At 42.9% G+C, this 72,089-nt stretch overlaps 2 protein-coding genes across 2 annotated transcripts; one reads left to right on the top strand and one right to left on the bottom strand.

The window, feature by feature from the left end:
* The first annotated feature begins 24,545 nt into the window (after positions 1-24,545).
* On the top strand, positions 24,546-48,607 carry FSHB (follicle stimulating hormone subunit beta). The gene is made up of 3 exons (XM_089673489.1): positions 24,546-24,656; positions 40,225-40,384; positions 44,799-48,607. The coding sequence occupies exons 1-3, from the start codon at positions 24,637-24,639 to the stop codon at positions 45,021-45,023; spliced, it is 405 nt and encodes a 134-aa protein (XP_089529615.1). The 5' UTR covers positions 24,546-24,636; the 3' UTR covers positions 45,024-48,607.
* Positions 48,608-68,873: 20,266 nt separating this feature from the next.
* LOC149465267 (uncharacterized) lies at positions 68,874-69,975 on the bottom strand. The gene has a single exon (XM_089673495.1). The coding sequence runs from the start codon at positions 69,959-69,961 to the stop codon at positions 69,344-69,346; it is 618 nt and encodes a 205-aa protein (XP_089529621.1). The 5' UTR covers positions 69,962-69,975; the 3' UTR covers positions 68,874-69,343.
* Positions 69,976-72,089: the final 2,114 nt, after the last annotated feature.

Raw genomic sequence — 72,089 nt, 5'->3', positions numbered from 1 at the left:
AGCCAGTGCCTTGTAGACGGGTGTTCTAGGTCGCGGAGCCGGCTAAATGATCGTGTTTTGTTCATGTCGGAGCGACGGCCTTCTGGGGTATGACATCTAGAGGAGGGCTAGAAAAGACACGGGAGTGACGCCATCGAGTGTGGACAAAGTGACGGTCGGTGAAGCCCCCCCCTGCTGGATTCCCGAGGCCACGGCGTCCAGATCTGACACCGCACTTTACAGGTCAGTGTATGCACAGCGTCTCCCCCGCCTTGTCATTGGGCTATTCCTGGCTGAGCACTGTGCGTGCTCCCTGCAGTCTAGTCTATGGGAGCTGATTGGACTGTGTATTGTAAAGCCTCCATGAGAAGAAAACTGGAGCAGCCTGCCTTCCCTGTTTCCTGGCCCCATGTGTGAACCCCTATTGGGAGGATATATAATACCCACAAAGCGTATTTGACTCTTAATCACTGAGAGTCCACTATATTTGGTGAGTGCAGTATATGTTGGTTGACATGGATGGTGCCAATACACTGAAGTTTCTGCATATGGCACTTATTCATTTATTTTTTAGAGCACATTGGATTTAAGATTTTTTCATTCTTTGGATTGGGACTTTTATTTTGCACTTTTATTTGGACATTATTTCATATATTATTTACTATTTTTTTTATTTGTCTGTTCAATACGTTTTTTTTTTGTTTGTTTTTTTTGTTTTTTTTGAGCTGTGTTTTTTTATTTTCTTTAAAAATTGACTTTTGTTTATAATCATATAGAAATATTCACATTGTCATTTATTTTGCACATAATTTATATAGGTATCAGGCATTTGTGATACAGATTCAATTATTTGTGAATATATAATATATTGCACTTAGTTTGTGTATATAACTGATTTTTGGCACTGTTACTGTAATTATAAGGGATTTAGGGAGTGAGGTATTTTTTGTTTGTAGGATTTATATAGTGCCAACAGTTTACTCAGCGCTTACAAGCTAACAGATCTTATCTATCTATCAATCTATCTATCTATCTATCTATCTATCTATCTATCTATCTATCTATGTGATGGGTGTGACCACCAAAAATTCTGGAAAACCATCTGCACATTGCTATATAACCCCTTCTAGCAAACTTTCCATATAAACAGGGATTTTTCGTTCACATACATTTCAATGCATGTTTAAGCCGGCCAACTACGTCAAAGTAATCCCTCTCTGGCCAGTTCCTACCTTAATCTCTATCTATCTATCTATCTATCTATCTATATCTTTTTTGTATATCTTTATCTCTGTATCTATCTATCTATCTATCTATCTATCTATCTATCTATCTATATCTTTTTTATATATCTTTATCTCTGTATCTATCAATCTATCTATCTATCCTACTCAGCTCTTACAATCTAACAGATCTTATCTATCTAAATCTATCTATCTATCTACAGTATCTAATTTATCTTATTCTTCTATTTATCTACCTATCATATTCCTCTATTTATATATTCTATCTATCTATCTATCCTATGTTATCTAACTGTTTACCTTAAGTGTCTTTATCTTTTTTATCTATCTATTCATATATATATATCCATTCAGTCGTATCCGACCCTTGGCGATTGCATGGACTGTCACTCTTAAATGACTTTTTCCATGAAATTCTCTTAGCAATTATTTTACAGGATAGGTTGCCAGGTCTTTCCCCAACCCCTACCATGCAGGAGATCCCACATGGCCAGAGATGAAACTAGGACAATTTAGACTGGAGCCTACCAGCATGTCTTTGGAGGGTGGGAGGAAACCGGAGTACCCGGAGGAAACCCACGCGAACACAGGGAGAACATGCAAACTCCATATATATCTATATATCTGTCATTATTATACGAATCAGTGGTTCCTTCTGAACCATACCAAAGCATGTGCTCTCAACATGAGTAGGATACCTTACCCAGGGGAGGACACAGCGTGAGGATAGTTCTGCCGATAACTGGCAATTGTCACAGAGCAGATCGACACTGAAGATCAGTGTCCTGATGATAAGCACCCTGCAGTGCCATCCAGCAGTGCCACTCATCAGTGGCGCCCAGCAGCGCCGACAGTCTGTGTTGCCCATCTGTGCCTATCATTGCTGCATATCAGTGCAGCATCATCAGTGCCTCCTCATCAATGCCCAGCAGTGCCGCCTCATCAGTGCCACCTCATCGGTGCAGCCTGTCAGTGACCATCAGTGCTGCCTATCCGTGCCACTTCATCAGTGCTCCCCAAGCATTGTATTTTAGGAAACGGTACATTTGTAAAGTTACCCAACAAGAGAGCAGTGTTATTGATGGTTTGACATCCTTCCTTAAACTGTGCAGCTTGGCTGCAGCCACTGTCTTCCTCTCAGAAATCTCTATAGGAACCTTCTGTCTGAGGAAATCTTGACGTCAGTAAATCTTCTTCTGTGTTCAGCTACAAGAGGAGTTTTGCCGCTGACTCTTGGTAGAGGTGGTCTAGGCACCAGCATTTTGTCGGCACACTTTTGCCACCTTGGATTCGTTTTGTCTTCAGAAACTGTGCCTTTTGTTGTGAGGCTTGGAAGTTTGGGTACAGTTGATGTTGTCCTGCAGCATCTTTGGGGAGCTTTCTGTACCCCGGATGGCTTCTGTAACATTTCCTGTTTTGCCTCTTTGTAGTTTGCGAAGGCTTTTTGCACAGTATCCACTGGTCTCAGCTTTGTGTCCTCCGCGGCTTTTAACTCTCTAGCGCGTAGCTGTGGAGTAGATTGCTCTCTTTTCCCTAACAGTCTTGGCATACATTTAGCACTTTGTCCTGGCTGAGCTGCTCCAGATTGTGAACCATCAGGAGTTGTATGCGTTGTAGAAATATTCTTCTGCTCAGGAGCTGGTCTGGAGAGCTCTGGAGGACGCTGTGGTGTGGGTGTTGTTTGTTTATCGCCCATTCGTTTTTTAAGGTATTCAGGAGTACCTGAATGTGTCACAATTTGCGGCTGCCGAGTCTTCTTCTTCTTTGTCACTATGATCTCTGGTTCTGGTATTGTCTCTTCTCCATATTTCTCTTTTATGAATTTCTTTAAGGACTGTAGATCTTCATCATTTAGCATGCAGGCGTAAATGTCTAATTCGTCGAGGACCGGCCCTCCAAAAGGATTGCATGGTTCACCGAGTGGGGTTAAAAGTCCCATATTTAGACGACGTTGCCGTGTCTCCCACCTGCTGCGGTAGTGGTCCTCTTTTTTGAATTCCTCTGTGTCCGGAACTCCAACATATTGACACGAATTGCGGTGTAACACATACGTGGGCTGATGGGGGGGTTCGTGGACAGATGGGAAACGGTCCTTGAGAAACTGGAGAATGTCGTTTGCTCTGTCTGTTTTCCTCTTCTCTTTCTTTTGCAGGTACGTTTCCACCAATTTGAGGTCCTTTCTGATTAAAGCTTCCTGCCTGGCTTTCTCTAATCTGAGCCTCTCATTTCTTTTTTCTATGCTTTCCATCTTAATTAGTGGCATTTGAGTGAAAGTTGGATGATTTGATCTCTCTAATTTCATCTTTTCTTTCCTTTCCAATGATCTTCTTGCGGTTCTCAGTGGCATTTTGATGAAAACTTGCAATAAAATATACGAGTAAACGTATCAAAAACCGATGTGAACAGACCCACAAGGAACAGAGATGTTCACTGCAGTCAAGCAGCTCACACTCTGAGCTCTGCTCCACCTGCCAGTTCTATTTTTAGAATGCTGCTCCACTGTGATCACATGACACATTGACCTTATATGGTCATGACCCTATATGGAGTTGTATAGCTCTAAGCTGGTCACATGATCAGGTTAGAGACAACTGTATAATAAATGAAAATCCATAGGACCCGTTTTAGGATTTAATAAATAAAAAAAAGGAAATAAGTATGCTGCCATTTCTGACTGCCCATTGTGGAAATGCAATTCTCCTTATTTGTTTATTACCTTTTTTTGTGTTCTTCTCTTTTTTATTATTCTCTTTTTATTTATTTTTTTGAGGAAAAAAAAAATATCCCATCTTTAATCATCATCATGTTGCAAACAATAATAGTAGATATAAAATCCATAGGACCAGTTTTAGGATTAAAAAGAAAAAGAAAAAAACTTGACATAAAATGAATAAGAAGGCTGCCATTGCTGACTGCTCCTTGTGAAATGCAATTCTCCTCGTTGTCATTGTGTTCCATTGGCTTCAGTATTTTGTACTACTGACCTGGAACCAGTATACAGATCTGTGACCCAACTGACTTCAGGCTTGTTCCGGGTCAGTGACTCAGAAAATATTATAATCAGAAATAGACAAGTATTCTTTATAGAAAGAGGTGTGTTTATTTCTCTCATTACAAGTCTCATTTAGAAGCAGCTAAAAGCCAGCGGTCAAATACGCAGACCAATCACACATCCGGGAGCTGTTTAGTTGGGTGGGGCCAAGGCAGGAGAGGTACCCCCCTCCCCCATGGGTGTAGTGTGGGGGTGGGGTCACTGCTGGGATGGGAGCCTCTCCTAGCTCTGTTTCTTCCCCTGACATCTACAGTATGCTACAGGATTGGTTTGTCCCCCAAGTGCTTCCACTTTGATTGGCTTCCCCTGCGTCAGTTGGTAGATGGGCGGGGTCTGTGAGCAGCGGGGATGTACAGACTTCTGTCACCACGGAGCTAATATCTGAGCTCTCCTGCAGTTCTTCTGCCTGTCTATTGAAGGCGCTCGTTACCAGGTACCCGTCTTGCCAGTCAGGGTGCAGACAGCTGAGAAATGACATGTAAGGATGAGATGGAGACTGGTCATGGCGTGTCTGTTGATCTGCTTAGAATAATACAGGCTCAATGTGGGAGCACACAGAAGACATCTAGGATCGATGTCCACTGAGGTGCATTCAGTAAATATTCAGCTTTTTGAATGACGTGTCACTTTAATATAGCTGAAAAAAATCAAAATACAGCACATGGTACTGCCCTAACGAAACGCACACCAGCAGGCATGCCTTTTAGCGTGCAGACTGGTGTAAACGATTCCCAATTCTGTTCCTGTGGCTGATGGAATATAGGAAGAAGGTGTATTCTCATATTTTTTTAGTACAATGCAATCTGATTGTACAATCTCCTTTAGATGTACTAACAAGGATGCAATATAAAGGCCTGTGCAATTAGATAGACATTGATTGGATTGTATAGTATTGTATATTCTCCTCATATGACATAGTTTTGGTAAATGGGCTTGTACGATCAGATTGTAGTGTGTATGGCCACCCTTTAGTAAAACACAGGTCTAGATGGACTTATCACAGTGGGTTGTAATGGTAATTACAGGCTTGTTTACCATACGGGGAGCAAATGTAGAATGGTTACCATAGCAACTAGAGGTCTGGTTACCAAGGGCAGTTCCAGTACTGACCGGTGTCTATAAGTCAGCCTGGCTGCATTTCTTAGTTATTTATTGGCCATATTTACCAATACATTTATTTTGTTACAGAATCCAGTGTCCTGGTATCTATACGGCTTGGCGATCCACCCTCAAATCGCTTTTCAGAGGTGTTTAATAGGTAGTGAGGAGGCGATGTGATGCCAGCAAGAGAGTGGAGGTGAGTTTTGTTCCCCTTTAAATATAAGTTTTTGGGTGGACTTGCCGTTTATTAACCCCTTGCCCTCCACCCTATAGCAGAACTACTGCAGCAGGGCTGCGCAGAATCACGTATATATACATTTCTGGTAGGGGCGCACGCACGTCGCCCTGCCCATGCCGCTATTGGCGGCTAAGGATGTTAGTCATCGGGTCCCGGCCAGCACTCAGCGACTGATCGTCGGGGAAAGCTGACAGGGGAGAAACCTGAGTATAAACAACACAGGTCTCTCTCCTGTCAGCATGGACTGCTGTTTTGTATCTCTCTGCACAGCATGTCTCCATAGTAACCACAGCATAACACACACAGCACACAGTTAACCCTTTGATCGCCCCAGATGTTAACCCTTCCTGCCCAGTGTCATTAGTACAGTGTCAGTTGTTCTGTCCTCACATGAAGGCGAATGAAGGTATAACTGATAATAGCTGTGTAACTTCCTACCTTCGTATCCAAGCAGTGGAGCAGACCGGACCGGCAGATGTTCAGGTTAGATGGATCCAAACGTATACACGGGAATGAAATCAGCGTGGGTTTATTTGGTCCAAAATACAGCGACAAACAGTGATACAATACTGTAAGGTAGTAGAGGTATTGATGCTGTCCTGTGATATCTTTCCTGAGGCTAACTGCTGGTCAAAAACTGATGCCTTCACAAGCCCAGGGTATTGAATGTCCTGTCACACAGCTATATAGCAGATAAAATGGCTGCAGGAAGTGACCAGAACCAAGGCTTGCCTAAAACCACGCCCAGCAGAGAAAACACTTACTAGCTATAACAGAGGCATGCAGCATGCAAATTCTGGCCAGCAGATGGCAGCAACAGATCAAGACATAGAAACAAACATGGTGAAATAAGAATTGGTGATACAATGCACAATTAAATAACAAATATGAGGGGAACAGCACACTCCCGGTCTGAAATTCCATAAGGGATTTCACTATGACGAATGTCCATAAAATATAAAACAACCTGTAACAAAGAACATGTTAGAATGCAATAAACATAACAATATAGTAGATTCCGAGTTGGAATAGAGAAGAACGACAAAGTTCAAGTTCAGGAGAGTTCACCCAGCAGGAATGTTCTCGATGGGTAGTATCAAAATGAGTTTGTTAATTGATTTTGCGAACATTTTAAGCTCACCCTTTCTGAAGATCTTCAACTCCACTTTACGGACCTTGCCATCCTTGCTAGGAAGAACCTTTGTAATTAGTCCCATAGGCCAGTCAAACCGTACGGTATGTTGCTCCTTCATTAACACGAGGTCGCCTTCTTTTAGGTTTGGTTTGTGGTGTTGCCACTTTCTTCTTCCTTGAAGAATATTGAGATACTCCTTTCGCCACCTGTTCCAGAAGTAATCAGCTAGGTATTGTACACGTTTCCAGTGTTTTTGGTAGATATTCGCATGAGTAAATTCTCCACTAGGTAATAGCGTAATCTCAGCTTTTTGGGTAAGTAGGATAGCTGGAGTCAGTACAGCTGGTGTTTTAGGATCCATAGATACTGGCACGAGGGGTCTAGAATTGATGATGGCTGAAACTTCAGCGAGAAGGGTGACTAGAGTCTCATGTGTGAGTCTTGAAGAGTTTACATCCATCAACATAGAATTCAAGATGTTGCGTGAGATCCCAATCATTCTCTCCCAGGAGCCCCCCATGTGGGAACTATGAGGAGGATTGAAAATCCAGGTGCAACCCTTTTCCGCCAAGTGATCTTGAATGGATTTGGTGTCTATGTTCAGTTCTCTACAGGCTCCAATGAAGTTGCTTCCACGGTCAGACCTCAACTGTTTCACTGGTCCTCTGATTGCGAAGAACCGTCTTAAGGCATTAATAAGGCTGGATGTGTCCATGGATTCTATGACCTCTAAGTGAACGGCTCGCACACTCATGCAAGTAAATAGTACAGCCCAACGCTTACTGTTTGCGTGACCGCCACGGGTCCTGCGTGCGGACACCATCCATGGCCCGAAGACGTCTAGGCCAACGTAGGTGAAAGGCGGCTCTCTACATAGTCTGTCCGCAGGCAAATCAGCCATTTGTTGGTGTAGTTGTTTTCCTCTAGCTTTGCGACAGTGAACACAGTCATGCAATACTTGGGCCACACGTCTTTTCATACCTAGAATCCAAAGGCCAGCAGACCGTAACTTGCCCTCAGTGATTTGCCTGCCCTGGTGTTCAGTCTTTTTGTGGTAGTGTCGGATCAGCAAGACGGTGATATGGTGTTTGCTGGGAATGATGAGAGGATTTTGTTCTGCAACTCTTAGGTGGGCTTGATGCAAACGACCACCAACTCTGAGCAAGCCAAAACTGTCAATAACTGGATTTAAGTTGGCAAGAGGGCTTTTTATTGGAATCTGCTGTTTGTTGTACAAGCACTTCCATTCTACATTGAATTCCTCTTGTTGGACGTGACGTATTATGAGGGACTCACTATGAGAGATGTTCTCCGCAGAGAAGGGTTTATGGCAGACGTGCCAACCGTGACAATCCTTATCTTCGTGAGTATTGTGATAACATTTCGCAATGTGCACTAACCTTGCGATAGTCCTGATGAGTCTCATCCAACTGGAGAAACGTTCAAAGCGCTGGCAACCGAGGCTGGAGGTTTGCTTTGTTCCAGTGACCAATACACTAACTTCAGCCCGGATTTCTGGATCATTATCCGGATCCTGGATGCTGAAAACTTCCTGTACACATTTGTCCGCCTGTCTTAACAGAAACTCCGGACCTGTAAGCCAAGTAGAGTTAGTAAAGGAACCTACAGACATAGGTCTAGTGGCATGATCTGCTGGATTAAGTTCGGATGGTACATAGTACCATTGTTCAGGTTTGGAGGACCTCCTGATTCTCTCTATGCGGTTACTGACGTAAACATAAAATCGTCTCGTCTGATTGTAGATGTAACCTAATACGACCTTACTGTCCGTGTAATACTGAACTTCATCTATGTTGACACCTAGTTCTTCTTGTATGAAGTCTGCAATCTCCACTGCTAACACAGTCCCACAGAGTTCAAGTCTGGGAATAGTATGATCAGGCTTGGGGGCTAACTTAGCCTTACCAAAGACGAATCCAACGTGATTTTGCTTGTTGGGTTCTGTGACCTTCAGATAGGCGACCGCTGCTATGGCCTCTGTGGAGGCGTCCGAGAACACGTGGAGTTCCTTCTTTACGCTAGAAGTAAGTGAGGTTTTAATATAGCATCTTGGGATGTGGATCTCATCCAAAGCACACAAAGATTGCTTCCAGGCTTCCCATTTTTGCTCTTTATCGGAGGGAAGTGGGGTATCCCAGTCCTTGATGGTTTCAGAAAGCTGTCTCAGTAGGGATTTACCTTGTATGGCGATGGGTGCTACAAATCCCAGCGGATCAAATAGGCTGTTTACCACTGATAGGACACCACGTTTTGTGAATGGCTTGTCTGCACAACTTATTTGAAAACCGAAGGAGTCAGCCGAGAGATCCCATCTGAGGCCCAAGCTCCTCTGCACAGGTGGACTGTCCAGTCCCAGGTTAATGTCTTTGAATCCAGGTGCATGATCACCTCGCTCGAAGGCTCTCATTACGATTAGACTGTTTGAAGCAATTTTGTGTAGCCTAAGTTTAGCTTGGTACAACATATTTTGAGTCCTTTTGAGCAGATCGATAGCCGCTTCTTCAGTTGGTAGCGATTTGAGCCCGTCGTCCACGTAGAAGTCTTTTTCCACAAAGTCTTTGGCATCTGTACCATACTCAGATTCCCCCTCTATTGCAGTTCTCCGAAGCCCGTAAGTCGCTACGGCTGGTGAAGGGCTGTTTCCAAACACATGTACCCTCATACGATACTCCATCATCTCTGCGTTGGTGTCATTGTCCTTGTACCACAGAAACCTGAGGAAATTCCGGTGGTCCTCTCGGACTACAAAACAATGGAACATCTGTTCAATGTCAGCAGTGATGGCGACAAGCTCTTTCCTGAATCTCATCAGCACTCCGACTAAGTTATTCGTCAAATTAGGACCTGTGAGAAGAATATCGTTAAGAGATACACCTTGATGTTTGGCGCTTGAATCAAAGACAACCCTAATTTGATTAGGCTTTCGTGGATGATATACTCCGAATGAAGGCAAGTACCAGCACTCGTCGTCCTTCCTTAAGGATGGAGCTGGTTCTGCATGGTTATTACGGAATATTTTATCCATAAAGGCGACGATGTGTTCTCTCATTTCAGGCTTGCTGTTCATGGTACGCTGAAGAGAGTTAAATCTAGACAGAGCTTGTTACCGGTTGTTCGGGAGTCTTACCCTGTTAGCTCGGAAGGGTAATGGAGAAACCCAGTGATTGGTTTTGTCTTTAAAGAACTCACTGTCCATTATCTTGACAAATTCTCTGTCCTCTACTGACAAGGCTACTTTATCGTCGTCCTTGGTTGTATGAAAGACTGATCTCCCCAAGTTGTCGGCAAAGAGGGGAGTAATGACGTCAGGTAGTTGTACGAGGCCTGGAGACTTCTCTTTCACCTCATAGTGATGAGGACATGGCTTAATGCAAGTTGTGCGTCCATCTGCACGCACGTACGTTTTGAAGGAGTCAATTCCTGGTTGATCTAAGCATACATTTCCTATGATTACCCATCCCAAGTCCAGTCTCTGGGCGTATGGTGCATAGTCAGGACCATTACACTGTTGACGCACCTTGTGTACCCTTAGATTGTCTCTGCCGAGCAGGAGTAGAATCTCGGCGTTGATGTCCATAGGTGGGATAACGTTGGCTAGGTGCCTTAGGTGAGGTTGGTGAAATGCAGCTTCTGGGATAGGAATCTCATCCCTATGGTTGGGTATTTGATCACATTCGATCAGCGTCGGTAAGGGTATTTCCGTATCCCCACTGACAGGAGAAGCGATGAATCCTTGTGCCCTTCTGCCGCTAGTCTCTATGCGGCCCGAGCAGGTGTTTAAGGTATAGGGTTCGGATGGTCCCTTTATTCCAAAAGCTTCAAAGAATTTAGGACCTGCTAGGGACCGGTTGCTTTGGTCGTCGATGATGGCATACATTTTTACTGCCTTTTCTGGTAGTCCCTCTGGGTAGACCTTGATTAGGCATATTCGGGCACAACATTTCTCGCACTGGCCCTCCCCACATACATCCAAGCATGAGCAGGAAACAGCAGTCGCTGCATTAGCGTAATTTTGGGGCTCCCCGCCATGACTTGGAGCAGGACTGGTGGTGATGGCAGTGGGTGAATCTCTGGAGAGTGGGATTGGGTGCATAGCTGAGGCATGTCTTTCACTATGACACTCCTCACACTTGATGACAGATTTACAGTTCTTAGCCATGTGCTCCAATGAAGCGCAGCATCTGAAACATACCCCGAGCTCGGTGAGGATTTTCTTGCGCTCCTGTATGGTTTTGGCTCTAAACCCTCTACATTTGTTCAGAGAGTGTGGTTTTTTATGAATGGGACATTCACGATTGAAGGTCTTATCTCCTGATGAGGTAGTGTACTGTTTACCCGTGGGTACTACAGGAGATGGTAGGTTAGTCTTTCTAACACTCACGCTGCTCTTGAAGTCTCTGTGTTTATGCATGACGCTTTCATACCTTGGTGATGATGTCGCTGAAGCTGTAGTGTTGAACTCCAGGAAGTCGAGGCTGGGGTCATTCCTCATCTGGGACTGTTCATCGATAAACCTACAGAAGTGAATAAATGGGGGAAAGGTGACGTCATGCTCTCTTTTGTACCTTGAGACTGATGCCGCCCACTTTTCTTGCAGACTGTATGGTAGCTTCACGACAATTGAGTTCACTCCATGAGCTGTATCCAGGTAGCACAGCCCGGACAGACGAGGGTCACCCTTGGCAAGCTCCAGTTCCATGAGCAGATCACTTAAATCTTGAAGCTTCTGGACATCCTTGAGATTGATCCTTGGAACGTTCTGCAGTCTCTTGAATAGGGCCTTCTCTATTGCTTCTGCACTGCCGAAGGTACGTTCGAGTCTCTGCCAGGCGGCAGCGAGAACTGCTTCTGCTTGTCCCATGTAGACAGTTCTGAGGCTCTTGACGCGATTTGTGGAGCCTGGGCCCAGCCATTTGATCAAGAGGTCAAACTCCTGCTCTGCGGTTAGGTTGAGGTTAGCGATGGCGGCCTTGAAGGTTGCCTTCCAAGCTCTGTAGCTCTCTGCCCGGTCATCAAATTTTGAGAGACTGGTGTTGATTAGCTCTCTGCTCACCATAAACCTGGCAAACTCAGACATATCTGATTTCTCACTGCTTGTGGCCATGACGACTTGTGATGCCCCTGGGGCGTATGGGCTGCCTGGCGTAAAGGGGTGAGATGCTTCCGGGTAGAATGATGTAGCTGCAGGGTTGAGCTGTCGTTTAGCCTCTGTATATTGTGATGACTGCTGCTTGAGCTGTGGAGGTAGGCCAGAAAATGCCTGATAGCGATCTTGCTGTAACAACCGTCCTTGAGAGGGCACATCTGGGTAACGATTATTAGGTTGCTCAGGTGCTGTGGGTGGCACTGGTACCGCAGGTAGAGCTGACTTGGAGGTTTCAGTGTTGTCGGCTTGGACGGTACTGCAAACTGGGGGTGGCGCAGATACCTGATTCAGTACATAGTCACTGGTGCGGTCAACTGGATCATCTATCTCCTGTGGTAGCGAGCAGACTGGATCAAGACCTTGGCTCAATGCTTGCTCAAGTAGTCTTACTTTAGCTAATGCAATTTCCTCCTGCATCTCTGATTCAAAAATCTTTATTCGAGCCTCTGCTTCTGCCCTCTTGGCCTCTGCTTCTGCCTCTGCCCTCTGCTTCTGCCTCTGCCCTCTTGGCCTCTGCCTCTGCCCTCTTGGCGTCTGCCTCTGCTTCTGCCCTCTTGGCCTCTGCCCTCTTAGCCTCTGCTTCCGCTTCTGCCCTCTTGGCCTCTACCTCTGCTCTTGCAAGAGCTTCTTTTTCTGTGAAGGAGCGTCTCGCTTTGGATTGCTCTGCGTTTATGCGGGCCTCTAGTAATCTGTCGCTCAAGGCTGAGCTTCTTGAGCACGATGATTTGTATGACCGAGAGGAATGTTTAGATGAATTTGATCTGTGCGATCTAGTTTCTTGCAAATGCGAGATACGGAGTTCCGCTTTACTTTTAACATCCAGCACCATGACGTCTCTTTGTCTGTCTATTGATTCTGCCTTGCTTAGTTCTGATTATTATTATTATTATACAGTATTTATAAAGCGCCAATAGTTCGCTCAGCGCTGTACATTACAAAAGGGAGACAGAACATGTGACAGAACAATACCAATACAATGCAAAACATGAGGGGATCAAGGGCCCTGCTCTTTCGAGCTTACAATCTAGGAGGGAGGGGGTGGTGGCACAGGAGGAGATAGCTGTGGGGGATGGAGTGGTAGGAAGAGTGGAGGAGGTCGGCAAGTTAGCAGGGGGTGGGGTAGGCTTCCCTGAAGAGATGGGTTTTCAGGGTGCGCCTAAAGGAGAGGAGAGTAGGTGATAATCTGATGGGTTGGGGCAGGGAGTTCCAGAGGATGGGTGACACCCTGGAGAAGTCCTGGAGGCGGGCATGGGAGGAGGAGACCAGGGAACTAGAGAGGAGGTGGTCTTGTGAGGAGCGGAGTGTGCGTGCTGGGCGGTACTTGGATATTAGGTCAGTGATGTAGTTCGGGGCAGTATGGTGGACAGCTTTGTACGTCAGCGTTAGGATTTTGAATTTGATCCGTTGCGCAATCGGAAGCCAGTGGAGGGATTGGCAGAGGGGGGTGGCGGAGACAGTGCGGTTGGAAAGGTGAATGAGTCTGGCAGCCGTGTTCAGGATGGACTGAAGAGGGGATAGCCAGCGGCGAGGCAGGCCAGTGAGGAGGGAGTTGCAGTAGTCGAGTCGTGATATGATGAGGGAGTGGATGAGCTGTTTAGTGGTTTCTGGGGTTAGGAACGTGCGGATTTTGGCGATGTTGCGGAGGTGGAGTCTGCACGAGTTTGTTAAAGATTGGACTTGGGGCTGGAAGGATAGGTTGGAGTCCAGAATGACACCCAGTACTCTGGCCTGCAGGGCGGGTTTGATGGTAGCGTTGTTGGATGTGATGGAGAAATCAATGGGGGGTGGTGTCCGGGCTGGGGGGAAGACAAGAAACTCGGTTTTGGAGAGGTTCAATTTAAGGAAGTGGAGCGACATCCAGTCTGATATGTCGCTCAGTAGGTGTGTGATTCGGGCTGAGACCAAGGGGGTGAGGTGGGGGGTTGAGAGATAGATTTGTGTGTCGTCGGCATAGAGGTGGTAGTTGAAGCCGTGAGAGTGTATGAGTTGGCCAAGGGAGGAGGTATAGATGGAGAAGAGAAGGGGCCCAAGGACAGAGCCTTGAGGGACCCCAACAGAGAGGGGGAGTGAGGGGGAGGTGGTAGCATTATAGGTAACGCTGAAGGAGCATTGTGACAGGTAGGATGAGAGCCAGGAGAGAACAGAATCTCTGAGGCCGAGGGAGTGTAGTTTTTTGAGGAGAAGGGGGTGGTCGACTGTGTCGAAGGCCGCAGAGAGGTCAAGGAGTAGGAGCACTGAATAGTGGCCATTAGCTTTGGCGGTTAGCAGGTCGTTGGAGAGTTTGAGTAAGGCAGTTTCGGTGGAGTGTAGGGGACGGAAGCCGGACTGTAGGGGATCGAGGAGGTTGTTGTCGTTGAGGTGAGAGCATAGGCGGGTGTAGACTAGGCGCTCGAGGAGTTTAGATGTAAATGGGAGCAGGGAGATGGGTCTGAGGTTGTTCGGGTCATTGGGGTCCAGGGAGGGCTTTTTAAGTATGGGGGTGATGTGTGCATGTTTCAGAGGGGAGGGGAAAGTGCCTGAGGAGAGGGAGAGATTGAAGATGTGGGTGAGGGAGCGTAGGATGGAGGAGGAGGAAGGTCGTAGGAGTTGTGAGGGGATAGGGTCGAGGGGGCAGGTGGTGAGGCGGGCATCAGAGAGGATCTTGGAGACTTCCTCGATGGTAGTAAGGTCAAAGGTGTGGAGTGTTGGGGGAGCTTCAGTATGAGGAATGTAGGGTGGGGTGGAAGAGGAGGTCAGAGCAGTGGTGGGGCCGTGGGAGAGGGGTGATGAGGGGGTAGCTGAGTGAGGGTGAAGGGGGTTGGAGAGAGTTTGAGCAGCGACGAAGTCCCTGCGGGTTATGTCGAGGGGGAGGGGGGATAAGGGGGTAGCTGTGTGAGAGGGGACGGGTTGAGAGGGCGTGTGAGTTGCGGCAATGTCCTTGCGAATTGTGTCAATTTTGTTTTTGAAGTGATTGGCAATCTCAAGGGCAGTGAGTGAGGTACTGGGTGGAGGTGGGGGTGGAGAGAGTAGAGAGTTGAAGGCAGAGAAGAGTCGGCGAGGATTGGAGGAGAGGGCCTTGATGAGGGTCAAGAAGTAGGCCTGTTTGGCAGCATGGAGGGAGGAGGTGTAGGTGCGGAAGGCAGATTTGTAGCGGGTGAAGGCTTGTTGGGATTTGGTTTTGCGCCACAGTCGCTCCAGGGCACGACTGTGTCGTTTGAGGGTTTTGGTGTGATCAGTCTGCCAGGGCTGGAGCGGTCGGGGTCTGATGTTGCGTGTGGTTAAAGGCGCTAGTGAGTCAAGGGCTGTTGAGAGCGCATTGTTGTAGGCGGTCAAAGCCAAGTCGGGGCAGGACAGGGGGAGGATGCGGTCGTGGAGTTGATCAGCTGCAGAGTGGAGGGAGGCAGGGTTAAGGTTGCGGAGGTTACGGCTGGTAGTAGTGTGACATTTGGGGGGGTAGGCGTTGATGTTCTGATAGGGTTCATCGATATTAGAGTCTTTTAGAAAGGTTATATACCTTGTGGACAGTCTCTTGTATCTTTCTTGAGCTGTGTCCAGCCGCCCGATGGCAACTTGTAAACTTGTGGCATCACCTGAGGAGGATTTAAGTCCGGACATGAGGGAGGAAACTCGTTCCCATTGCTCCTCCAGGTTATCACATAGCTCATCTTTCGTGGTGTGATAATTTTCAATGACCTTTACTGTCGGTTTGAGAGAGCGTCTTGGTCGCACGACTTGTTCTGCTGGAAGTGTGGATTCTGTTCTCTGCCCTTCATAATGATCAGTATCAGGTTGCATTTGCTTTAGTTCATCACTGGGGAACTGTGCAAAGTCCTTTTTGGCCATTTTGACTTAAGGTGCGCTGTCTCTTTAAGAAAATGAACTTTTGAATTGGACGCTGAAAATCGCAGTACGGCTCCGATAGGGCACTTTGATAAAATTTCTAAGATGTTTAGAGTGAATTGCGGGGTTTTGGCGCGGCCACAACAATGTAAGGAGCGTGCATAAACAGTACTTCTATTATGCGAGCAAAGGTTAATATAGGATGTAAAGAGTGGCTTGGCGAGTTGTGGAGGACTTCCAGGCAAGAGTATAGATACTGCGTATGTGCAGTGCTTCCGCATAGGCTTGTGGAACATGCACTGTAGCCGGGCAGATTTGCTGCAAGTGGGCCTGTTGCTAGGGAGATTCCTGAGTGTGGTACTGGACTCTGAGGGAATCTGTAGCGGGGTATGGACTTTAAGGCAGTTTTTGACTGTTCTGTCCTCACATGAAGGCGAATGAAGGTATAACTGATAATAGCTGTGTAACTTCCTACCTTCGTATCCAAGCAGTGGAGCAGACCGGACCGGCAGATGTTCAGGTTAGATGGATCCAAACGTATACACGGGAATGAAATCAGCGTTGGTTTATTTGGTCCAAAATACAGCGACAAACAGTGATACAATACTGTAAGGTAGTAGAGGTATTGATGCTGTCCTGTGATATCTTTCCTGAGGCTAACTGCTGGTCAAAAACTGATGCCTTCACAAGCCCAGGGTATTGAATGTCCTGTCACACAGCTATATAGCAGATAAAATGGCTGCAGGAAGTGACCAGAACCAAGGCTTGCCTAAAACCACGCCCAGCAGAGAAAACACTTACTAGCTATAACAGAGGCATGCAGCATGCAAATTCTGGCCAGCAGATGGCAGCAACAGATCAAGACATAGAAACAAACATGGTGAAATAAGAATTGGTGATACAATGCACAGTTAAATAACAAATATGAGGGGAACAGCACATCAGTGCTTTTCCTTAGCACTGATCCCTGTATTAGGCCTCTTTCACAAGGGAGGTTGTTCTGCCGCTTGTAAAAGCATGTTTTTTTATTTTGCAATTCCAACATTCCTGGCACAGAGGTCACTTGTGTTTGTACATTGTGTTTCTCTGCGATTACATGCGTTTACGTGCGCTTATATGCGGCTGCTCTTAGCTGCAGTAGTAAATTCTTGCCTTTTTTATAGCAACTGTTTACTTGTTTTTTCTTTGTACTGCAATGAACTGTGTTTATGTACAGATAGCTGCGGTACATCGCTCCTGGACACTGTCAACTTTATTTTTCCTAAACACATCAAACCGTATGTTATGAAAACGTTGCTAAACCCAGTGTGTGAACAGACCCATAGGGATGCATTGTCTGCATTTAACTGAGGTAAATAAGTTTCTCCAACTGCAGCTAAAAGCTGAAGTCTAACCGCCCGTGTGAGAGGGGCCTTAGTGTCAATAGGGAAGTCAGTGGCAGTTAGTCAGTTCCCCACCAGTGTCAGAATGCCCGCCGCAGTCCCGCTATAAGTCGCTGATCAATGCCATTACTAGTATGAAAAAAATCAAAATTCCAGTATATATACCAATTAATTTACACGTATCGGGATTTGTTTTAGCAAAGACATGTAGCAGAATACATTTTGGCCTACATTTATGAAGAAATTTGATTTTTCACATTTTTTATTGCCTATGTTTTATAGGAAAAAGTCAAAATAATTTTTTTTTTTTCAAAATTTTCAGCCTTTTTTTGTTTATGGTGCAAAAAATAAAAAATGCAGAGGTGATCAAATACCACCCAAAGAAAACTCTATTTGTGGGGAACAAATGACATTAATTTATGTACAGTGTTCCGTGACCGCGCATTTGTCAGTTAAAATAACGCAGTGCCGTATCGTATCATGTACCTTTTTTTGGTAGCGAGCCGAGCGCGTTTTGCTGTATACGTTTTTGTGCGTCTTTCCCACACTTTGTCGTGCAACAAACAAGCAACTGCTACCCGTGTTTGGAGTGTCGCTAAAAATGAATGGCACCACAAGGCCGATGAACGCTTTGGCGTGTATTTTGCACATTTCTGGGAACGTAGGTGTGTTTCTGCATGTATTCCTAGGACGCCACCCTACATGAGCCGCTATTGGCTCCTCGTCATGTCAATCACTGGACTCGGTGATCGTTGGCGGAGCTGACAGGGGAGAGGTTTGTATGTAAACAATAGAGATCTCTCCCCTTTCAGCACAGGAACAGACTGCTTTGTATTGCTCTGCACACCCTAGGCCACAAACAAGCCACCATAGGCCGCACTGCCACTTCACAAGAAGATCCACCCTAGGCCGCACTTCCACTCAGTTTCTCAGCCATAAGTTCCCCAGCAGTGCGAAAATTCGATAAACGGGTAGGCCGATAAGCGAGGGATGCCTGTATCGTAAAGTCCCTAACCTACGAAATAGGTTGGCCCATAACATACCAAAAGATCCCTCCAAAAAACGTTTTCATTCATTTCATACTACAAAAATGCACTTCGTATGCATTCCGGATATGTTTTTGTTTACAGCTCACACCATACTCCGTTCTGGTGCAGTTTTGATGCAGTTTGCTATGCTCCAGTAAGAATTTGTGCAGAAAAACGCAGCATGTTCTACATTTTTCTGCTCCGGAAACTAACTGGAACTGACTGCACTGGTGTGAACTAGGGCCATTGGAATACATGGAAAACACTGTGCATGTATTTTGGATGCAGAAAACAAAATGCACTGGACTGCATCTAGTGTGAACTAGCCCTTAGAGTCTCTTCCATATATGCAAGCTGGCCAATCGGGAGGATAAGATCTATTTCTGATATTTCAAGCGTACATGACCTTCTTTGAGGGAAGATGTCATATATTTCTGGTGAGTGCGGTGTGTTGTCCTTCTTGGGAAGAGAGGAAGAGCACTTATTTCTTGGCTGTCTTTATTTCTGCACACTGGGAATACGGAAGTCGGATATGAAGCACTATAAAAATGGACTTTTGTTTCTAATTCTACAGAAATATTCACATTGTCATTTATAGTAGATGCTAGTGCCCCGCCCAGTACCAATGGCAGAGCCTGGGGACTCCTCCCAGCACTCCCCCCGGGTTACTCGGCGGTGAGTCTCGGTGCTGTTTGTGTGTAGCTCCGATGTGTAGTGTCGCAGCGCCTTGGTTGGACTATGCTGACTTCTCCTTCCCATTCAAGGCAGCCGGAGCGCCTCATGAGCTGCGAGGTCAATACACAGCCAGTGCCTTGTAGACGGGTGTTCTAGGTCGCGGAGCCGGCTAAATGATCGTGTTTTGTTCATGTCGGAGCGACGGCCTTCCGGGGTATGACATCTAGAAGAGGGCTAGAAAAGACACGAGAGTGACGCCATCGAGTGTGGACAAAGTGACGGTCGGTGACGCCCCCCCCTGCTGGATTCCCGAGGCCACGGCGTCCAGATCTGACACCGCACTTTACAGGTCAGTGTATGCACAGCGTCTCCCCCGCCTTGTCATTGGGCTATTCCTGGCTGAGCACTGTGCGTGCTCCCTGCAGTCTAGTCTATGGGAGCTGATTGGACTGTGTATTGTAAAGCCTCCATGAGAAGAGAACTAGAGCAGCCTGCCTTCCCTGTTTCCTGGCCCCATGTGTGAACCCCTATTGGGAGGATATATAATACCCACAAAGCGTATTTGACTCTTAATCACTGAGAGTCCACTATATTTGGTGAGTGCAGTATATGTTGGTTGACATGGATGGTGCCAATACACTGAAGTTTCTGCATATGGCACTTATTCATTTATTTTTTAGAGCACATTGGATTTAAGATTTTTTCATTCTTTGGATTGGGACTTTTATTTTGCACTTTTATTTGGACATTATTTCATATATTATTTACTATTTTTTTTAATTGTCTGTTCAATACGTTTTTGTTTTTTTTTATTTATTTATATATTTTTTTGAGCTGTGTTTTTTTATTTTCTTTAAAAATTGACTTTTGTTTATAATCATATAGAAATATTCACATTGTCATTTATTTTGCACATAATTTATATAGGTATCAGGCATTTGTGATACAGATTCAATTATTTGTGAATATATAATATATTGCACTTAGTTTGTGTATATAACTGATTTTTGGCACTGTTACTGTAATTATAAGGGATTTAGGGAGTGAGGTATTTTTTGTTTGTAGGATTTATATAGTGCCAACAGTTTACTCAGCGCTTACAAGCTAACAGATCTTCTATCTATCTATCTATCTATGTGATGGGTGTGACCACCAAAAATTCTGGAAAACCATCTGCACATTGCTATATAACCCCTTCTAGCAAACTTTCCATATAAACAGGGATTTTTCGTTCACATACATTTCAATGCATGTTTAAGCCAGCCAACTACGTCAAAGTAATCCCTCTCTGGCCAGTTCCTACCTTAATCTCTATCTATCTATCTATCTATCTATCTATCTATCTATCTATATCTTTTTTTATATATCTTTATCTCTGTATCTATCAATCTATCTATCTATCTATCTATCTATCTATCTATCTATCTATCTATCTATCTCTTTTTTTTATATCTTTATCTCTGTATCTATCTATCTATCTATCTATCTATCTATCTATCTATCTATCTATGTATCTATATATTTTTTATATATCTTTATCTCTGTATCTATCAATCTATCTATCTATCTATCTATCTATCTATCTATCTATCCTACTCAGCGCTTACAATCTAACAGATCTTATCTATCTAAATCTATCTATCTATCTACAGTATCTAATTTATCTTATTCTTCTATTTACCTACCTATCATCTTCCTCTATTTATATATTCTATCTATCTATCTATCTATCTATCTATCTATCTATCTATCTATCCTATGTTATCTAACTATTTACCTTAAGTGTCTTTATCTTTTTTATCTATCTATTCATATATATATATCCATTCAGTCGTATCCGACCCTTGGCGATTGCATGGACTGTCACTCTTAAATGACTTTTTCCATTAAATTCTCTTAGCAATTATTTTACAGGATAGGTTGCCAGGTCTTTCCCCAACCCCTACCATGCAGGAGATCCCACATGGCCAGAGATGAAACTGGGACAATTTAGACTGGAGCCTACCAGCATGTCTTTGGAGGGTGGGAGGAAACCGGAGTACCCGGAGGAAACCCACGCGAACACAGGGAGAACATGCAAACTCCATATATATCTATATATCTGTCATTATTATACGAATCAGTGGTTCCTTCTGAACCATACCAAAGCATGTGCTCTCAACATGAGTAGGATACCTTACCCAGGGGAGGACACAGCGTGAGGATTGTTCTGCCGATAACTGGCAATTGTCACAGAGCAGATCGACACTGAAGATCAGTGTCCTGATGATAAGCACCCTGCAGTGCCATCCAGCAGTGCCACTCATCAGTGGCGCCCAGCAGCGCCGACAGTCTGTGTTGCCCATCTGTGCCTATCATTGCTGCATATCAGTGCAGCATCATCAGTGCCTCCTCATCAATGCCCAGCAGTGCCGCCTCATCAGTGCCACCTCATCAGTGCCACCTCATGGGTGCAACCTGTCAGTGACCATCAGTGCTGCCTATCCGTGCCACTTCATCAGTGCTCCCCAAGCATTGTATTTTAGGAAACGGTACATTTGTAAAGTTACCCAACAAGAGAGCAGTGTTATTGATGGTTTGACATCCTTCCTTAAACTGTGCAGCTTGGCTGCAGCCACTGTCTTCCTCTCAGAAATCTCTATAGGAACCTTCTGTCTGAGGAAATCTTGACGTCAGTAAATCTTCTTCTGTGTTCAGCTACAAGAGGAGTTTTGCCGCTGACTCTTGGTAGAGGTGGTCTAGGCACCAGCATTTTGTCGGCACACTTTTGCCACCTTGGATTCGTTTTGTCTTCAGAAACTGTGCCTTTTGTTGTGAGGCTTGGAAGTTTGGGTACAGTTGATGTTGTCCTGCAGCATCTTTGGGGAGCTTTCTGTACCCCGGATGGCTTCTGTAACATTTCCTGTTTTGCCTCTTTGTAGTTTGCGAAGGCTTTTTGCACAGTATCCACTGGTCTCAGCTTTGTGTCCTCCGCGGCTTTTAACTCTCTAGCGCGTAGCTGTGGAGTAGATTGCTCTCTTTTCCCTAACAGTCTTGGCATACATTTAGCACTTTGTCCTGGCTGAGCTGCTCCAGATTGTGAACCATCAGGAGTTGTATGCGTTGTAGAAATATTCTTCTGCTCAGGGGCTGGTCTGGAGAGCTCTGGAGGACGCTGTGGTGTGGGTGTTGTTTGTTTATCGCCCATTCGTTTTTTAAGGTATTCAGGAGTACCTGAATGTGTCACAATTTGCGGCTGCCGAGTCTTCTTCTTCTTTGTCACTATGATCTCTGGTTCTGGTATTGTCTCTTCTCCATATTTCTCTTTTATGAATTTCTTTAAGGACTGTAGATCTTCATCATTTAGCATGCAGGCGTAAATGTCTAATTCGTCGAGGACCGGCCCTCCAAAAGGATTGCATGGTTCACCGAGTGGGGTTAAAAGTCCCATATTTAGACGACGTTGCCGTGTCTCCCACCTGCTGCGGTAGTGGTCCTCTTTTTTGAATTCCTCTGTGTCCGGAACTCCAACATATTGACGCGAATTGCGGTGTAACACATACGTGGGCTGATAGGGGGGTTCGCGGACAGATGGGAAACGGTCCTTGAGAAACTGGAGAATGTCGTTTGCTCTGTCTGTTTTCCTCTTCTCTTTCTTTTGCAGGTACGTTTCCACCAATTTGAGGTCCTTTCTGATTAAAGCTTCCTGCCTGGCTTTCTCTAATCTGAGCCTCTCATTTCTTTTTTCTATGCTTTCCATCTTAATTAGTGGCATTTGAGTGAAAGTTGGATGATTTGATCTCTCTAATTTCATCTTTTCTTTCCTTTCCAATGATCTTCTTGCGGTTCTCAGTGGCATTTTGATGAAAACTTGCAATAAAATATACGAGTAAACGTATAAAAAACCGATGTGAACAGACCCACAAAGAACAGAGATGTTCACTGCAGTCAAGCAGCTCACACTCTGAGCTCTGCTCCACCTGCCAATTCTATTTTTAGAATGCTGCTCCACTGTGATCACATGACACATTGACCTTATATGGTCATGACCTTATATGGAGTTGTATAGCTCTAAGCTGGTCACATGATCAGGTTAGAGACAACTGTATAATAAATGAAAATCCATAGGACCCGTTTTAGGATTTAATAAATAAAAAAAAGGAAATAAGTATGCTGCCATTTCTGACTGCCCATTGTGGAAATGCAATTCTCCTTATTTGTTTATTACCTTTTTTTGTGTTCTTCTCTTTTTTATTATTCTCTTTTTATTTATTTTTTTGAGGAAAAAAAAATATCCCATCTTTAATCATCATCATGTTGCAAACAATAATAGCAGATATAAAATCCATAGGACCAGTTTTAGGATTAAAAAGAAAAAGAAAAAAACTTGACATAAAATGAATAAGAAGGCTGCCATTGCTGACTGCTCCTTGTGAAATGCAATTCTCCTCGTTGTCATTGTGTTCCATTGGCTTCAGTATTTTGTACTACTGACCTGGAACCAGTATACAGATCTGTGACCCAACTGACTTCAGGCTTGTTCCGGGTCAGTGACTCAGAAAATATTATAATCAGAAATAGACAAGTATTCTTTATAGAAAGAGGTGTGTTTATTTCTCTCATTACAAGTCTCATTTAGAAGCAGCTAAAAGCCAGCGGTCAAATACGCAGACCAATCACATCCGGGAGCTGTTTAGCTGGGTGGGGCCAAGGCAGGAGAGGTACCCCCCTCCCCCATGGGTGTAGTGTGGGGGTGGGGTCACTGCTGGGATGGGAGCCTCTCCTAGCTCTGTTTCTTCCCCTGACATCTACAGTATGCTACAGGATTGGTTTGTCCCCCAAGTGCTTCCACTTTGATTGGCTTCCCCTGCGTCAGTTGGTAGATGGGCGGGGTCTGTGAGCAGCGGGGATGTACAGACTTCTGTCACCACGGAGCTAATATCTGAGCTCTCCTGCAGTTCTTCTGCCTGTCTATTGAAGGCGCTCGTTACCAGGTACCCGTCTTGCCAGTCAGGGTGCAGACAGCTGAGAAATGACATGTAAGGATGAGATGGAGACTGGTCATGGCGTGTCTGTTGATCTGCTTAGAATAATACAGGCTCAATGTGGGAGCACACAGAAGACATCTAGGATCGATGTCCACTGAGGTGCATTCAGTAAATATTCAGCTTTTTGAATGACGTGTCACTTTAATATAGCTGAAAAAATCAAAATACTGCACATGGTACTGCCCTAACGAAACGCACACTAGCACGCATGCCTTTTAGCGTGCAGACTGGTGTAAACGATTCCCAATTCTGTTCCTGTGGCTGATGGAATATAGGAAGAAGGTGTATTCTCATATTTTTTTAGTACAATGCAATCTGATTGTACAATCTCCTTTAGATGTACTAACAACGATGCAATATAAAGGCCTGTGCAATTAGATAGACATTGATTGGATTGTATAGTATTGTATATTCTACTCATATGACATAGTTTTGGTAAATGGGATTGTACGATCAGATTGTAGTGTGTATGGCCACCCTTTAGTAAAACACAGGTCTAGATGGACTTATCACAGTGGGTTGTAATGGTAATTACAGGCTTGTTTACCATACGGGGAGCAAATGTAGAATGGTTACCATAGCAACCAGAGGTCTGGTTACTAAGGGCAGTTCCAGTACTGACCGGTGTCTATAAGTCAGCCTGGCTGCATTTCTTAGTTATTTATTGGCCGTATTTACCAATACATTTATTTTGTTACAGAATCCAGTGTCCTGGTATCTATATGGCTTGGCGATCCACCCTCAAATCGCTTTTCAGAGGTGTTTAATAGGTAGTGAGGAGGCGATGTGATGCCAGCAAGAGAGTGGAGGTGAGTTTTGTTCCCCTTTAAATATAAGTTTTTGGGTGGACTTGCCGTTTATTAACCCCTTGCCCTCCACCCTATAGCAGAACTACTGCAGCAGGGCTGCGCAGAATCACGTATATATACATTTCTGGTAGGGGCGCACGCACGTCGCCCTGCCCATGCCGCTATTGGCGGCTAAGGATGTCAGTCATTGGGTCCCGGCCAGCACTCAGTGACTGATCGTCGGGGAAAGCTGACAGGGGAGAGACCTGAGTATAAACAACACAGGTCTCTCTCCTGTCAGCATGGACTGCTGTTTTGTATCTCTCTGCACAGCGTGTCTCCATAGTAACACACAACACAGTGCACACAGCATAACACACACAGTACACAGTTAACCCTTTGATCGCCCCAGATGTTAACCCCTTCCTGCCCAGTGTCATTAGTACAGTGTCAGTGCTTTTTCTTAGCACTGATCCCTGTATTAGGCCTCTTTCCCACGGGAGGTTGTTCTGCCGCTTGTAAAAGCATGTTTTTTTATTTTGCAATTCCAACATTCCTGGCACAGAGGTCACTTGTGTTTGTACATTGTGTTTCTCTGCGATGCCATGCGTTTACGTGCGCTTATATGCGGCTGCTCTTAGCTGCAGTAGTAAATTCTTGCCTTTTTTATAGCAACTGTTTACTTGTTTTTTCTTTGTACTGCAATGAACTGTGTTTATGTACAGATAGCTGCGGTACATCGCTCCTGGACACTGTCAACTTTATTTTTCCTAAACACATCAAACCGTATGTTATGAAAACGTTGCTAAACCCAGTGTGTGAACAGACCCATAGGGATGCATTGTCTGCATTTAGCTGAGGTAAATAAGTTTCTCCAACTGCAGCTAAAAGCTGAAGTCTAACCGCCCGTGTGAGAGGGGCCTTAGTGTCAATAGGGAAGTCAGTGGCAGTTAGTCAGTTCCCCACCAGTGTCAGAATGCCCGCCGCAGTCCCGCTATAAGTCGCTGATCAATGCCATTACTAGTATAAAAAAAATCAAATTTCCAGTATATATACCAATTAATTTACACGTATCGGGATTTGTTTTAGCAAAGACATGTAGCAGAATACATTTTGGCCTACATTTATGAAGAAATTTGATTTTTCACATTTTTTATTGCCTATGTTTTATAGGAAAAAGTCAAAATAATTTTTTTTTTTTCAAAATTGTCAGCCTTTTTTTGTTTATGGTGCAAAAAATAAAAAATGCAGAGGTGATCAAATACCACCGAAAGAAAACTCTATTTGTGGGGAACAAATGACATTAATTTATGTACAGTGTTCCGTGACCGCGCATTTGTCAGTTAAAATAACGCAGTGCCGTATCGCAAAAAATGGCCTGGTCAGGAAGGGGGGTAAATCCTCTGGAGGGCAAGTGGTTAAACTAGATTGTTTCTCTGTATTTCTCAGATGTTTAGAGTAAAAGGCATCACCAAGGCTGCATTCATACCTTTGCAATGCGTCGCTTTCTTTTCCCAAATTCTTTTGGCAGATTTGTCATGCAACAGCATTCACTTGGATGATTCCCCATACATGTGACAAGCCTCCCAAAGCAGCTCATGTACCTTTTTTTGGTAGTGAGCCGAGCGCGTTTTGCTGTATACGTTTTTGTGCGTCTTTCCCACACTTTGTCGTGCAACAAACAAGCAACTGCTACCCGTGTTTGGAGTGTCGCTAAAAATGAATGGCACCACAAGGCCGATGAACGCTTTGGCGTGTATTTTGCACATTTCTGGGAACGTAGGTGTGTTTCTGCACATGTTCCTAGGACGCCAAAGTGTGAATGGGGCCTAAAAAGGAGCTATAAAATGAAGGCAAATGATACAGAGACCGTCTGTAATACATAAAGCAGCAAACTGTTTCCAGTAATATATTTAGAGATCTAGCATTCTTAAAGTCAGCAAAGTTCAATACATTTTTTTCTCCTTCATTCATTATGCATAAGATCGCTCCTAGTAATTTTTGGCCTTGACCACTGCCCCACCCTCTCTCCACAAATGGGGTATTAGAACCTCATGTTTAAAGCAATGATGCCTTAAAGTAAACACCATTTAAATGGTTTTATTGATATTTATATGTGTAATGTATTGTATTTGCGGTAATTGCTTTTGAAGGAAATAAGGAGCTTACGACCGCCTACTAGTAGGTAAATATGTGTATTACTTTATTTAGGGTACACAAACGCAAAGTAAACTTTATTAGCAGAAAACTACTAGAAACATTGGACACAACAGGATAAATGTATATAAACCCCTAACTACGAACTTCCCATATTTCGTCTCTGAGGTCTGTTAAAGCGGACCTTCATCCTAAGCTCTGGTTCTCACTGATGTGGTGCGGAATTCACACCGGTTTCTGTGCAATTTCGGAACCGCATCATAATCGCATCCTCTTCATGCGAACCGCTGGAGGTGTGTATTTTCAGTTAACAACACCCTGAAATTCACAAAAAGTTGTGCAATGTGCAGAATCGTATCGCATGGGTGTGTACACCCATGCGATCCTATTCTGGGGAGGACAAGAAAAGGGTCCTACATTAATTTTGTGTGGATGCTGTGTGATTTAAGTCATACAAAATGTATGGCTCAAATTGCACTGCAGAAAAATCACAGGTGATTTACGCAGGAATGCCGTGCGGTTTCTGTGAGAATGACATGCGATGTGCCACACCGCATCAGTGTAAACCAGGGCTTTAGCTCATGTCATGCTGCCCTGCCTTTATTATATGTAAAATATAATTTTAAAAAATAACATTACAAAGAAAAAAAAAAACATAAAATACTCTCTCTCTCTCTATCTCCCTCTCTCCCTCTCCCTCTCTCCCTCTCTCCCCCTCTCTCTCTCTCTCTCTCTCTCTCTCCCTCTCCCTCTCCCTCCCTCATTCATAGTTAATTCCAAACTGATGAGCTTTTAAAAGGCAATTAAAATGTCCACCTATTAATAGTACTGCCATTTACAAGCACATTCAGTTTTGAGGTTTGGCATATTTGGTGTCTATTTACTTGACACTACCACAACCTTTCTTTCCTACAAAAAATGGGGAATACAGTTGCAAGAAAAAGTATGTGAACCCCTTGGGATTACATGGAGTTTTACATGAATTGGGCATAAAATTTGCTCTGAACGTCATCTAAGTCACAACAATAGAAGAACACAGTCTGCTGAACATAATACTACACAAACATTAGATGTTGCCATGGTTTAATTGCACATAACATGTAAACATTCACAGTGCAGGGAGGAAAAAGTATGTGAACCTTTGGACTTAATAACTGGTTGACCCTCCTTTGGCAGCAATAACCTCAACCAAACATTTCCTGTAGTTGCAGATCAGACCTGCACAACGATCTGGAGTAATATTGGACCACTCCTCTTTACAAAACTGTTTCAGTGTAGCAATATTCTTGGGATGTCTGGTGTGAATCGCTCTCTTAAGGTCATGCCACAGCATTTCAATCGGGTTGAGGTCAGGACTCTGACTGGGCCACTCCAGAAGGCGTATTCTGTGCTGTTGCAGCCATTGTTTTGTTGAATTACTTGTATGCTTTGGGTCATTGTCCTGTTGCATCACCCATCCTCTGCGGAGCTTCAGTTGGCGGACAGATGGTCGTACGTTTTCCTTCAAAATGTCTTGCTAAACTCTAGAATTCATTTTCCCATCAATGACAACAATATGTCCAGGCCCTGAGGCAGCAAAGCAGCCCCAAACCATGATGCTCCCTCCGCCATGTTTTACAGTGGGGATGAGGTTTTGATGTTGGTGTGCTGTGCCTTTTTTTCTCCACACACAGTGTTGTGTGTTCTTCCCAAACAACTCAATCTTGGTTTCATCTGTCCACAGTATATTTTGCCAGTAGTGCTGTGGAACATCCAGGTGCTCTTTTGCAAACTTCAAACGTGCTGCAATATTCTTTTTGGATAGCAATGGCTTCCTCCGTGGTGTCCTCCCATGTACTCCATTCTTGTTTAATGTTTTCCTTATTGTAGATGTGTCAACAAAAATATTAGCATGTGCCAGAGATTTCTGTAGGTCTTTAGCTGACACTCTGGGATTCTTCTTTACCTCATGCAGCATTCTGCGCTGTGCTCTTGCAGTCATTTTTACAGGACGACTAGGGAGAGTAGCAACAGTGCTAAACTTTCTCCATTTGTAGACAGTCTGTCTTACCGTGGACACATGAACATCAAGGCTTTTGGAGATACTTTTGTAACCCTTTCCAGCTTCATGCAAGTCAACAATTCTTGATCGTAGGTCTTCTGAGAGCTCTTTTCTGCGAGGCATGGTTCACATCAGACAGTGCTTCTTGAAACCAGTAAACCCAAAACAGGTGTGTGTTTTTTAAGGGCAGGACAGCTGTCAGCAACACATCCAATATCATCACACTGATTGGAGTCAAGGTTGGCTCACTCCTGGCTCCAATTAGCTCTGGGAGAAGTCATTAAGCTAGGGCCTCACATACTTTTTCCTCCCTGCACTGTGAATGTTTACATGTTATGTGCAATTAAACCATGGCAACATCTAATGTTTGTGTAGTATTATGTTCAGCAGACTGTGTTCTTCTATTGTTGTGACTTAGATGACGTTCAGAGCACATTTTATGCCCAATTCATGCAAAACTCCACGTAATCCCTATGGGTTCACATACTTTTTCTTGCAACTGTAAGCCCTGGTTCACACTGGATCTGACTTTGAAATTTTCAAAGATTTCAAAGCCGCATGTCAGTTCGACTTAGCTGCGATTTGGAAGACATCTGTGCAACTTCATGTACAGATGTCTATACAGGCTGCTCCTGAAACCACAAAAAATAGCGCAGGAACCTTTTTTTCCAATCAGTTCAGCACCGCAAATTCAGAGTCGCACAATAAGAGTGGCCACAATATTTAGCCAATGAAACCGGATAAAAACGACAGTGTAATTTGTTAATACAGTTTGGTGACAAACTAGCAACGCTGGGTTCAATGGTGAATCTTAACCCCTTCCTGCCTAAGGGCAAAACAAATGTTAATGCCTAAGCACACCTTTGCAACTTTGACTTGTGTTAGTAAAACCATACATATTATCGCAACTACTTTGTGCATCCAGGTGGATTAAACCTTGTTTTTTTTTTCAGGACAAATTGGGCTTTCATTTGGTGGTAAATGGTAATTGATATTTACTGATTTTTCTCTTATTATCAAAAGAAAACTGCCCAAAATAGTAAAAAAAATTAATTTTTAAAAATGTAGTTGTATATTTTCTGCTAATACCATAACCTACCACCAAAGAACAACACAAAATAAATTCTTCTGCTCTCGACAATCACAGTGATACCACATATGTGTATTGTAGTTGTTGTATGTACCCCTAGTACAGCCCTGAAGCAATAGTGTGGTCCCAGGGCGAAGAGCGATACACATACAGTATATGCGGCCCCAAGAAAAAAAGCCTAGTCTATTGGGGCCTCATATATGTGTAATGTCTGCAGGAAGGGGTTAAGAAGTACTTGGATGGATGGCGGTCAGTCTAACAATTAAGAAGTAAAGGAAAGGGGGGGGGGGAGGCCTCAGTCAGTAGATTGTAAAACAGATTTTAAATTTAAGAAGTTACATTTGTGCAGCAAAAAGGATGTTGTGAGGGCATATACACACTTGTAACCCAGGAAAAATATGTATAAAAAGTCCACTTTTCTTATACGAACATTAAAAAGAACACACAAGTGACCCTATCCATATATATAACAGTAAAATGAGGTTTACATATTCTGTCACTATGACTGTTGTATTTACATGACTGGTCCACATGAAAACTCAACGCGTTTTGAAAACACTCAATCTTCAGAAGAGCATGTGAACATAATATGTATCCGCAATATGAATTCTGTAAAACCACAGATGTTGTATCAGTATCTCCTACATCAGTGGTCTCTAAACTGCCGCCCAGGGACTGGATGTGGCCCTTTACTTGCCTTTATCTGGCCCTTGGGCACTATTCATCCCGCTGAAACAAGACACTATTCTCCCCACTGACACCAACAATGGGGCATAATTCCCACCACTAACATCAGTAATGGGGCGCTATTCCTCCCCCTAATACCAAAGATGGGGCACTGTTTACTGCCAAAGATACCAGAAAAATTTCTATTTCTGCTGGCCACAGTCCAGCCCCCATAAAGCCTGAAGGACAGTAAACTGGCCCTTCGTTAAGTTTGCAGACCCTTGCCCTACACCAACCACTTAATGAACCATTTTCTTCATAGGGAAAGAGGAGCATGAACAGGATCACAGATCACTTGATAATGGCACCATGGGCGCCAGAATTACCACCCTTCCAGGCAATATGTATAATCAAATTATTTATTTATTGCAGGTACTTATATAGCACCGCCAATTTACGCAGCGCTTTACATATATATATTGTACATTCACATCAGTCCCTAACCCTCAAGAGGCGTACAATCTAAGGTCCCTAACTCACATTCATATACAAGGGCCAATTTAGACAGGATCCAATTAACCTACCAGCATGTCTTTGGAGTGTGGGAGGAAACCGGAGTACCTGGAGGAAACCCACGCAGGCACAGAGAGAACATGCAAACTCCAGGCAGGAGGTGCCGTGGCTGGGATTCGAACCAACGACCCTAGTACTGCCAGGCGGAAGTGCTAACCATATAGCCACTGTGCTAAAAATAACAACCAAAAATATCCAAATATCCAAAAATAACAACAGGTGAGAGGAGGTCCCTATAAGTGTAAGTATTCAAAAATTTTTAGAGGCGTCCATCCCAGTGGTACATATGGCCTGCAGCTTATGTTAGTCCATTGCCTCCATGGAGAGCTGCACAGAAACTGGAGGGTAAAACGTCAGTTGGAGGGTCATTAGGTTATAATCTAGTTTGGTACCACTGGGTATATTGGAAACATTGTACTATAAATTGTTGAGTACCTATGGGCACCGTTTGAATAAAAGATTCCCAAACCTCAAAAATTTTGGATCTGTGAATCCTTGCATAAGAAGGCTTCTACCCATGCAATGGAGAAAACATAAGATAATTTAGCTATGAACAAACAAGTGGTGAGGGGTTCTGGGTAAATCCATAAATGCTGATTTTAACATGTATGCAAAATTGAAAAAAAATCTCTGTCCTGGGGACATAGTTGAAATCAATGGAGAGACACAAGCCACGCCACTCTTTGCATTTGGACTTATTATTGCTTGCTAACAGAACTGAGGAACAATGGTTGGAAGTGGGGTTACATAGTAGGTTGGCTTTAAAAGGAATTCCAGGTATAGATATTTTATACATAGTTACATTGGTCCAGCTTTGAGCAATATAACTATGTATATACCATTCCTGGCTGATATTCCTGGAAGATGGAAAACACTGAAGTAGAGACCACTACTCCAATGATCTCCACTTGCTTCTTGGTCCTGTGCTAAGTGGCTGCCCTGATGCATTCTGAGCCCAGAAGGTCATCTGCTGGGCATGGGAGCCATTCAGAGATCGCTTTGCATTTTCTAAATGAATGCAATTCATTCCCTTATTGAATGAGATGGAGAATATGACGTCACCGCCCCACCTCTCCATCTTGTCCAATCAGAGAACCGTTTCCATTCATTCAGAAAAGGCCAAGTGATCTCTGAATGGTGTTGTTGCTGAGCAGCCAACCTCCTGTGTTCAGAATGTAGGAGATCACCCGCTCGGCACTGGATTCGGAAGCAAATGGAGATCACTGGCATAGCGGTGCCTACGTCAGTGATTTCCGCTTTCAGGGGGAACAGCCAGGTATGGTATTTACATAGTTACACTGATCCAAGCTGGACCAAGGTAGCTATGTATAGAATACCAATACCTGAAATTCTTCTTTGACTGGTCGTCTGCCCTAAAGCAGAAATACTGCTACAGGGCGGCACGGGTACACAAAATCATGTATATATACGTGATTTTGCAGTTCCATGTAGGGGCCACACGCATACGCCCTACCCACGCCAACATTCTCCGCCTCGGCTGTCAATCACCTGGACCCGGCTGGTGATTACTCGCCAGCGCCCGGTGATTGCCAAGTATTACTGATGGGGCAGAGACCTGTATGTAAACAATACAGTTCTCTCTCCTGTCAGCTCCTGCACACTGCTTTGTATGGCTCTGCATTGCAGAGCCATAAAAAGCAGTGTGCTTACAGTTGAAAGCACACACAGCACATAATGTGAAACAGCACACATTTAATCCGTTGATTGCCCCAGATGTTAACCCCTTCCTGCCCAGTGTCATTACTACAGTGTCAGTGCTTTTTATTAGCACTGATCACTATATTGGTGTCACTTGGAATGTCAGTGACACCAAGTCAGTTCCCCCCAGTGTCAGAATGCCCGCCTCAGTTCCACAGACCCGCTATAAGTTGCTGATCGCCGCCATTACTAGTAATAAAAAAAATTCCAGTATTTATACCACCATTTGTAAACGCTATAACTTTCACATAAACCAATTAATTTACACATATTGGGATTTTTTTTAGCAAAGACATGTAGCAGAATACATTTTGGCCTACATTTATGACGAAATTGTATTTTTTTTTTTTTTCTTTTGTTTATAGCGCAAAAAATAAAAACGCACAGGCGATCAAATGCTACTGAAAGAAAGCTCTATTTATGGGAAAAAGGACGTACATTTTGTTTGGGTGCAGCATTGCATGGCCACGCAATTGTCAGTTAAAGTAACACAGCGCTGTAACGAAAAAATGGCCTGGTCAGGAAGGGGGGTAAATCCTCTGGAGGGCAAATGGTTAACATCTTTTGTTGGACATGGTCCTAACCTCCTGAAGGCAGCAGGTTAACCAATTTGTCTAAGATTAACTACAAGGTATGTCCTTCAATAGACTTCAAGAAAAAGATCTTAGAATAATTACAAACATCTTTTTATTTCATACAAGATACAACAAAATGAATAAATACTGCAATAAAAATTCCATATATGTACTTATTGGCAATACAATCCACTTTCCCTTTAACTGATGACATATGTCAATAGGACTAATAAGGAAAACAGCCAACAGACACACCAAACGCTTTAGGTAAATGTCAGGTAAATTTTGTATTTGGGTAAATGAAGAAAACAAGAAATAATGTTTAATTCTTGTTCAGGTCCTTGGCAACGTTCTGTCTTCAGCGTGATTTGCGTGGGCTGCAAATGTCAGTAATTTTGTCAAGGCTTGAGCGTCTAGCCAGGTACTAATCCCAGTTACAGACCAAACTAGATACATTTTAATTCCTGATAAATCCTCAAGGTGAGAGCTGGGTATAAAAGGGACTGATTTACATTTTCTCAGTGTCTAGGATCCTCCAGCACAGGGATAAAGGTAATACTGTATGTCTGCTTTATTTACCATAGAGTTCAATTTCTGTGTGTCAGCATAACATTTGCCATTCTCTTGATTGATTGCTGTAGTGTTTATTATTGTAACTAGAAATGGCAGGTGTACAAATATACCCACTGGTACTCAAAACTGGAAAGGCAAAGTGGTGCATTTAGTTCAGGGCTCTCCAAACTGCAGCTCTTGAGCCTGAATGTGGTGCTTTCCCTTCCTTTATCTGACCCTTGGGACACTGTTCCTACCACCAATACCAATGGTGGAGCACTATTTCTTCCACTAAGGTGTCCGTTTATGACACACAGAATAGCTGAGATTCAGAGGATCACAGCTATTCTCTGGTCATTCACAGTTTATAACACCAAGGAGAATATGTTCAGCCCTTCTCTGGAGATCTGTGTTCTCCCTCCAGATTCTCCAGCCCAGAGCTGGAGAATCGGAGGGACCGAAAACTAAGCAGAGATAATTTACCTCTGTTTAGTAAACTGATCTTTTACTGTAATCTCACGAGATTATAGTAAAATCAGCCGTTTTCCAGAGTTTGTAGACCGTTCTCCAGCGTTTGGAGACCGTTCTCCCTTCGTTCGGAGAACTGCTTCATAAACTGCATTCACAGGAGAACTGTGTTCTCTGAGAATGCTGGAGAACTGAGCAGCGATCTATTACCGCTGGTTCATAAACGGACACCTAATACCAATAATGGGATTCCTCCTCCTACTGACCACAGGCGTTAGGTCATTGACTCTCACTGATCATCAAGCCCGAGGCATTGTTTACTCCCAATGATGTTGAGACATTTTCTAACCCCCTAAAATTTGTAAACTTACTTAAAAATGTTGATTTTTTTTTTTTTAATACATTTACATTTATCTTCCCAAAGAAAAATCTCCCAATTTTCAAAATCACGCCTTATTCATGTCCTCAGTTTTCAGCAGCATCTATATTTGTGAGCAACTATGTTCAGGAATAAAACACACGAAGAGCAAAATTAGAACCAAAATATCTGATGAGCACCTTGAGAATTCATTGAAAATTGCTACTACATCCATCTAACCAGATTGTGATGCGTTAGTTTATCCAAAACAGTGTCAAATATTGCACTAGCTTTATATTGTCCTCTTTTACTTTTATCATAAAAAACATTACAAAAAATGAAATTTTATTACTCAGATAGGTACATTAGCGACTTCAGTGATCCCTAACTTGTGATATGCACAACTTTTTCTGCCCACCAGCTGTCCTTATTGTTAGTGTATTTTATGTGTGGCCCAAGACAATTCCTTTTCTTCCAATGTGGCCCAAGAAAGTCAAAAAGTTGGACACCTCTGGTTTAGAAAGTTTGGAGACTTGCTTTAGTTCATTGGATTGTTGGCTGATTGACTTTGGTTGTACATTTTTGGGTCTGTTGTCCTTATTAAGGGTATGCCATCAAAGTATTAAAAAAAAATAAAAAATAAATAAATATAAATATATATTTGTTGTCTACTGAAATCAACCAACCTCAACTGAAATCTTGCCACCAACATGCTGGAAATCTGGCTGTGTGATCTGTGTTAAGACAGCAGTTTCCAGGGATCCAACATAGTCCAATCAATACTACTGCTCTTGGAGAATAATTGTTATTGGTTCAACTACTGTGCAGAAGGCGGGTCAGACCACTGCACTTTGTGTGTAAGCAGCGGTCTGAAATGCCAGCGTGCTGACTCAGGACAATTTCATATATTGGCAAAGAAAACTCATATTTTTTTATACAGCCTAATTGTAAATCCTTATTAAAGCAGAACTTCATCCAAAAGGGGAAGTTCTGCTTGTTTGCCTCCTCCCCCCTCCACTGTCACATTTGGCACTTTTTGGAGAGGGGGGGCAGGTACCTGGTTTTGACAGGTACCCGCTCCCACTTCCGGTCAGATGTTCCATGGCTATCTGAGCCAGAAGTTCGCCCCCCTGCCTTCTGGAACACTTTACAGGTCCTAAACGATTGCGGGACCATTTACAAAGCATAATGCGCTTCGCACATACGCAGTAGGAAACTGGCTGTGAAGCCACAAGTCTTCACTTCAGGTTTCCCTTACTGAAGATGCCGGCACCTCCATCCAAAGCTGATTGAAGAATCGCCTTGGGTGAGGATATTGCTGAATCCTGGGACAGGTAAGTGTCCTTATTTTAAAAGTCAGCAGCTATACTTTTTGTAGCTGCTGACTGTTAACTTGTAGGGGGAGCCTGGATCTCCTCTTTAAAATATATAGGTTAATTTGATTGAAAGTTGTTTTATTTATTTATTTTACAAAGGGGGAGGGGAAGGTTGGAATTAGTTTATGTCTGTCTGTATCCCCATTGGGGAGCTTCAGCCTCACTTTCTGTCTGATGACAGGGTGTCACAAGAACAGGAAGTGATGGAATATCTCCTTGGTTGGAAACAAAGAAACAATAATACACATGCATTTAGTAGAATAGCAAAAAGTTAAAACATCTTTTACATTTGTATTGATTTGTCTATTTTTCAGTAAAGGTGACAACACATCATCTAATTTCTTGTTCTGGTGTCACCAAGACAGTAAGTGAGGAAACTTTCTCCTAATGAGCACACAGACAATAATAAAAGATTAACTCGTATCCACTCTGTCAAAAAATTAATTGGCCAGAGATGGTCTTTAAGGATAACATTTAATGTAGTTATATGACAGCAGACAGACAGTATGACTGCCATATATGTAGATATGTAGAATAATTGTGGCAAAAACACTCATGGAGATACTCCCAGTGCTGGAATAATCATAGGGGGCACAATAGCAATTAGGTAGGAGATACTCTCTAGCAATCAGTTGTCATTGAAGTGTCTGAGCATGCAAGCAATGGCCTGTAAGGATTGTCCCTTGATCCAGTAGTTTTTGACCAGAGCAGGTTGTGATTCTCTCCTGTCTGTGAGGTTGGCCATACATGCTTATCACATCATTTTGCCAGGTACAATAGAGAGCATCTGCCTGTCCTTGAGCCAAGTGTTACCTGCTGCCAAGTGTTACCTGCTCTATATGTAGCTAAGCTGTGTTGTGTAACAGCACAATCAACACCTTCCTTTTTGTTTTCTCTATAGAGATAGGAAAAGATCCCTTAGTCTGATCTTTGCACAGAAAGCTCAAATTAACCACTTGCCCTCCAGGAGATTTACCCCCCTTCCTGACCAGGACATTTTTTGCGTTACTTTAACTGACAATTGTACGATCCTGCAATGCTGTACATGAATGAAATTTATGTAATTTTTTTCCCCACAAATGGAGCTTTCTTTCGGTGGTATTTGGTTGCCTTTTTTGCTAAACATTCAATAAAAAATTTTAAACAATCAAATTTCTTCATAAATTTAGGCCAAAATTCTGTATTCTGCTCCATGTCTTTGCTAAAACAAATCCCAATAAGTGTATATTAATTGGTTTACGGGAAAGTTATAGCGTCTACAAATGGCGGTATAAATACTGGAATTTTTTTAATTTATTTTTTATATTAGTAATGGCGGCAATCAGCGACTTATAGCAGAACGGCTGTGGGCATTCTGACACTGAGTGGGAACTGGATAACTACCACTGACATCCCCAGTGACACTAATACAGTGATCAGTGCTACTATAAAGCACTGACACTGTTCTAATGACACTAGGCAGGAAGGGGTTAACATCTGGGGCTTGCAAAGAGTTAACTGTGTGTTAGGGAGTGTTTTTATTGTGTACTGTGTGCTGTTTTACTAAGCAGACCTGCTTTCTATCTCTCTGCTGTGCAGAGAGATAGAAAGTGGCACATTCAGGCTGACAGGAAGAGATCTGTGTTGTTTACACACATATCTCTCCCCTCTCAGCTTCAGCGACAATCATTGAGTCCTGGACATTGTGATTGACATCTTCAGAAGCCAATAGTAGGGCAGCGCATGCGTGCGCGCCCCCCTACCCGGAAGTGCACATTTTTATATGTTTACATGATTTTGCACAGCGAAGCCGCCCTGTAGCAATGCATCTGCTATAGGGCGGCAGGCAACTAGTTAAATAAAAAAAAAACTAAACTTTTTTTTCTTTTGGGTGGATACTGATGGGTTGAATTAAATACTGACTTATGAGAAGGCTTAGGAACTCCAGAGAGCAGTTTTTCCTGTGCTCCTTACAGTAGTAGATAAGCCTTGATCCTATCTGATGAATTTAAATGGATCATGGAGCACCATTTACTTTACTTAACTTGAAGAAGTTAAAGCGGAACTTGATGCTCTCCATCAACATTGGCTATTTTTAATCCTTATGCTGCTATCATTAGTAAATAGATAGGAAGGTATATTTTATTAACTTGTTTTAAACTTTATTTTCTTCATTTCTCCAGTTATGTCCTGGTTTCCATGCTTAGGCAAATGATGGCATACTTCCCAGGAGTTTTAAGGCAGGGAGGAGGGGTTTTCTTAGCTAAGCACAACCTCCTGCTTGCATACCTGAACTAAGGGCAAATGGATTCCAAGAAGTAAATGCTACATGAATCATCTGCCCTTACGTAAGATGGCCACGGCCAGAAATGCTAGGGGGGGTGATTTTTCAAAGTGATTTCTCACTGCTTTGAATATTAAAAATTAATTAAATAACATTTTGGGTTTGTGGTGCTCAGATGCTGTGTAGTTCCGCTTTAAACGTGACCTTCACTCACTAAAACCATCTTTGCAACCCTAATCTTGAAAGACATTTTTTGTTTTGTTTACTTTCCTTTCTTGTTTACATTTTTCTTTTTTGGGGGATCCGGCTGGCCCCTCCATCCATTTTTACCTAGGTGGGCATGATGTGCCCTTTGCTCCAGCAGTCTCCTGGAATATATCCATGTGAGATATCCCAGGAAGTATTTGTATAATTATATGCAGCACTAAAAATAGATAAATAATAATAATCATATGATCAAAAGTCAATATAACATTTCAAAATCTGAGATAGTTTACTTCCAGAGAGTAGTCCCAACAGCCGTCAGCATGAAATATTTCACACGGCACCACAGTGAAAGAGCCAATCTGCTTACCAGAACATGTTGACCCTCAATCTATGAGAGGCCAAACTGCTCCTCACAGATGTCTCGCTCAAAGGCTCCAGCACTCCGGCATTGGCTTTAACCAGACTGCCCTCTGCACTCCATCCAATAAGTATAACCCCCTGGATGTCTAATGTGGTCAACTGTGCCAATAAAGGATGTCACTAGGACTTCCACATTGCCCAATCACCACATATGCTAAGGTCACATTACCCAAGGTAAGTGGAAATGCACCTCACAGAACCACAAACAAACTTCCATAGTATAGTAATTTAAAAAAGCACCTTTACTACAAAACTATTGCATTCACATATGTACACAAAAAATGCGCATTACTCATCCAACAAAATGGCCACGGCATCCAATGAGATGACATCACACAGCACAAGTCCCGCCCTATGCATTTCATCACAGACTGACGTCATCAGGGGCGTATGGCCTTATAGAGAGTGGCTGGAGAAGAGCGGACCTAGGGGTGCATCACTGAACACCAGCTTCAAAAACCCAGAAGAGAGAGCTGGATCCTGAAGATGAAAGGGAAAAAAATGGCAGCGTGGGACCCAACGTGTGGTGTTGGCCAATCACAGCAGGACAATGCTGGGCTCCCTGGATATGTGAGTATGTTATTTGAACACAATTCAGCCAATAAAGTAACAGGTGGTTCAAAGCAAAATGTACCCCACAGGTGGCTGGGCAGAGGGGTGTTGGTCATCTGACTTTTACATACTATCAGTCTATTGCAGTTCCTGTAAAGCAAAGCTCAGAAAGGGGGAGTGAGAGGCAGCTCTAGGAGCCAATAAGGTCTGCTGCATTGCAAGGGGCATGCTGCCTGAAGGAGAGTGGGATGAGCTCAACGGTGTGACTCTTTTCACTGCCAGTCACAGGCTGGAGGTAGGAAGGAAGCCTGTAATTAAAGGAGAAAAAAACAGAAAGATCTGATCCCTGCCATTACCATGTAAGGCTGTACTGTGTGGCAGAGCTGTGTAAACCTCATTTCTGGGAGACCAAAAAATAATCCTTTGACTAGTCCAGTAGCTCTCAATTATGTATTTCATCTGTGAATTTAAATATTTGCCCAGAGTTCAGCTTTAAGTATTAAAAGTTCTGACAAATATTTTATTAAACATTCAGAAGTACATGAGACTGAACTGTGTTGTTTCTCTAACAGAATGGAGAAGATATTTCTGTACGGATTGGTTCTGTGCTGGAATGTTATTCTGTGCGCAACCTGTGAGCTTTCTAATATTACGATTGTGCTGGAAAAGGAGGAATGTGGAGCCTGCATCTCTGTGAATGCAACTTGGTGCTCAGGATACTGCCACACCATGGTGAGTGTGATAAGGAGTTTATAGATTAAAAAAGATTCTATATTCAAAACCTGCATCCTAAGGCCAACACAGAATAGGAGTACAATGAAGACTACCCATCATAGGACACCCAGTCTACTAAAAGATAGCAGTGAATGCTGGGCCTTGTAGTTTCCTAGCAGTAGTAGAGAAAGAGCTTGCCTATACTTATAGAAGATGTATGATACCACGTGGCTGTAGGAACATAAGTCACACTCATGTGGTTATATAGTTACAGCAGAACTAAATTCACAATATACTTAGATTCCACCTCTCTGTTGTGGTTGCATCACTTGGCAGCCACTGTCATCTTCTCTCCAGGTGCCGGGTTTTCAGGCTCTTGATTGGCTGGTAGGGGGTGACGTCATCCTGCGCATGTGCACAGGAGTCAGGCATTGCAGCACATCCGGAGAATCATGGGAATACACTCTGAGCTGTGCATGTGCAGACAGATAAGTGTATTTTTGTAGAAGAGACATAGCGAGGTTCATTTACTAAAGCTGGAGAGTGCAAAATCAGGGTCACCTCCACATAGAAACCAATCCGTTTCTAACCTCAGCTTGTTCAGTTAAGCTTTGGCGATAAAACCTAGAAGCTGACTGGTGTCTATGCAGAAGTGATTTTGCACTCTCCAGCTTTAGTAAATAAACCCTGCTGCCTGCTCACAATTTTCAAGAACTTAGGTTTAGTTCCACTTTACTTGGTGGCTTGATCAAATACAGTCAATTATTTTTCATTTTATCCATATAAAGAAATTGGTCATATTAAGTCTACTAAGGGCTCACAGCTGTTAAAGAAAATCTGTTGTAAGAAAAGCATGGATTCTGCCATTTCTTTTTTTTATATATATTCCAATTTTTATTTCCAGAGACTCTCAAATACAGAGCAAAGAATTACATACTAAGTTATAATGTTACTGTAAAAAGGATTACCCCAAATTATCTACATAACAGTTCAAAGTACTATATAATATTCTTCTAAAACATGGCGCAATATTGAACATGAAAAATTAAAGAAAGAGAAAAAAGAAAAAATGCAAAATTGCAAAGCGTAGGCTTAGCCATTCACCATAGCTCACACCTTCAAGATTACCTGATTTTTCTTTTTTTTTTTTTCTTTTTTTTTTAAAGAAAAACCAAAAATGTAAAAAAAAAAAGCCAAAAATTACGAAATTACATTAATAATATAATGATAATTAGTGTAAAACAGAACAGATTAATAGAAATGAAAAGAAAAAAGGAGAAAACGGAAAAAAGGGAGCAAGTCCTGTAGCGGTCACCACTGAAAGGTAAGATTAATGTAAATTACTCTGATAGAATTTACAGTAAGAAAATGAATAACGAAGTGTAGCACAATAGACTAAGATCTCATAGAAAAATAAATATTAAACAATTATTAAAGTCCCATGAAAAATTCTCTTATAACACCATTGTGCAATGTGTATACGATAAATCTTCTCTCTTCTTCAATGCCAACTCTGCCACCACCATTAGGTGGTGGCACAGGCACAGTGGTCAAGTGGCACAGTGGTCACTTCATGACCTCATTAATAGGTCATTATGCACTCAATATGTGGACAGACTTGTGTACACCCTCTGTGGTCTTCCTCCAGCTCCTCTCCTAGCAATGCCACAGTATACACTCCTCCAGCTGATGCTCTCTGTAAGAAACAAGCCAGCATATAATGTATAATTTCGTTACATGTCTCACCACCCCGCTCTCCCAGATGGTCATCAGTTCTAAACTTCTAGGGCTCAGCTCCTTCCACCTATACACGTTACACCCCAGATTCAGGCTTCCTCATTTAACGGTGGTGGCACGGTTGGCACTGGAGAAGAGAGATTATCTTATAAACATTTCAGAGTGGTGTTATTAGAGACTTTTTCATGGGACTTTAATTATTGTTTAATATTTATTTTTATATGAGATATTAGTCTGTTGTGATATACTTTATTGTTCATTTTGGTACAGGTGTTGTGAAGTCACTAACAGTTTCTCATTAAGCATGTTTAGACTTAAATCAACATGGAGCTTACCCACCCTAAGTGTTGGGGATGCAAACTAAGTAAGGCCCCTTCCACACGAGGCAGACCCCACCAGGAGTCCTGCTCAGTGGGGGAGCTGTCCACTGATCCCCGCTGAGCAGGCGGATGACTAGTCCATGTCTGCTCCGCTTATGCAGAGCAGACACAGCCTTCTCTCCTCTATGGGTGGTCGGATGTAAACAGATCATCTGTCCGTTTACACATGACTCCCATTGGATCCGCTAGATCAGGGCTTGAAATTTCCACTCGCCTGCTCGCCAATGGCGAGTGGAAATTATGGTGAGGGCGAGTGTCTCCCCCAGAGCCATCTTGCTGAGCAGGCTCGGAGCTCAGGCCAGATCTGTCATTGGCACTGAGAGCCGTCAGATTGCTCAATAGCTGAGCGCAGTGTAAAGCAAGGAGTGCATGCTGTGCTCTCTGCCTAGAGTGCAGTACCCAGATATGTGAGTGAACAACGAAGTACTGCAACTTTTTATGGGGGGATGGTGGTGGTGTGTGTACGTGTACATGTGTGTGTGTTTCTATGTACAATTGTACATGTGTCTGTGTGTGTGTACACAAGTGTGTATCTGTACATGTGTCTGCGTGTATGTACATGTATGTGTGTATGTAAATGTGTCTGTGTGTGTATGTATGTACATGTGTCTGTGTATGTATGTACATGTGTCTGTGTGTATGTACATGTGTCTGTGCGTGTGTATTTCTGTGTATGTACATGTATCTGTGTGTATACGTGTCTGTGTGTGTATACATGTGTCTGTATGTGCGTGTGAGTACATGTTTCTGTGTGTGTGTATGTAAATGTCTGTGTGTACAGGTGTCTCTGTGTGTGTTTGTTGGTGGTGAGTAACTCTAAGGCCTGGCTAGTAGCTCAGGACTTGAAATTTAATGCCCTGCGCTAGATGGATGGGGAACGGATCCCCATCTGTCTGTTTTTAGTGGATCAGATAGGATGTCAGCAGATGTAAACGGACATGTCATAGAGGATGATGGAGGGTCCAATCGGGTCCTTCTGAAAAACTGACAGGCGGACTCGATCGGTCTGCCCGTGTGAAAGGGAGGATGTCACATCAAGAGAACTGCTACTTTGTCCTAAATAGGTAGTGACAGATAATTTTTAATGAAATGGCAAAAATATAGAAGATGCAAAAATGCACAGTGCATTACACAGCTCCCTTTTTTTGAAGTGACACTTCATTCATGTCACCGTACAGCAGTGTGATGTGCTGCACTGCTCTACATTGACATGCGATCCCGTCCAGTGCACTGTGATAAAATGTAATATATAGCATGTCTCCATTTTTCCCAGCTCTGGGGTGTGTTGCAGTGTGAATAGGATACCAAGAAAACAATTGATTCACTGCATTATGTGTGAACTGGCCCTTAATGTACAGACTAACATGCGCTGATTTTGGATGCATTACTTGCATATTGTGCTAAATAAATGATTTAAAAAAATATCATGACCCCTATAGACCAGGATATGATGTACTAATCTAGCATGCACAAGTGGTATACATCCCAGTATTCCACTTGTTACTTGGTGGAGTTCCCTTATTTCCAAACATGAATACAGGGATGAATTCTTACAGGGCTCATGTAGGGGAAATATTAAAAAGCCCTCAGTAGATTGCTAAGGGTTAATAGCGCAAACAAGGCGAGTGTTTGACTCATTCATGTCTGAATTCACTCCATTTTTGTAGCAGTTCAGAGCTATCAGTCGCAGTGTTCATAACCTGCTAGCTTTGTTTTAGGCAGTGATAAAATGTGACACAGTCATGTGGGAGGAAAGCTGAGGCAGGCTTCTGTGGTTTATGGAGAGAAGTGAGTCAGAAAGAGCTCTTGTCAATTTCTGTAGAATTAGATTACATGCAGCCTGTTCATTCTGAGGACATCTCCCCTCCAAGTGGTTGTAAAGGCTAAAGTTTTTTTTTAACTTTAATGCATTTTCTGCATTAAGATAAAAGACTTTTTTCGTGCAGCTCCCCCCTTATATATATACCTGACCCCGATCTTGTTGGCAATCAAATCAAGTGATGCGGGAGTGGGGCTGAGCCATGCTGTGTGTGTCAATAGATGCACACAGTGCAGCTCAGGATCGAGCCTGCACAAGTGGCAGAGGGGAGAAGTCAGAAATGCTGAATCGGGGCTGCTCTGTGCAAAACGATTGCACAGAGCAGGCAAGTATGACATGTTTGGTATTTTAAAAAAAAATCAAAGAACTTTTGCAATTGCTTTAATTATTTCAGATGAGGGAGGAAAATGTAAGAACCAGATTGGAGTTTATCTATACACATTGGCATATATTTTCCATCTTTGTTTATTTTAAATATTTTCCACTTACATTTCAGGATCCAAATTTAATGTACCCACAAACATCCGAGAAGCAAGGTGTCTGCACGTACACTGAGGTCATTTATGAAACAGTGAAAATTCCGGGATGTGCTGAGAATGTAAATCCTTTCTACACTTATCCTGTAGCTGTTGACTGTTACTGTGGACGATGCAATTCAGAAACCACTGATTGTACAGTGAGGGCTTTGGGGCCTACTTACTGTTCTCTGAATGATGCCTAAGTAGTGGAGATTGTACTGTTATACTTTCCAGTCTGACATATACATACTTGTCTCTCTTACCACTTGCAATGCCAAAGCCTCTAACTAAGGTGGGACAACCAAAGCCCTTCAGCTGTTGAGGAACTACACACTCCAACATGTCTTATATGTTTTTCAATGAATACAAGGCATTCTTTGATCGAACAAGGTATAGACCCATCTCATCCGCCCCTTTTCTCCAACTTGTCCAATCAGAGAAAGCCTTGTATTACAAGATATTCTCTGAATGACCAAGGTGCCGAGAGAGCAACCCTTTTTGTCCAGAATACAGAAGGCAAGTCGCTCAGAAGACTTCAGCAATGACTGTATGTAGCACAGGCTGCCTCTCCAGCAGCTCTTGGGGTGTGAGGGATGAAAAATTAGATGTACTGCAGCTGGACCAATCGAAGTTTAAAAAAAAAGATCATTCCTGGAGTTCAGCTTTAATATTTTCCCTTCTTTATGTTAAAAGGCTGTAGGCACATTCCATCAACAGCTGAAGGTCTGCAGGTTTTTATGTCTACTAAGCAATACAATTCTGTTTCAAATGTAAAGCAGATATTTCATTTTCTCGAAGGGTTCCATTCATAAAGCAACAACTTGGCCAACCCTGCTGCTTTAAATTGGCAATAAATAATATCCTTATTTTCTGATTTAATCCATTTATATCCACTACGTAATGGCCCTGCAATCTATTTTTCATCAAATTGTTTCTCAGTGTGTTTTTCTGCCTCCTTGTAATGTCCTCCATGAGCTCTCCTTTTCCCCTCATTTTTGTTTGTAACGAGGAGTGCATGTTAGTTGTGCTCTTGTGACGGTCTCTTTGCACACTACAAATCCCATAGTCCCCAATCCATTTTAGCAGCAAGCAAGATATGGTGGCTATGTTCCTACATGTAGTTGGATCATGGCGAATGAACATAGCTACCCTCTAAAAAAAAGTCATTTCACATCAGCAAAAAAAAACAAACTTGTGAACTTGGAGAAGGTACCTTTCTGAGTTAAAGTGGAAGTAAAGTCTTTTTTTTTAATTGTACCTACAGGCAAGTCTATAATAAGACTTACCTCTGGGTACAGCGAATATCTTCTAAACTTGCACTGTTTAGGAGATATTCACACTTCATGCAGCTGGTGACATCATTGGTGCATGCGCTCTAAAGCCACAGCCGAAACTACCATGCGCATGCACAGGAGTGGTGTCATCACGGGTTGGCCAGTCAGACAGCTGGAGCACGCAAACCCGGAAGGAAGACTGAATGAAGATGGAAGGCCCTGTCAGTGGTGACAGTGCGCCGGTGGAGGGCTTCATTCTAAGGTAAGCATTTCATAATGTGCTAGTATGTGATGCATAAGCACATTATGTCATTGTCTTGCAGGTTTTTTGTTTTTTTTTAAAGCCGTGGTTTACTTCTGTTTTAAGAATAGAATTGATTTTTGTTTTTAAACCAGAGTTTGGTATCACTTTAAAAGACAGGTTCACTTTTAGGAACATGTTACACCTGTTTTTAGGGTGAAACATGTAACATATCCCCACTCCTGCAGCCGCTGCCTTCTCCACTGCATCTAACGACAGCAAGAGGGAGATCTTCTTCCCCCCGCTTGCTGTCACTATTTTTAAAAAAACATGGCCGTGCAATGGGAATCTACAAGTTCTGACAGCCTATGCGGCTGTTGACTTGTAGTTCTCAATGAACTACCATCGCGCTGTTCAGCGCTGTGGTAGTTCATTGTCTCTTCCTGTCAGTGTGTATCTGCCGGCCTGTATGAGCAAGTCTGTAGGAGTCCTGCATGGCACCCACAATCTGATCACATGTGTAATGCTTTCCAGGCTTCAAGTTAAAGATAATAAATGCACATTTTTATACCTGCAAAAAAATGTGTATTTATGTATTTATTTTTTTAAAAGGTGGACCTATCCATTAAAGCATACAGAACTCCATGAGCTACCACAGCAGGGCTTACACCATGGCTTAGAATTTGTGAGGTGGCTGTTTAAATGCTGCACTATGGAGTAACCTAGCGTTGTATAGTGATATCTACTTTCCTTTACAAATAAGCCCCAATCACATGTAACCTAAATAGAACAATATATTAAACCCTTGCCCCTCTGTTTTTCATTTTATCACTTAAACAAATTGCTTGGTAGAAAAATATATACAGGAATGTTGAAATACAGTATTTATGCTGTAATGTATGTGCTATATAGAATATATATATTTAGATGTTTACCTCTTCTCATGTGCCATGCTGCAATATGTCTCTGAATTTCATTAGTCCCAAGTCATGTCAGTAGTTACAAGATCATGTCCCTCTGAACTATGCTCCATGCGGTTGTTTAATAGAAGGTTTAATGGCACTGTAATAGGACAGGTCAGTGCCCAGGCGTGGCTCTGTAGCTCTTGTCCAGCTATGATAGTTTAGTCTAAATTGACAATTGAGCATTTGAAGGTCTGTTCCAGGCAAAACTGATTGGATATTGTTGTTTCTGATAGAATCTATTTTGGAGACGCCTCCTTACTTCCTGTCTGTTTAATGGAACAGGAGGCAAGTTAACACCTCTTCACAGAACAGGGTGTGAGGGTAAATGCTCCTGATAGGGACTCCGGCAGCAGTAGAAACTGGACATTTTAGAACTTCTGTCAGGATTTTGCTGCTCAAAGTAAATGTAAAAGATGAGATCACCACACATTTGTAATGAGTCCAGTATAACTTTATTAATCTTGATAAAAAGATCAGAGGGTAAAAGCCAACACATTTCGGGGGCTCACAAGTATCTCTTCATCAAGACTTGGATGCTAGTGGCAATAGGAGAAGACACTGGAAAATGAATGCAAAGAATCAAGAATTCTAACAGCCACTGTCATACTGTCCCCCGCATTGTCATTGCAATCCTTGATTCTTTGCATTTACTGTCTAGTATCTTCTCCTATCTAGGGTTGCCACATCATCCCTTTAAAACTGAACACATATTAATTACACAGGTTCTGTAGCTGATTAAGGTGGCAATTAAACTCACTTAGTGCCTTATCTGCATTAAATTAGCCTCAGAACCTGTGTAATTAATATGTTTGGTTTTAAAGGGATGAGGTGGCAACCCTACTCCTATCACCACCATCATCCAAGCCTTGATGAAGGGGGAATTGTAAGCCCCCAAAATGCATTTTACCTACCAATCTTTTATCAAAATGAATAAATAGGTACTGGACTTATTACAAAAGTGCAGCATTCTCATCATCACTGTGGGAACCATAGGGATACCCTGTATGATAGACACCTGCCTCCTAAAACTGGACATCACATCTGAACATACCTTCCTTTGGATCCAGCCCTCCAACACTCATTTAGGATTTTACTAATGTCTGTGTCCCCGTGTGGTTGATTTTTCTTGTAACTGTAAATACTACCAATAACTGATTGTCCCAACATCTATTATGATGTACATTTGAGGATATTCTCTTTGTCTCTGTATGTTATCTGTAAACTTGTGTGCTAAATGTAATATGGCAAAAGCTTTGAAATTTTTATGAAAAGGTTTCTGAAGGTGCAATAAAGATGTATTTACTGTGTTATGCCTTCTGTTGATGTCTTTTTAAGTTAATATGAGTGTTTGGGATTATTTTGGTTTTGTGTTTTTCAGCTATGCTCTCTGTTCACCGATTCCCTTTTTTCAGTTTTTATTTAGACCTCATGCACACAGGACTTTTTTTTAACTCTCCTACAAGCCAGCAGCATTTTTGCAGAAAAAAATGCCTGATGCTTGTAAATGTGGCTAAAGCTTTTACAAACTTTTAGGAGCTTTTACAGGTATTAAGCTCTTGGGCACTAATTGATTTAATTGGCCAGAATAATTGAAATGAATAAATGCTCAAGCACATTTTGCCACATTTAGCAGTCTTTAGAAGCATCAAACTTTTTTTCTGCCCATTGTTGCTGCTCCTGGACGCACTGGCAGGGTTCTTTTTTTCCTGCCTCTAAAAGCCCGTGCCACTAAAAGGTTCTAAAAGTTTATATGTGCATGGACACATAGGATAACATGGAGGGGCATTTGGAAGCAGTAAAAAAAAAAGTGAAAAAAACATCCGTCACCCCTAAATGTGGCTGCAAAAATGCCCTGTGTGAATGAGGCTTTAGAGATAAATAATATGCTTAAGGCCTCATTCACACCAGTGTGCAGAGACGGTAGTTTTTCTGCACGTGTTCCGCAAGGGCACAACAAAATCAATTGTTCTCTTCTTCAAACCACAACACTGTGCAGGAATCTGCAAAGTGTATAAAACACATTGAAGCGCGCACGAAAAATTATGTAAACTTGTGTCTCTACAAGTGAAATCTGCACTTCAGTTTCCATCAGTTTTTCGGTAGGCCTTAATACACTTCCCTTTGAGGCACTACCTGCTTAGAAGCTGAAGACGTTTTGGGTCCCCCTATAGTCCTGTACCGCCAGACAACACGCATTTTCACAATAACTTCATCCAGGAGACAGTAACCAGTCAATGAGTTCTGTTTTGAAGTTTTATTAGGGGATTTGAACTGGGATAGGGTTAGGGGTGCTGGAGATGCCCAATGGAACTGTGAAACCGAGGACAACTTCCTGGAAATGTATACAAGTTTTTACAGCAAAAAATCTTCTTAGAGAGCTAGCCAGCATCTCAGATTGTAACACCGCAGACCCTAGATTCTCCTAATCCAGCCAATCTGGGTGAATCCCTGAGCAGGAGATCCAGTGCCTGTCGCTTTAAAGTAAAACAGTCCCGGGTAGTCGCTAATCTGATCTCCCTTCCTCTGTCTGGCCCAGGGGGTGCAGGTTTACTCACTTAGTCCTTCTCCTGTATTGTTGGTGGGTAGGTGGCTGCTACCAGGCCTTCTAGCTGCCACAGAGGTGGTCCACTTTCAGGGGACCAGTGAAGTCCCAAGCTTTACTCCTTCCTGTCTGAAGGCAATCCCCTCTCCCATCTGGGCCCCCTCCCAGGCTCCTGCTCTCCAGCCTCACTTCCTTTCCATCTTCCACCCAAACTCTCCTGCTGCTGAGCAGGCTCAGTTAATCTTAAAGGCTGTCATAGCCCCTTGCCAAGCCTCTTGTTGGGAACTGGCCAAGATCATTTAAGAGTGCAGAACAGTCAATCCTCACCTCCGCCCACTGCGTCCACATCTTTCTCCAAAGTTCTAGAGCAGGGGGAAATCCCAGAGAGCTGGTCTGCAGATCCACCTGGTTTTTACACCCAGGCTGCTACTCAACTTCTATCTAACAATTAAAGCTAGAGTTCCTCCTACCTAACTAGGAGGGTGCTAGAGATTTATGGCAGTTTTTTTTATTACTGTTAGGCCTCACATACACTGCTGTTCCTAAACGTGAGTTCAGGAGCTTTACGTGTTTTTTTGGCAAAGCTCCTGAACTCAACTCAATAAAAGCCTATGTATCCATGCACACATAATCTTTTGTCAGAGTTTAGCAGCAGCAGAGTTTAGGGGCAGTTAAACATCCCTCTCCTGAACAAAGAAGAATTGCGCTTAGGAGAGGAACGTTTTGGCCAAAAACCGCCAAACACGCCAAAAACACGTGTAAACATGCCTAAACGTGCGTAAATGCGCCTAAGCACTAACCTTGTTTAGCACTTTGGCATTTATTCATTTCAATGGCAAGTACTCTGGCAAATGAAATGAATAAACATCCAAGTGCTAAATGCCGGTAAACGCAGCTAAACACCATACTGTATTTACATGTGTTTTTGCCGCACTTAATGTTTTTCTGCTGCCAGTAAAATAAACGTTCCAAGGCCTCAAACACATGGCAGGCTGAGATTTCTGACGTAAATTGTCACTGTGGCACTTGTCTCCATTAGGAATGAGGTTTGGGTTTGGATCTATCATGGATTTGAGGCAGACCTATCATGTTCAGGATTCGTGGCCCCCATGAATTAATGAAGAATGTTGCCCCTTACTTGTGCCCCCTTTGTCTCTTGCAAGTTTGGGTTTTCCCTAATATACAGAGTGTCCCTAAAATCTGGGCACATAGGCAAAATGCATACTAAGGAAAAACATATAGTTAGATATTTCCTACGTGTGCAGACTTTTATGGACTATATATATATATATATATATATATATAGGGAGATTTTTTTATTATTTTTCTATTTATTTATTTATCCCAGGGTCAGATGATGTTTGAAAATGAAAGTGACATGACACATTTATTTAAATGGCATGGGTTCCCACCACATGCAAAGTACTGTTGTCTCAATTTTAAAGGATAAGGGCCCTCTCTCTTCTTGTGCCTCAAGAAGTAGGAGGGGTAATATGGGGGCGACTTGTAGTGGATCCCAATATCTGTCCCTGCCCAGGAAATGCTTAAAGGGGTACATTAGTATCCCCTATTATATCTCACAAACATTCACAGGTGAATAAGCACACAGACCTTGAAAAAGTAATTTAATTTAATTAAAACACAAATACATAAAATTTAAAGTTTAAATAAAGGCAAAAGTTATTTTAGTTAAAAGAAAATACCATATTTTTGGTTGTCACTGGGACAATAGAACAGAAATCTTCCAATGGTGACACAAGTTCTGATGACCCCTCCCCCCCCCCCCCCCCTCCAGGATTCCTGTGCTTTGGAGGGATTTCCTCTCACTTTCTGTTTTAGTTCTGGTACAGGAAGTAAAGGGAAATCTCCACAATGGGACGCAGATTGCAAAAAGAAAACTGACGGGTTATTATCCTCACTTTATCCAAAATGAAAATAAAGTTTTGCTTTCAATTACACGGTAAAGTTCATTAATGTCCACCAAAGTAATTCTGTGTCAGTCGCAAGGTTCAGTGAGGTAAACCTTGTTAATCACGATGACCCACCACCTGCTGATACTTTTATGCTGCTAAATGATAGATTCCCTGGCAGCACTAATGTAAATAGACAGTTGGAAATCCCAGTTGACATCTTTGATCAATGTTGGTCACTGACATTACCCCTGTTGTCACAGCCAGGAATCTGTCATTTAATGATGGCGGTGCTGCATGTAAATATTGGAGGATAAATAGGTAATTGTGATTTATGAGGAAGCTTTGCCACCCACCCCCCTTTGTTAGGTACCCCCAATGTTGAAAGACATGTGACCTGGTATTGTACAGGAAGGCAGGGATGTACATTTGCTGTCCTCCCTTTCTTGGCCACTCAGGCTGCATGTCTGAGTGACATCATCAATTAAAATATAATTACCTTTTATGGTGAATGATGTCACCCAGGGATCCCCTGGAATTCCCAGAGTCAGATAATGTATAAAATTAAAATTACAGTACACTTTTATTTTTTTTTGGAAAAAATAGCCTGGGAGTCCCTTAATATTTTAATCAAACGCTTATCCGGGTTTGTGGTCTGGGTGACCAGGAAAGAGAGGGAACTCTTCTTGTACCAGACCAGGTCACTTAAAATGGTAGGGGTACATTGCAAGGGGGAGGTCCAATGAGATTTGCAAATTACAATCAAATGGATTAAATATGATTTGAAACTAAAGTGTTATGTTACGAGTGCAGCAGGCTCAGAATCGGCATCCCACTTCACCTTACTTTTTTCTGTGTGGTGTACTCCAATCAATTCTAGAAAAATGCTGTCACTCCTGCTAGTTACTGAAATAGCCAGGACTCAGGAGACATGCTTACTTTATTAAACTGTATATTCAGCATTTGCAGAACAAAAATGTCAGCCAAAACCTTAAATAACAAGTAATGTAATACTATACACATTAACCTGTTATGATGCCTCTTAGTGTTCACCATAGTTTGTTACCACAACTTAGAACAGTGTTCATCATCCTATAACCAAGTGGAAGGCCAGGTCCCCTCATTTGGAGAACACCACCTTGGTCATCACTGGATTCTGGCCAGTTACAAAAGGCCAGATGCCTTCTCTTGTAACACATGCAACTTACATGCATGGTCACTGGAAGAGAGTTTAATTCCCCAGGACAGTCTCCACAGTCCTTAGGCTGACTTTTTCTGTCTTTCTCTACAAAAACTTCACAGATTCCTTGATCCATTTAATCCAGGCAGAGCCTCTGAAAGCTAGCTGCCTCACCGTAGTTAGTGTGGTTGTGGTTGTGATTGTTGTTGGGTAAAAGCAGAGTTGCACACTGTAGACAGTGCTCAGTGTGTTCAGTTGCTGCCAGCCTGATAGCTCCCTCTGCATCCAGAAACTTGAGAAGTTTCTGGATGATAGGTGTGGAGCTATGAAGATGACAGCATGAACATTGATACAGCCCTGGCCCTGGAATGGTCCATGATTCAGCCTGGAGGGGGCATGCTGCTCTCCCAGGCAATGCTGCTACATCTGCTGTTGTAGGCCTCAGGGGGGCAACCTGAGGGCCTGAATACTGAGACCCTGGTGTCAAAGTCCTACCTTTCTTCAGAGCTTGTGCATCTCCATGTGCTGGCATCCATCTTGGGTTTCTGCAAAGCATGGTGGGAACCTTTATGCCTTCAGGCTTCTGCGGCTCCTCCTCAGAAGGGTGTGGTTGAGCACATTTAAACCTGCTGTCTGCAAGTGCTCTCTGTATTCGTGTCCTGTATGTTTCCTTGTCGCAAGCTCTTGTTCTGTTCTCGTTGCTCTCCTGGTAACCGACTCGGCTTGGACAAGACTATTCGCTGCTTTAACCCTTTACCTGACTTCCCGTTGCTGAACCCGGCCCATGACCTGAGTATTCTTTGCCTACCGTCTAGTACTGTCTGCTCCGTTGTTATTGACCCGGCCTGTCTGACTACGCTACACGTGTTCCCATCTAGCTCCCACCAGCTGTACGCCATTGACGGCAGTCGTTACCGCAGCTGGGGTAACTCGGGGGCCGCGACCTGGTCTCAGGCTGTGTCAAGTCCATCCCCACCATCAGGGGCTCTGGTGAAGGGTAGCCTGGGGCTTAGACTCCGCGCCCTGAGGGACTCTAGTCTGTGGGTAGTGGCTGTCGTCAGTCGCGGCATGACCGTACCATAGGCCTGCCTGCCCATTCCATCGTTCCTGCCCTGACACCTGGTTCTGCTTATAGCTGACTGAGGGGCAGTCTACTAAAGATCTGGTCTGGTATCATGGAGGAAGGCAACCAGCTGTCCTTGGGCCTTGTGAGTACAGACAACCCTGAAAGGATCTTAGAGACTTTGCACTGATAAAACCCCTCTGGTGCTAGGGTGGGTTTAGTTAAAGGGGACACCGGCTGCTGTCGTGAACTTGAAGGGAATCTGCTCTATTACCTTAAAACTAAAGTTTACTTATTGTTTCAAGCACACACTTTATTAGAGCTAATCCTGAAGAATACCTAAGTCCTCAAGTTGTACATAGTTCTTGTTTTTGGAGTATCCCACTTCCTTCCCTCATCCCTATCCAAGTTCTCCTAAGATAAAAACAACAAAATCAACACCCCTAGACTGGTCATTGAAGAAACATGTGTAGCCTGGCTGCGGGGCGAAGATTGTGGGAAACGTGGATGGTATTCCTGCGGCTCCTACTTTAAAAACTTGCTGTGCTCCAGGGTTGCCTTGTCTTTGTGGGCTTTTATTTGAAATAATCAAATCATTTTGCTTTTACAACTTTACCAAGACAGCTAACTAAAAAAAAATATGTTGCTGCTAACAGATCTAAATACTTTGAAAATGACCACCAGTCTAAGGGTCTGTGTTGATCAGAAAATGCAGCGCACTCTCAAGTTCCTTTAGTCTGCTTTGCTTTAGAGAACCATTTTGGATGATTCTGAGTTTCAGATGCACATGACCTTCTGACTTGCAGTTGACTTCTTAGCTCCATCAACCAAATTCAAGCTCCTTTGGCTTTTTTTTGTCTTGTATTGGTATGTATACATGTATGTCTTGTATATATAAAGTAGTCATGAACCAGACAGAAGCCTATTTACAGAGATTGTTATGGTTTTCCTCTGCACTAATCATTAATCTGAGGGAGTACGACACTGACCAACAATGTAAGGGGCTTTCTTTCCACTGACTACCAAACAGGACATGGTGAGAGAGGCTCCTCTCTCATTAACCACCATGTGGTTACCTAACCTAACAAGTAAAGGAGTCTGACAACCAATCTAAGAGGGCACTTCTGACACTGACCACCAATTTGAAGGGGAGGGGGAGCTTTTTCACATACTAACAATGTATAGAGGTCTTTCTCCACTGACCATCAATATAGGAGCACTTCTTCCACTGACTACCAATGTAAAGGAGCACCACACTGAACACCAAAATAAGGGTACATTTCTACACTGACCTCTGTGTGTTAAGGACACTGCACTGACCACCATTATAAAAGGACATTTCTCTTTGGTTTGGTTAATGCTGATCTACCCAAATACAAAATAATATGTGATGGAAGAACATATCCTCAAAAATTCTACAAAACGTGGATCTTATGGTTGGAATACCCCATGGCATCTTATTCGGATATGCCCACTTTAAATGTTGTTTCTTAATGTCCTATGCTGAATGCCTATTATTTTGAGATGTGGATTTGGGGGGAGAGGAAGAGTGTGTGTTAGTGTACAATACTAAGTACTATGCGCTCCCTTCTGAAATGCTGCGTATCCTTTTGTAAGTTATTTTTAGTTTGTCAAGCTTTACCATGTTTATGCGTCTTTTGTGTCTTTATGCAAAACTAAATACAGTAAACACTGTTAAAAAAAATAAAATGGCATTTCTCTACTGAACACAATGCATTTCTCAACTGATTGCTGATGTAACAGTGCACTCCACTGTTTACCAATGTACAGGGGCAGTCCACTGATCATCAATGAAAGTGTTATTAAACCCAGGACCCTGTATTCACTATATCTGGTCTCCCACAATACACACAACATGGAAATGCAATTATTCTAGTAAATATAAACTGCTAAACACCTTTCCTCATCAGCAGTATATAGCAGTCTTGTGATTTCTATCAGTGTCCGGTCATGCACTGGTTAAAGCTTGTAGGAGGAGTTTTCATTCTCTGACTATCCTATGAGGATGCATGACTCCTGATCCTGTCTGGACAGTGCTGTGCCGATCACATGCACCCTCCCCCAAAAACCATTTTCTAGCAATACACACCAAACTGAGCATGTGCAGAGTGTCTCCTAGAGCTCTGTACTATCAGTAGATGGATTGGGGACTGTGGAAGAAGGGGAGGATCAGAGAAGACAGGATCAAACAGCCTTTTTTTTCACAATGCAGAGGATTAGGTTCCAGATTGAGTATAATAAGCAGGCTTTACTGCAGACTGATTTTACTGTTGTGGGTTTAGTAACACTTTATGGATTTACTTTAACACTGAAGCAATGTAAGGGGACATTTTACACTGATTGCTAATGTGAAAAGGCTGTAAGATTTTTACTGTCTTCATGTCTAATATTATTAATAATTAAATTTCATAAATATTGCAAAAATGTTTTGTGATATTGAGCAGGGGGGTGATAACATCGAATTTGCAACGTCAAATACTCTAGGTACAACACAGTCTTTATTCTTTTCTTTGCTTTTTTATTAAATGTTCTGATCACACTAATGTACTGTGAAATGTGCAATAACCATTTTTCAGGAATTGCTTTAAAGCCTGAAAATTACTTCAAAGTGGTTTTAAAGGTTTGATTTAAAAAAAATAAGAAACAGGTTTATATTTACCTGCTTTATGCAATGGTTTTGCACAGAGCAGCCCCGAACCTCCTGTTCTGGGGTCCCCCGTCCGCCTTCCTGGCTCCCCTTCCCTTCCAAGCTTCCCACATAGTAAGCTACTTTCTATGGGGGCACTCGTGCAGGCTCAATCCTGACGTGTGACAATGTATGACACACATACAGTGCGGCTCAGCCTCAGCTCCCCCCTCACAGGCTTTGAGAGACAGAAATGGCTCCCACTGCTGCCACCACTGAGGAGAAAGAGAGCAACATTTCTGCCCTTGGGTACAGCAAAGGATCGAGATTGGGTTCAGGTAAGTATTTAGGAAGGGCTGGGGGGAGCTGATCCTAGAAGGTTTTTTTTACCTTAATGCAGAAAAACCTTTACAACCACTTTCATTCCTTCTTGGTAAAAATACAGGGAAAGCCTGGCATTAGGTACAGCTGAGCAGTTCTTTGAAACTGGAGAATCAAATAAGCAATATACTGTATAAATAAAGAACAATTAGAAGATTAGCTCATATTTAGTCCTTTGGGTCTTGAATAACGTCCTCATTATTGAAATGTAAGTGTATCAAAACCTTTTGCTAAAAAGGTTGGTAAACTACAATGTATAAATTCATGTATTGCAGTTTACTAGATGTACTGGCTGTATTTCTTTTTTTTTTTTTTTCACCTGGTGATTCAGTCTGCAAAACACTTCTTGTCCTAAAGTGACAACACTCACTCATGTACCTCTGTGGAGTAGAAGCATTGTCACAATGGATTCAGGTGTTCCAATCATCTCCATAGCCACAGGGGTATAAAATCAAGCACCTAGGCATGCAGACTGCTTCTACAAACATTTGTGAAAGATTGGGTCGCTCTCAGGAGCTCAGTGAATTCAAGCGTGGTACTGTGATAGATTGCCACCTGTGCAATAAGTCCATCTGTGAAATTTCCTTGTTACTGAATATTCCACGGTCAACTCTTAATGGTATTATAACAAAGTGGAAGCAACTGGGAACAACAGCAACTCAGCCACGAAGTGATAGGTCACGTAAAATGACAGAGCAGAGTCAGCGCATGCTGAAGCGCACAGTGCGCAGAAGTCGCCATCTGCACAGTCAATAGATAAAGACCTCCCAACTTCATGTGGCCTTCAGATTAGCACAGAAACAGTGTGTAGAGAGCTTCATAGAATGGGTTTCCATCGCCGAGCAGCTACATTCAAGCCTTACATCATCAAGTGCAATCCAAAGCGTTGGATGCAGTGGTGTAAAGCACGCCGCCACTGGACTCTAGAGCAGTGACGAATGACACTTCTCTGTCTGGCAATCCGATGGACGCGTCTGGATTTGGTGGTTGCCAGGAGAACGGTACTTGCCTGACTGCATTGTGCCAAGTGTAAAGTCGGGAGGGGGAGGGGGGGTAATGGTGTGGGGTTGGACTTGGCCCCTTAGTTCCAGTGAATGGAACTCTTAAGGCTTCAGCATACCAAGAAATTTTGGAAAATTTCATACTCCCAACTTTGTGGGAACAGTTTAGGGATGGCCCCTCCTGTTCCAACATGACTGCGCACCAGTGCACAAAGCAAGGTCCATAAAGACATGGTTGAGCGAGTTTGGGGTGGAGGAACTTGACTGGCCTGCACAGAGTCCTGACCTCAACCCGATAGAACACCTTTGGGATGAATTAGAGTGGATACTGGGAGCCAGGCCTTCTCGTCCCACATCAGTGCCTGACCTCACAAATGTGCTTCTGGAAGAATGGTTAAACATTCCCATAGACACCCTCCTAAACCTTGTGGACGGCCTTCCCAGAAGAGTTGAAGCTGTTATAGCTGCAAAGGGTGGCCAACTCAATATAGAACCCTACGGACTAAGACTGGGCTGCCATAAAAGTTCATGTGCGTGTAAAGGCAGGCATCCTAATACTTTTGGCAATATAGTGTAGGTTGCCAATGCCTGCACAATCAGCCTACATCCATAGAGTAAACCTAAGGCAGAGCTGGCCGCACATCATCATTTTGGGGCCTAAACCCACACACAGGATGTGGGTGCATGAAGGGTTAACCACCAGGAGAAAAAGCCACACAGGCTTCAAAGAACGAAAAGGTAAGTATAGGTACTGTGGGGTTTTTTTAAAGATGCTGTGCCATCAATATTAATCCCTAGGAAATACATTTTGCCTAGGGTTTAGTTGTTTTTAACTTACAAACAAATGCTTTAAAAAAAAAAAGAAGAAAATGTAGCACTCGCCCCCAGAGGGGCCGCTGAATATAGTCCAGGTCTCCCTTACTAGTTCAGAGGCTGCCCTGACCCAGATACAATTCTAAGCATGCCAATAATTGTAGGCTCAGCTTAGATAATGTCTTTTTGTAGGTTTATTGCAGAAACTTTAAATAGGGATAGAGGTGCAGGATACTCCAAGAATATTAGCGGGAATTAACAGGAGAACAACTTCAGACAGAGTCCTTGTGTAACAGTCTTTGTTGGGTGTATGAGGGAATGCCCATCTAACCTGGGAGTCTATGGAAGCAGTCCCGGCACATACAGCAACCTCTGGCACTTACATCCTCAAGCACATGCACATTGACAGTCTTTTAGAAGGGGTCCTACTCACAATGCCCATGGATAGCTGTTGCCTACTAACTTCCATGCAACATTCCTCTGTGATTCCAGGATCCCTCCTCAGGTCAGCCTCCATGAGTGATGCCCTGCTGCAAGTATCATTAATTCCGAATTTCTTCAGGCCTTCAGCCAAGCAAAGGCTGAGGCTCAACGTCAGCTCTCAGGTACACAGGCTGCATCCCAGGGGCATCAGCTTCAGGACAGGAACACTCTGAACAGGCCTCCCAATCATTTATCTTCTTCCCTGACTACCCTCTGGGTGTCCCTCCTAGGGTTTGGCTGAGAGCAGATAAATATTCATAACTTAATTGGTTGACCCTCCTACTCTATTCTCTGGAAACTTCTTCCACAGATAGGCAGGCGTAATCAGGAGCGGACTGACCATTTGGAAACTCGGGCACTGCCCGAGGGCCCGGGGTCAGTAGGGGGCCCCATGAGATGCCCCTGGTACCTTTTTCATAGGCTTTTTTGAGTTTAGGCAAGGGCACGGGCCCCATGATCCCCTATTGCCCGGGGGCCCCATGAGTTGTCAGTCCGCCCCTGGGTGTAATCAACCACCAAGCTTTGGGGGACCTGACCAAACCTAGAAAGAGATCACTACTCCACTGAGTACAGCAGAGTCCAACAACTAAATTTAGCCTAGCCAGGACAGGGCACTACAAAAAAAGCACAATAAACTTGGTACATTTTCTATAGTTATAAGTCTGTGGCCACAATGGGAGTGAAGAGGCAACTATAGCTGAGTCAAGGTCAGATCTAGGGTCCCCTGAGTCTATGAGCCTGGTAGCAGATGCAACATCACTGTAAGCAGGATAGCTAAAGGTCAATCATTGAACAAAGCTTCATAGACTTCCAGGTACGGCGTTGCATCAATGTACTAACACCAGCCAGGTGAACAGTACAACCTCACTTCTGATCTTGGGTTTCCCAGCTTTGAGACAGTCAAGGTGAATTCTCAGGCTTCAATTTACATTTCACGAAGCTCTGAAATCAATGTCTGTCACATTTCGTGTTATTTAATGGAGATTAAGTGCCAGAACAAATTTGAAGCATTTAATATATCGCTTGGATTATTTGGGTTCCACTGTAATACCAAAAAGCTTGGTGACATTTTGTTCAGGGTCACAGTGTGCAGACCTCAGTTTAATTTCCTTTTAAAGCCACGGTTCATCAAGTGGACTCTGAGTCCTAAGTCAACTGTTCTTTCAACATTTTTAAAGAGATACTACAGTTAAAATAGAAAATTAAAGCGTATCTAAACTCAAAAACAAAAATGTGATTTTTTTGCAGTTTAGCAATCCTTAATGTGGCTTAATGTCCTTAAGTGGCTGCATTAGTTTCCTTTTTATAGGCTCAGAACATTTTTCAGCAAGTACTGAACATACCTATTAATCCTTTGGTGTCCTGTGAGCTGATTAGAAAGCACAAACAGCGGTATTCTTATTTTGTAAGCTACTAACCATATAAATTCACCATGTAATGGAGATACACAAAGACAGATTCGTCTATAGCGCGTTTGTGAAGTCATTCGGCTATAGCGCAGTTGTGAAGTCATTCGGCTATAGCGCGTTTGTGAAGTCATTCGTCTATAGCGCGGTTGTGAAGTCATTCGTCTATAGCGCGGTTGTGAAGTCATTCCGCTATAACGCGGTTGTGAAGTCATTCGGCTATAGCGCGGTTGTGAAGTCATTCCGCTATAGCACGGTTGTGAAGTCATTCGGCTATAGCACGGTTGTGAAGTCATTCGTCTATAACGCGGTTGTGAAGTCATTCTGCTATAGCGCAGTTTTGAAGTCATTCGGCTATAGCGCGGTTGTGAAGTCATTCTGCTATAGCGCAGTTTTGAAGTAATTCGGCTATAACGCGGTTGTGAAGTCATTCTGCTATAGCGCAGTTTTGAAGTCATTCCGCTATAGCACGGTTGTGAAGTCATTCGGCTATAGCACGGTTGTGAAGTCATTCGTCTATAACGCGGTTGTGAAGTCATTCGGCTATAGCGCGGTTGTGAAGTCATTCGGCTATAGCGCGGTTGTGAAGTCATTCGGCTATAGCGCGGTTGTGAAGTCATTCGGCTATAACGCGGTTGTGAAGTCATTCGGCTATAGCGCGGTTGTGAAGTCATTCGGCTATAGCGCAGTTGTGAAGTCATTCGGCTATAGCGCGGTTGTGAAGTCATTCTGCTATAGCGTATTTGTGAAGTCATTCGGCTATAGCGCGGTTGTGAAGTCATTCGGCTATAGCGCAGTTGTGAAGTCATTCGTCTATAACGCGGTTGTGAAGTCATTCTGCTATAGCGCAGTTTTGAAGTCATTCTGCTATAACGCGGTTGTGAAGTCATTCGGCTATAGCGCGGTTGTGAAGTCATTCGGCTATAACGCGGTTGTGAAGTCATTCTGCTATAGCGTATTTGTGAAGTCATTCGGCTATAGTGCATTTGTGAAGTCATTCGGCTACAGCGCGGGTGTGAAGTCATTCGGCTATAACGCGGTTGTGAAGTAATTCGGCTATAGTGCATTTGTGAAGTCATTCGGCTACAGCGCGGTTGTGAAGTCATTCGGCTATAGCGCGGTTGTGAAGTCATTCGGCTATAGCGCGGTTGTGAAGTCATTCGTCTATAGCGCGGTTGTGAAGTCATTCGGCTATAGCGCGGTTGTGAAGTCATTCGGCTATAGCGCGGTTGTGAAGTCATTCGGCTACAGCGCGGTTGTGAAGTCATTCGGCTATAGCACGGTTGTGAAGTCATTCGTCTATAGCGCGGTTGTGAAGTCATTCTGCTATAGCGCAGTTTTGAAGTAATTCGGCTATAACGCGGTTGTGAAGTCATTCTGCTATAGCGCAGTTTTGAAGTCATTCCGCTATAGCACGGTTGTGAAGTCATTCGGCTATAGCACGGTTGTGAAGTCATTCGTCTATAACGCGGTTGTGAAGTCATTCGGCTATAGCGCGGTTGTGAAGTCATTCGGCTATAGCGCGGTTGTGAAGTCATTCGGCTATAGCGCGGTTGTGAAGTCATTCGGCTATAACGCGGTTGTGAAGTCATTCGGCTATAGCGCGGTTGTGAAGTCATTCGGCTATAGCGCAGTTGTGAAGTCATTCGGCTATAGCGCGGTTGTGAAGTCATTCTGCTATAGCGTATTTGTGAAGTCATTCGGCTATAGCGCGGTTGTGAAGTCATTCGGCTATAGCGCAGTTGTGAAGTCATTCGTCTATAACGCGGTTGTGAAGTCATTCTGCTATAGCGCAGTTTTGAAGTCATTCTGCTATAACGCGGTTGTGAAGTCATTCGGCTATAGCGCGGTTGTGAAGTCATTCGGCTATAACGCGGTTGTGAAGTCATTCTGCTATAGCGTATTTGTGAAGTCATTCGGCTATAGTGCATTTGTGAAGTCATTCGGCTACAGCGCGGGTGTGAAGTCATTCGGCTATAACGCGGTTGTGAAGTAATTCGGCTATAGTGCATTTGTGAAGTCATTCGGCTACAGCGCGGTTGTGAAGTCATTCGGCTATAGCGCGGTTGTGAAGTCATTCGGCTATAGCGCGGTTGTGAAGTCATTCGTCTATAGCGCGGTTGTGAAGTCATTCGGCTATAGCGCGGTTGTGAAGTCATTCGGCTATAGCGCGGTTGTGAAGTCATTCGGCTACAGCGCGGTTGTGAAGTCATTCGGCTATAGCACGGTTGTTAAGTCATTCGGCTACAACGCGGTTGTGAAGTCATTCGGCTATAGTGTGGTTGTGAAGTGGTTAAAGAGGTGGAGATCTACCTGAACAACAAGTCGAAGATCACCAGGCACAGTGTCGTCTCCTCACACCTGATTTAAACCTCTAATTGTCGTACTTTCATGTTGCAATCTTAACTATGGGGTTTTACCACCCCCAAACTTTAACTGTAAATGAACCCTAACTGTTCTGAGCCCCCTATAAGGCTGCTTTCACACTGATGTGCTGCGTTTTATCTGCACTGCGGGTGTAGCACAGTGCATCTGTGACTTTCCTGGGTTAGCTTTACCATACACTTCTATTATAACCTGCAGATGTGGTGCACTTTCTGAAAACGCACCAACACTCCTGCATTCAGGAGTTTTGGTTTGCTTTCAGAAAGTGCACCAAATCCTCAGGATATAATAAAAGTCTGTAGCTAAGCACAGCAAACCTGCCGGAACGTTGCAGGTACACTGCAGGTACACTGCACTGCACTGCACTGCACCCGTGGTGTGGGTAAACCGTAGCACATCAGTGTGAAAGCAGCCTTATACTATTATGTCCAGTGTATTGCTTCACACTGACCTGAAGATCTCTTTTCTGCTGCTGGCACCACTCTGGAGACTGCTAGCTGCTTCCTACTACAGCTCCAACTTTATAAATAGTGCACCCTCTGCACTGCACTCTGTTTGATGCTGTGGGATGGCGGGTCAGCAGGCCCAGACCAAGATCTATCAGTCACCTGGCTGAGATCTACTGGTTGCAGACCCCCGCTTTAAATGGTTGTTAACCAGTTGCCGCCCGGCCTATAATCATATGACGAGTTCGTCCCTCCGGGAGGGCGTCATATGAAGTCCTACCCAGATCGCATATTGCGTGTGCCTGCAAGGCCACGCTGTGGCGAGATCTGTCACTGGCCATGTACCTCGGACATGGCCGATGACAGATCTTTGTACCGGCCCCGTTGCCAGTACCATGTGACCTGCTGTGACCAATCACAGCAGGTCACATGACAGTTGTATACAATGGATGGCTTCCTTTCATGCCATCCATAGTATACAAGTGTGTCTAGCTGTGAATGGTCACAGCGATCACATACACAGGCTGGGCCAATCACAGCCCATCTGTGTCATGTGATTAGCCGTGGCCAGTCACAGCTAATCACAACACCACCACAACAGTTATATAATGCCGCTGTATTGCACTGGTGACAGTATGTAAAAAAAAATTGTGAAATTGTGAATTTTTTTAATTTCTTCATTTTCCAAAAAAGTTATGACAAAAAAATTACAACTTCAAAAAACTCGCTATGCCTCTTATGAAGTATGTCGGACTGTCTACTTTGCAAAAAGGGGTCATTTGGGGGATATCTGTACTGTTCTGACATTTTTGGCCTTCAAGAAATTAGATTGGCCGTCAGTACTTCAGGATTGATCAATTTTCAGATCTATACCATAGTTTGTGAACTCTATAACTTTCCTACAAACTAAATAATACATCCTAATTTGGGTTATTTTCACCAAAGACATGTAGCAGAATACATTTTGGCTTAAATTCATGAAGAACAATTATTTATTTGCACACTTTTATAGCAGAAACACAGAAAACCGTGTTTTTTTCCCCAAAATTTTCATTCTTTTTTTGTTAATTTAGAAAAAAATAAAAACCCCAGTGGTGATTAAATGTCATCAAAAGAAAGCTCTAGTTGTGTGAACAAAATTATAAAATTTTAGTTTGGGTACAGTGTTGCATGACCGGGCAATTGTCATTCGAAGTGTAAGAGCGCTGAAACCTGAAAATTGGCCTGGGCAGGAAGGGGGTGAAAGTGCTCAGTATTGAAGTGGTTATCAGGACAGAAATATTTTTGAAACACATGCCTACTTTGTAATGGAAAAAACTAATAAAAGATGTAATAAAAAAAAGAAATATTTTTGAAAGTGCAAGTTTCAAGACTTCTTTCCTTTCAGAAAATTTTCGATTCCCTACATAGTGAGTCACTGACTGGGAACAAGAAAGTGCATAGTGGTTGTGCCAACATTTGATCAAAACCTAATCCTTCAATTAATGAAGATTTATATAGGTGTGCAAATACATACATGCTTTCAGATGCATGCAGCTTGCATTTAACATGCATTCACAATGCTTTTGACCTGTGTTTGATTTCTTTCTGAACTGTCTTGAGTTACGTTTGAGCTCCTATTGGCTTATCTAGTGTGAAATTCAGCTTTGATTGCAGATAAATGCTCATGGACACAAATATTGGAGCTTGCACTTTCAAAAACATAATAGCAAAGGCTATTCTGTTCTAGAAATCCAACAGACCCAACAGTCATGACATGCATGCTGCTGATTCTGTGTAATTGAATCACTAATTGAAAGGGGCATGTTCAAAATAATAGCAGTGTGGAGTTCTATTAGTGAGGTCATTCATTCTTTGAAAAACAGGTGGCAATTATTGCCCTTATTTAAGGAAGGCAGCAAATGTTGTACATGCTGGTTACAGTGCATTTCTCTCTGAAATTCTGAGAAAAATGGGTCGTTCCAGACATTGTTCAGAAGAACAGCGTACCTTGATTAAAAAGTTGATTGGAGAGGGGAAAAATATAAAGAAGTGCAGAAAATGATAGGCTGCTCAGCTAAAATGATCGCAAATGCTTTAAAATGGCAACCAAAACCTGAAAGACGTGGAACAAAGCGAAAAACTACCATTCGAATGGATAGAAGAATAGCCAAAATGGCAAGGACTCAGCCAACAATCAGCTCCAGGAAGATCAAAGAAGGTGTAAAGTTCCCTGTGAGTACTGTTACAATTAGAAGACGCCTATGTGAAGCCAAGCTATCTGCAAGAAGCCCCACTGTTGAAAAACAGACATGTGCCGAAGAGGTTACAATTTGCCAAAGAGCACATTGACTGGCCTAAAGAGAAATGGCGCAACATTTTGTGGACTGATGAAAGTAAGATTGTTCTTTTTGGGTCTAGTGGCCGGAGACAGTTTGTCAGACGACCCCCAAACACTGAATTCAAGCCACAGTACACTGTGAAGACAGTGAAGCATGGTGGTGCAAGCATCATGATATGGGGATGTTTCTCATACTACGGCGTTGGGCCTATTTATCGCATACCAGGGATCATGGATCAGTTTGAATACATCAGAATACATGAAGAGGTCATGCTGCCTTATGCTGAAGAGGAAATGCCCTTGATATGGGTGTTCCAACAAGACATCGACCCCAAACACACCAGTAAACGTGCAACATCTTGGTTCCAGACCAACAAGATTGACGTTATGGAGTGGCCAGCCCAATCCCCGGATCTTAATCCAATAGAAAACTTGTGGGGTGACATCAAAAATGCAGCTTCTGAGGCAAAACCAAGAAATAGAGAAGAACTGTGGAAAGTAGTCCAATCATCCTGGGCTGGAATATCTGTTCACAGGTGCCAGAAGTTGGGTGACTCCATGCAACACAGATGTACAGCAGTTCTCAGAAACAGTGCTTATACAACTAAATATTCATTAAGTGATTCAAAGGAAAGCAAAATCTTTAAACATTTTTCAGTTTATATAGTGAATGTTTGAGTTTGTAAAGAAGAATACAAACACTGCTATTTTTTTGAACAGTCTAATATTCACTTTTCTTCAATTTTTTTAGAGGAACAATACAAATTTGATATATTTTTCTTCATGTTTTGATTTGGAATAGAATGTGTAGTGTTCCCAATGCATTTGTGTTTATGGAAATAAAAGCTACTAGAAGTATTTTGAGCTTTATTCACTTTTTTCAACACACTGCTATTATTTTGAACACAACTGTACATAAAGACTAGTCGGAAAATCTGTGCCTTACCTTACCCTCAAATCCTCGCCCTCCCAGCACAAATCCTTACCCCAAATCTCATGAAGTATGCTTAGTATTCCAAGTATATAAATACCAATAAACCCCCTAGTGCAAAATAATGAAATAATGACAATCAAATACAGTGTACCCTTCCGTTATTAACAAACTTCCCCAAAACGCATATAGACTTAAACCCCAAAAAGTGTGATAATCTTATGAAGTATGCTTAGTATCCCAAGTATAAATACAAATATGATAAGTGCTCTGAACAAAAACAAAAACCACACAAGTCCCAAAATAATAAAACAGTCCTTCAAAATATAAAAGTCATTCAAAATCTCAAAATCAACCTCCAGGTGAAGACAGCCTCCAAAGTGATTTCTGAAACCAAAAAAACCTAAAAAAAAAGAAAGGAAAACGCACCTAGTGTATTATCCTTAACAACTTGAATTATTCATTCCATAACGCATGTACTGATATATAATAATAAGTTCCTCCAGAGGGATCTTCACAGCCGCAGTATTATACTCCTCTCCACATCAGTCTCCAAACGGTGTCCACCATAAATGAAACCACAATAGTGTAATTCCATAAAAACTTAAACAGAATATACTTTATTCATGTGCTTACATATATCTTCATCTTTAACCTCCCTAGCGGTATGATTATTTCCGATTTTTGGTGCTGAAAGCGGTACCATTTTTTTGCATGGAAATATGTAGTTTTTTATTGTAGGCTGTAATTTTTAGGAATAACTGAAATCTGTCCGAACAAGAGTCTAGTAAACATCCCGGGTAGGATAAAACTTGAAACACAAAATCATAAATTATAATTTAATAAATAATCATAAAAAATAATAATATAACAATAATATATTTAATTCAATAATATAATCAAACCAAAAACACTGAAAATTGAAATACAGAGGCAAATTTGCACATCGCTGAGCAAAGTCGCAAAATCGTTTTCAGTGTCTGATGACGAATTTCCCCACGAATCATTATCACTCAATTCTGCAAGTGGTTCTGATTTACTATCGCTGTTCTCTAGCTGATCTAAAACTGCTTTTGACATAAAGGGACGCTTTTTGGACGCCATGGACTTTTCTAAGTTTCCAGGCAGAAAGAACAGACAAAATGCAGGCAGGGCACAGGACAAAGCAGTAGGGACAAAATATATGTGAAATGCATTGAAACAGCAATGTTTTACTATATAATAATCATTTTTTAAAAAATGACATTTTTAAAAAATTTCAAATTTGCCGTTTTTAAATTTGCGCCGGTTCCGGCGCCCGTACATCCCGACGTCACAGGGACCAGAACACGGAAGCCGGATGCCGGCATCGGCCAGAGGAGATGGCCGGGGACGCTGCAGGGGACGCATCGCGGGAGCGAAGGACAAGGTAAGCGCTGCAGGGACCCCCTGAGCAACGCCGCATGGTAAGCCCGAGTGTAGCTCGGGGTTACCGCTCTTGGTACTCAAATTTTACCCCGAGCTACACTCGGGAATACCGCTAAGGAGGTTAAAATTGCCATCATACAAGAAATCAGCCCAGCCAAATCTCGCCTTCTAGCACAAATCCCCTCCCCTTCTTTTAGGACAAATTTGGCAAATGTGACAATGGAATCCCAGGAGGCAGCGGGGGGAGTGAAACTTCATTTTTTCCTAGGTGAGAATAGTGGCAGCAGCAAAACCTATTAAACAATGGAAGTAAAAAAAAAGCTATGGCTTAGTTGCTAGCACCCCTGTATTGCAGCACTGGTTTCCTTGGTTTGAATCCCAACCTGGACACTACTTGCATGGAGTTTACATGTTCCCCTTGTGCTTACATAAGATTCCTCCAGGTACTCCAGGTTTCCTCCCACACTACAAAGACATGTCTGTAGGTTAATTGGCTCCTGTCTAAATTGGCCCTATGATGCATGCATGTGAGATATGGACCCTAGATTGTAAGTTCTTGCAGGGCAGAGACAGTACAATATGTACAGTGCTGTCTAAAAATTGTTGACGCTATATAAAAATCTGTGTTAAATAGAAAAAAAAGAAAAGGAAACAAAGCTCAGCTTTTGTGAAAAGTTTAATTTTCAATTGCAAGTCTGTCTAATTTACAAATTGTAATGTAATTGTAAGGTTGGAAGTCAGAACAAGGAATAATAAAATAACATCTCAGTAGCATTATATCTTTATTGTATCCCCAGTTGGTAAATCCTGCAGAACATAATGAAAAAAAATATAAGCTGTTTTGAAACAAAAGCCTTTCAAGGATGAATAGATCCTGGCTTTTCAATGCCAGGGAGCCAGCAGGCTTATTGTGATAGGGTTCTCTACAAGGTGACAAGATAGACTTTCTAAGCCTTTGGCTATTTCAAGCTTCCATCTGTTGCTCTTTTTATATTCTATTTTTCCAGGTGTCTGACTGTTCTCTAGGTAGATCATTCTTGGGTTTCGGCGTGTCTGGTCAACATGAACCGAGAGTCTGCTTTTGAAAATCCAGTCCTTACACCTGCCTGATTTATATTATGCTTTCAGCTATAGCTTGAAGATTTCTTTTTTTTTCTGCTGAGTTTGGCTTTTCTTGGGTTCTAAGTTTCCGACTCTCAGTTTGCACTGCGGCATATCAATGTAGAAAGTTTTGTGAGAGTTGCTCAAGTTTTTTCTGTTGACTTTAGAAGTGTGGCTTAGCTTTTGAGAAAATGCTTTCTCTATGAATGGTAAGGTGTCCTCATGGCAAATTTGAGGGCCTTTGTACTGTAGGAGTACAGGATGGACTTTCGGGGTCCTCAAGCGATCACTTTTTGTCATGCTCTTTTTCATTGTATAGGATGCGCAGACCCCATTATGGACTGTTTTCTTTCCAGCTTCAATGTTCTTCATACCATTTTGGCACTTGTTTTTTAGCGTTAATGCATTTAAGTCATTTATTTGCAAATTATAACTTGTGCAAAGCCTCCATTGCTGGATCTTGTTGACTGTAATGAAGTTTGAGTAGGAATGATCAGGATGTTGGCTTTGTACAACTGCCCCAATCCTTTTCTTAAGAAAACTTGTCATGGGTGTCACACATGGAGCAGCTGGTGGATCCCAGTCTTTTTGGAGTCTTTCAAAAACATTTTTTTGTGCTTTGTGGTACCACCATGGATCTTTCATAACTGGGGAGCATAAGAACCTGCAAATTAAATTGATATTGTATTAAATCCATAAATCAGTTGGTGCTAAATTTTAATCCTTAAAACCCAACCCAGTACTCTTATATAACATCAAATACATGATAAGTAATGTGTACATTTGACACTTCTAAATATTCTGAACCTGTAATATTTGATCTGAGAGCGATCCTGTAACTCCTGTGTACAGACAGTAGGAAGAGAGCACAGTCTGCACCTCCTCCCAGCTCTCTCCTCTTCCTCTCTGCTATGTGTACTCTTGCTGGAAAAACTGAAAGCGGTGCGGTCCACCTGCCCATGCCCTACCAACTGATGATATCACTGGTTGTTAAGGACAGGTCAGGTGGCCCCCACAGCTTTCTGTTTCCAGCAAGAGTACACATAGCAGGGAGAGCGCTGGGAGGAGATGCGGGCGGCGCTCTCTTCTACTCCCTGCTGCTATGTGTACACAGGAATTGCAAGATCACTCTCAGAGCAGAGAGTACAGGGCTTGATGACCTCCCCTAACTTGGCAGAAATATTGTGGGTAGTGGGAGGTAATCGAACCTTGTTGTGTGATGAGAGGGATTTGGAGAGGGGAAGGGAACATAATTTGTACTAGGGGAGGGAGGATTTGGGGAGGGGGATTTACAACCTACAGACCACTTACAGTAACTGTGCCTTACGAACTATAATTTAAGGCATGCCATGCGGAAACGTGTGCAAAATTGCATGTTTTCCAGCACCGCACAAAACTGCACTGCCTTTTGCAAGTGTGGGTGGATGCCATTAATGCCTCACATATCTAGCATTCAGTGGATATAAAAAGTCTACACACTTCTGTTAAAATGTCAGGTTTCTGTGATGTAAAAAAATGAGACAAAGATAAATAATTTCAGAACTTTTTCCACCTTTAATGTGACCTATAAACTGTACAACTCAATTGAAAAACAAACTGAAATCTTTAGGGGGAAGTAAACATAAAAAACTAAAATAATGTGGTTGAATAAGTGTGCACACCCTCTTATAACTGGGGATGTAGCTGTGTTCAGAATTAAGTGATCATATTCAAACTCATGTTAAATAGGAGTCAGTACACACCTGTCATCATTTAAAGTGCCTCTGATTAACCCCAAATAAGGTTCAGCTGTTCTAGTAGGTCTTTCCTGACATTTTCTTAGTCGCATTCTACAGCAAAAGCCATGGTCCGCAGAGAGCTTCCAAAGCATCAGAAGGATCTCATTGTTAAAAGGTATAAGTCAGTAGAAGGGTACAAAAGAATTCCCAAGGCATTAGATATACCATGGAACACAGGGAAGACAGTCATCATCAAGTGAAGAAAATATGGCACAACAGTGACATTACCAAGAACTGGACGTCCCTCCAAACTTGATGAAAAAAGCGAAGAAAACTGGTCTGGGAGGCTGCCAAGAGGTCTACAGCAACATTAAAGGAGCTGCAAGAATATCTGGCAAGTACTGGCTGTGTGGTACATGTGACAACAATCTCCCGTATTCTTCATATGTCTGGGCTATGGGGTAGAGTGGCAAGACGGAGGTCTTTTCTTATGAAGAAAAACATCCAAGCCCGGCTAAATTTTGTAAAAACACATCTGAAGTCTCCCAGAAGCACGTGGGAAAATGTGTTATGGTCTGATGACACCAAGGTTGAACGTTTTTGCCATAATTCCAACACTGCACATCACCAAAAGAACACTATACCCACAGTGAAGCATGGTGGTGGCAGCATCATGCTTTGGGGCCATTTTTCTTCAGCTGGAACTGGGGCCTTAGTCAAGGTAGAGGGAATTATGAACAGTTCCAAATACAAGTCAATATTGGCACAAAGCCTTCAGGCTTCTGCTAGAAAGCTGAACATGAAGAGGAACTTCATCTTTCAGCATGACAACGACCCAAAGCATACATCCAAATCAACAAAGGAATGGCTTCACCAGAAGAAGATTAAAGTTTTGGACTGGCCCAGCCAGAGCCCAGACCTGAATCCGATCGAACCTCTGTGGGGTGAATTGAAGAGGGCTGTTTACAGGAGATGACCTCACAATCTGCCAGATTTGGAGTGTTTTTGCAGGGAAGAGTGGGCAAATATTGCCAAGTCAAGATGTGCCATGCTGA

Source organism: Staurois parvus, unplaced genomic scaffold (genome assembly GCF_062004578.1).
Source record: "Staurois parvus isolate SC_StPar_1 unplaced genomic scaffold, SC_StPar_1.0 ptg000138l, whole genome shotgun sequence".
In the NCBI taxonomy this organism is placed as follows: Eukaryota; Metazoa; Chordata; class Amphibia; order Anura; family Ranidae; genus Staurois; species Staurois parvus.
Note: the sequence above shows the minus strand (reverse complement) of the source record. Positions and strands in the feature narration are given on the sequence as shown.

Bases quoted from the DNA above. Each gene is read 5' to 3' on its own strand.
- FSHB (XM_089673489.1), top strand. From the start codon at position 24,637: ATGCCAGCAAGAGAGTGGAG. The intron at 24,657-40,224 runs GTGAGTTTTGTT...TTTCTCTAACAG, and splicing joins ATGCCAGCAAGAGAGTGGAG to AATGGAGAAGATATTTCTGT. The intron at 40,385-44,798 runs GTGAGTGTGATA...CTTACATTTCAG, and splicing joins CAGGATACTGCCACACCATG to GATCCAAATTTAATGTACCC.
- LOC149465267 (XM_089673495.1), bottom strand. From the start codon at position 69,961: ATGAAAGATCCATGGTGGTACCACAAAGCACAAAAAAATGTTTTTGAA.